Source organism: Dufourea novaeangliae, unplaced genomic scaffold, assembly GCF_001272555.1.
Source record: "Dufourea novaeangliae isolate 0120121106 unplaced genomic scaffold, ASM127255v1 scaffold89, whole genome shotgun sequence".
Taxonomy (NCBI): Eukaryota; Metazoa; Arthropoda; class Insecta; order Hymenoptera; family Halictidae; genus Dufourea; species Dufourea novaeangliae.
Window position 1 is genome coordinate 564,766 of NW_015373988.1, and position 58,299 is coordinate 623,064.

At 44.0% G+C, this 58,299-nt stretch overlaps 2 protein-coding genes across 2 annotated transcripts in view; both read left to right on the top strand.

Annotated features, from left to right (window-relative positions):
* The window catches only part of LOC107187413, an 8,536-nt gene extending 488 nt beyond the window's left edge, over positions 1 to 8,048 (top strand). Inside the window, exons 2-5 of the mRNA XM_015575517.1 lie at positions 744 to 1,135; positions 4,790 to 4,879; positions 7,302 to 7,412; positions 7,776 to 8,048. Coding sequence (XP_015431003.1) covers positions 744 to 1,135; positions 4,790 to 4,879; positions 7,302 to 7,412; positions 7,776 to 8,048 — 866 coding nt within the window. The remainder of the gene's footprint in view (positions 1 to 743; positions 1,136 to 4,789; positions 4,880 to 7,301; positions 7,413 to 7,775) is intronic.
* A 2,869-nt stretch (positions 8,049 to 10,917) lies between these two features.
* Positions 10,918 to 35,968, top strand: LOC107187414 (beta-1,4-glucuronyltransferase 1). The gene is made up of 4 exons (XM_015575518.1): positions 10,918 to 11,078; positions 22,481 to 23,460; positions 23,564 to 23,744; positions 35,762 to 35,968. Exons 1-4 carry the CDS (start codon positions 10,968 to 10,970, stop codon positions 35,966 to 35,968), a joined length of 1,479 nt encoding a protein of 492 aa, XP_015431004.1. The 5' UTR covers positions 10,918 to 10,967.
* The last annotated feature ends 22,331 nt before the right edge of the window (positions 35,969 to 58,299 follow it).

Sequence of the window (58,299 nt, forward strand, 5' to 3'; positions counted from 1 at the left end):
GATTTGAGGGGTTGGACACTAGCCTCGGGGCGACTGGTCGAGCCTATCAGCTTCTTCGTTACTGCGACACGAACAATCTTCAAAATAGACCGCTTGAGACTCTGATTAATGTACAAATTTAGGTTATAAATATGGTCTTCTCCGTTTGCATTTTCGGGGAGGGGGATTGATGTAGTTTAGTGACTTTCATGACGAATCTGTGCGTACCTCCTACATGGGTGAGTCACTTAAGATTTTCACCTGAAATATCTCCGTTGTTTTGAACGATACGAAACAATGTGGGTAGGAAAAAATGTTTGCTTTTGTGGGACAATTATTTTGATAGAGAAGATATTTTTCCTCAAGGATATAGTTTGCAATATTTCATGGCCATCGTCGTTGTTTTTAAATTGGACAACGTATTTTAGTTAGTGTAATGTTATAACTAATGAAAAGAAAAATTCAGAGGAGTTCTTCAAAAAGCATATCTCCGAAGGTCATTTGAAGATTAACCCTCATCAGTAATCGACTAGAATAACCCCCAGTAGTTTTACCAAAATCCACGTTCCCAGAAACATTAACTCTATACATCATCTACGTACATGCCAGCTTTCGGTCCGACCAATCATATACGATTCCGAAGTAACACGGTTTCGTCGCGCGTGATCGAGGAAACCAATTCCGAAGCGAGTCACGCCCTTTCCCTCGTCGAAAGAGGGCCGCGGGAACAGGATGCATCGCTACTGTTTTCTCGTTGCTCGCAGGTGGACCAAGGCGTAACATTCGATCCCCGGAGGGTTCCACCTTGTCGGTTTTCGGAGACAGCCAACAAGAACAGCTCACCGACGAGGATACGTGTTTACCGGGTACCCCAAGGGACGATCGTAGCGAGCTGAGTTTTTACCGGCGTGTAATCGAGGGATCCGCCGATCCCACGGCCACGATCACCGCACGATCTCCCGTTCCCTTGCATCAACACGTGTCAGAAGACACGAACGTCGCCCGTACCCTGGGCAGGGTTAAGCAGGACCCGACCGCCGACGATAAATCGAGGATCCTCGGATACCGGCCGTACACCATCGAGGAGTACAAGACCTTGCCGATACCGAAGCTCGATCGATCTCTCGGGCCCGATAAAGTCGAGATGCAAGCGAAGGTGGGTTCGTGTACCATTCTCCTCTTTGGTATTTCTTTCTTTCTTTCTAGTCTCGGTTGAACGTGGCACTGGCCGGCTGCATACTTAAGGGGTTAGATACCTTTGAGCTGTTAAATAAGAGGGAACGTTGAAAAATTTTTTTGTATATGCAGAATTATTGTTTAGTATGTATCTGTATGTAAAATGTACGGTAACAACGTTCTGAAAAATTTTTTCCTGCTCCGTTGTATCATTAGTCCTATTGCATTCTGCTACAGAGTCCGGGCTCTGCTGACACGTCTGCTCATCGATGACCGTTTCTACTTAACCTCTGTTTTCCCTGCAATCAAGAACGCAGGCATACGAGCTAAATTTTTGCAGGTGATTTTCTCGAAAACGGAGCTTTCGACTTTGTACAACGACGATAAAGTCGCGAGATTCGAATTATAAACCCTTGTCACACCGGTTGATTTCGCGATTTCGGTACTCGTGAATTGAATATAGAAGCCCCGACGCATGCATTCGTATGCATAAAACATGCATTGCACTTTTGATGATTCGGGGACGAGCGGCGTGGGTTTATAGTCGAGTTACCAAAAGTTCGAACAGAGATGTCTCGGCAATTCTGTTTCCTTGTCCCGCCGGAAGTTACCCCGCCGGTGCTGAGAAAGCGAAGTAGAAGAAACTTCGCTGCCGTCGGACCCGTCGCAGTTTACAATTTCACGGAAGACCTAAACCGAGTTAGCTTGTCGCACGTCTTCCTAACTTCAATCTAATAAACATGAGGCCGTTTCGTAGGAGCCACCTTATCATTTTCCACTTACTGTGACCGTTACGGGAGGACATGTGGATAAAATTTTTCCAATTCATCGATCGCCAAGAATTTGCTTCTTCTTCGTCCTCTCGTATTCCGCAAAAGTACACAACTTTCGAACATTACTCAACGGGTCTTCGATCGTATTACTGTAACCTTCTATCCTTTATTCACATTTCTCGGGTTTCTAAGTGGTAGAACTACTATGTCACAGATATTTTTAGGAAACGAAGTTTTAGATATATTATTATTTTCCCACTGTATGCATATATCCGACATTTCTGCACGAAAGTTCAATTGCACTTTTCAGTCAATTTGAATCGATTGAACGTCTTCGGAAAAACCGAATACTGTATCTGAGAATTCATCGTCGAGCTTGACGTGGTTGTGAGATCGCCAAATTGTCCTTGGAAGGTCGTTCGAAATGCCGTTCTTCCCAGACAAAGCATTCTGGGCTGCGCGCCCATCATGGTTCGCGACGCAGAAAATAGTTGTCGCTGTCATACTCTAGAAACACGGTGAATTCCAGGAACGTTTGAGCTAAATACTCCAGGGTCGAATCTGGGCGGTCTGTGAATTTTTCAAAATCGGTGCCTGGAAACGGTCCCGTTTCTCCTCGTTTGGCTAACGCGCGCGATCCCATAGACACGTATCCGGCGTTCCCGAGGAAACGGAGACGATTCCGTTCGCTCGATTCGTTATCACGGAAACGATTTTACCGGATTGGAGATTAAAATTTCACGGGGGACATCTCAGCGCGACGCCGTTGGTTCATCGAGCTCCGCCCATCTGGACACCCTTTCTCTTTAATCGAAAACCGGAAGCTGCGACGGTTCCTCGTTTCCTCGCGTGTTTCTCGGGGTGTCACGTAGTCGAGGGGGTTCCTACCACGGAAATTTAGAAAAGTCGTTTGGAGAATCGCCCGGACTTGTAAGCTTACAGTTACGATGTTGTTCACTTAAACGTTTTATCGAGTAAACTAATCGGGGGGTGGCGCACTTAAGCGGCGCTGTTTCGAGGAATTCTTTGCACCCTGCTGTTGAGTTAAATGCACAGAAATATGCTCTGAATCCGGTAGTTTAACTCTTCGTGACATTCTGCGACATCGTACAACACATATATTACTAGCCAAAAGCAGTGACGTTCCTAACATTGGTGTCGCCCGGTGCCGTAATTAATAGTGTCACCTTCTCCCTCAATATTACATTTAAGTCATAAAATTGGCAAAAATGTAATTTTTTAATATAGGTTTGAAAATATTGCGGGTCCTTAAGCCGTCTTTAAGGCGTCCTTAAGCCGTCTTCAAGGCGTCATTGGGCGTTATGTGCTATCTGGATTTAACTTGCTTGGTGCAATCAATAAGGAGTGAGAAACTCACAGCGGGGAGCAACTTGGAATTCCAAGTCGGCCATGTTATTCGGAAAAGTAAACGATGGGCAAGGCGCACGTACCCTCGCGACTCAGACGATGGAAGAAGCTTCGTAACTCGCTACACAGAGAAAAATACGGACTTTATCCCAAATACGTTTCTTACAGCCGCGGCGTATTTGTCGTAGATTCTCTCGCTATTATGCGGGATTACCGAGTAACTCGGTTGCGAGCGCGGATAAGCGTGCACCGATATACGGGAATAAATTTTGCTACCCTCTCCCAGTGGACGCGCCGTCGCAGACAGTTTAAATGAAACACGGGGGCCGTGCGTGGAGGGTAGGGGACGCGACAGAGGTGCACCATAATGCCCATAATTATACTGACTCTTGAGAGGTTGTATTAATATTGCCCGCGGTTTAACTCGCCATGATGTTAACTATACGAACGTGCATTAACGGTGCGGTTTCGTGGTGGAGTGACAGGACGCGTGGCAGAGGCGGGAGAAACGAAGAAAAACGGGCACAGAGGATGGAGGGAAACAAAGGTAGAGAAGAGGGTGTGGTGAAGAAGTGAAGAAAATGGTAACGGAGAAAATAGATGGGTTAGGTCATTCGTTGGTTCATTGTAAAGGTGTACGAGTACTCGAATTATTCATCTTTTAAATTATTTCAAGTAAAACGAAGTCTACGAGGCCTCGAACGTTCGACCCTTTGCGGATGTTTATGCATTTATAGCATCTCTTAACCTTTTCGTTCCCAAATTATTTGACACTTTCGAGAAAAAATGTTTTGAAAGAGTTTAGTAACCATTTTTCATTCGGTGCCATTAGGATCGTTTTTTAACTTCTATTACAGTTACGTATAATAATTGCCATTAGAAAGTTATTATACGTAATAGAATCCATTTTTCTTGCCCTCTTGAAACATTTGAAAAAAATTAGAGTTTTCTAAGTCCTTATTGTACCTCCGTGTCCTTTTGTTCTTCCTTTCCACTTCTTCCACCCTCTGTATCCTCCACTCTTCCTCCCTGGCTCATTCTTTTCTCTGGCGCCCTCTACTTCGCGTCGTCCTCTTCCGAGAAGCATTTGCATAATCTACTTTGCGCCGGATTCGGCCGGGGGTAGAGAGAGTCAGTCGTCGGTACTCGACGATTTTCGATGTAGCTCGATCGATCGATCTTACTGTACTTTTAACGGGGACGGACAGCCCCACGACTCCTGAAACGAGGGTTATCGAGTATCTGGAGTCCAGTTATAAAATCAGTTAAGGTTCGTATTCATTAAAGCTCTTCCACTAAGTATACGTATTTGTGATACTGGAAACTCGAGGCGGGAGGAAGTGACACGGGTAAAGGGCGTCGCTGGGCTTTCGTGAAAAGCGAATAAAGCCCGCGGCGGTCCACGCGTGAAACCATCCCTCTCCCCCGTTTGTTTAGTCTGCGGAAGTTGCATCGGAGCGATGCCAGGCTTCAGGGATTGTTTGTTGTTACAGAGAGAGTGGCTAATGCGACGAAGGTCATACGGGAACTCTGTTAGCGCGCATAATCGCCAGCGGATAGTGCTGCAGGCGCAGAAGCTCAAGGTACGTGTCACGCCACACCCCCTGGTTTTTGATGCACCACCCCACAGCCTCACCCCTCGGGCGAGCTATACGCTGCGCGCTGGAGTTTTTAGCGAAACAGTTCGGTGATACTTTGGCGGAGACAGGTAACCGACAGAAAAAAACAAACATAGAGGGAGGGATGTAAGGGGCGGGGCTCCTCGTTGAATGCTCCACTTGTGCTTACCAGCTAATTATTTTGTCGAGGGTTTTTAATGTGGATCTCGAGGTCGTTGGGGAATTTTGTTTCCTTTTTTTATACGGCTGGGTAGCGCAACTGTTTGATATGTGCTGGAACAAGGCTAATTGCATGCAGCTTTTTAGGCGGATCCGTGTCAGAAATTATTTCTGCTTCAGCACTACACTGGTTTAGCTGGATTTCGAGCGAAGGTGTAATTAAATGGTACAGGTAAAGGTGTTTAAGTGTTCCGGTAGTCTCGAGTAGTCGATCACTTTTTTAGAGTCAGGTATTAAGGATTTTCGGTATTTCCGTTTATGAAATACATAATAAGGATTGGTAATAATACCGGTAATCATTTTTCGAGAAACAATACCAATTGCATAAAATATATGCACAATTGGAGGTTCGTGGATTTGGAGCTACTACTTAGCTCCACTTGGTCTATCCCGAGATTCCAAGAAAATCTTCGAATGGGAAAGCGTTACCCGAACGAGAAACCACCAAAAATTTTGATACAGATAGTGCCGGAAAGCAATTTCAATTTGTAACAACTTTGTAAAATCCGTCGGGAATCCCCCGGGATCGCAACGGTAAAAGTTCCCTCTGATCCCGGGATGCAGCGTGAATTCGTTAAAACGCCGGCTCGGATAATCGTTAGTGTTCGCCGTTCGCGTGAATCGGAATCAAGTGCCGGGTCTCTGGGAACTATATAATATAATACCACGGCGAATAGAAAAGAAAAGAAATAAAGAAAAATGAACGAAAAGCCGCGAGCGCGGTAGGTATGACGAATTACCGTCGTCCGGCATTCGGTCGCGTTACGGTCGATACTTAATTGCCAATTAGGGGATGCAAAGAAGCATTCGCGACGCAGAACTGGTTCGTTTTACTCGTTCCCAGCGAGCGCGCGAAAAGTCAAGCTTCTGTAATGGTCTGTCGGAAGATTTATAAATGAAATTAATTACGTACGTACCACTTACTCGTTAACAATGCCCAGCGAATCATCGTTTTTTTTCTTCACCTATTTGCCATCGGGTTTCATCTTCGCTTCACGATGTTTTTATATACCTTCCTTCGTTATGGCCTCATCAGCTTGGTAGCATCTCGTCGTTGAGCCCTTAAAATTATTTTTTACGTGAAAGCATTAAGCAGCACAGTATTCTGTACGTTTGAGGAGAGTAAAAATGTGTTGAATACGTATCTATACAGATCAGTAGGTTCAGTCCATCCAAATGATCCCTCATCGTAAACGTGGCTCCGATAATTCCGTGACATCTCGCGAAGAAACACAGTACAGGTAGACACGCACTTCACAGTTTAGTAATTACTCTCCCCTGATCACGCGTCGGTCCGTGGTGTGGCGCGATATGGAAAGTTGGTCCCTTAACCGTCAAGGGTCGGGATCAGATCTAATCATAAGACGCGAGAGAGGGAACGCAGGAAAAGGACCTAGGGTCGGGACACGGTTCGGGGGCGAAGTAGAGAGACCGGTATCCGAACCTAAATCCAATTATATGCACAAAGCGTGGACTGCAGGCCGCAACCACCGCAAGGACAGGCAGGAATTGAGGATACGAAGGGCGGGAGAGAGAAGGAAACAGAAATTCTCTACACGTGGATAAACCTGGGTTACAACGTACCCAAGAAGAGCGAGGGGGAGGGATCCTGGTCCCGTGACTCGCCTACCGTCTACGGAATTAGATTTTCCTTACTTTCGTCCTCGCGAGAGAGTGGCTCTCTATCCTCCCTAGCCTCTCCTCCTCTTCCGTTTGTATCCTCATCAGTTCTCCTCCCTTGGTATCGATAATCGCAGCCTGAATTTCAACGAGTTACGCCCTTTATGCATATTTGCCACTCCCTTCATCCCCGTCGTCCCCTCTTCGTACGGAAGTTTCTTTGTTCGGCCGCTTGCGTCGATGCACCAGGTCGCCGCAAAACAATTTACAAAGGAATTCGGGAATGGCTTTCACGGGATTCCTGTCACGGGAAATTTTTGGGGGAAACTATTTCGAAATAATCTCCGGTGCTTCAGAGATGCGTCGCGTGCGACTTTTCGAGGTAGGGGGATGGAAACAAACGGGATTGAGAGTTCTCGGTTGAAGGGATGTTTATTAAAGCCTTTTATCTTTTCGGTCAAGGTGTCTCTAGAGTTTCGGTTGTTTCGTTGATTAACGATTTTTGTTTTTAAATAGTGTATGTGTATTTTTGCGAATTGTTTCGTAGAAGGAGGACTCTTCTTCAGCCATCGAAGTCCTTTTGTGTTCACAGTCGAAGCACAGCGTCTCTCGAAAATGCTTTCTGCCTCCTTTGAAGGATAAGGAAGTCGACGCAAAGGTAAATCAAGAGTTCTTTACCCGTCTCTCACAAACGCTCGACGATCATCCGTTCCTTGGCGTGTCCTACTGCACGGTTGTCCGAAAAGTGGATTTTCCCAGTATTTTCTGATACACTTTTCAACTACCTTCACCGTTCCTGTTGCCTTCGAGCCCGTCTCGAATGTTGCTGGGCCGTCAATGATAGCTTCATCGTAGAGATTCGTATGAATTGTCAAAGAGAACAAACGTTTCCTACCGTGCAAAAAGACTTTCTCTATATTCTTCTGGTATTTTTTTCCTCTTTTTCCATCTACCTTTGTAGGGTCTTTTTTTTGTAGATTTTTAAGGATTAATTTTACGGATACGGTGTATATCGTTTCAGCCGGAAGGTGAGTCGACATCTTCGACGATATTCGAGGAGCACGATGCCGTTCGGAAAAACGCAGGCGGAAATTGTGGCAAGTATTCCAGGCGAGAAACCGACGTCGGCAAAATGTCCTCGCAGTCGAAAAAATTCGGAGGAACGTCGAGCTTCGGCTCGTCGTTGAACTCGCGCGATAACATCGAAGATTCATATTTGGAGTCCCTGAGGCAACGTCACCTTCATGAAAAGGAGATGGTGGACCGTATTATGAGCCAAGTACGATGCCCTTGACTGTATTGCGAATGATTCCGTGCATAATTTAGTCCTCATGCGAAGAAGCTGTTTACGCGACGTGTATTTGTAACTGTTTCGGCATGTAAAACAGTAGAATATTAGAAACAAACAAGGTACATACCGACCGTGTTCCATAGTGAATAAATATAAAAATTATCGAGGAAAGTTGGACAGACCAAAATATTATAAATTCTACATGGGGATCTTAGCGATCTACCAGGATTCTGGCTTATTTTGACGGTCATATTTCTTGTACACAATTTTTAAAGATTGTTTAAATATATATATTCTAGTATTTTTAACAGCTTGGATTTCGTGCCATTAATGACAATACAACACTGATCTTACGTAATCGATTCAGAAAGTATTGTTCACACGTAAAACAGAAACAAGCAAATGTGCATCGATTTACAATGGCGCCAATATTCTTTGCTAACGCGAGTGTCGCACAAATCATCAATTACTTCAATCAGCCGTTAATTTACATGCCCGTGGAAAACGGAGGGAATACTGAATATTTAAAACGGTTGTCGAATCGTTTGCATAAATCGACCTCCGTTCACATTTACGTTTCTCCAGTCACCGTCTTTTTCCAGCAGCCGGTCCAAGTTTCTTGCCCTTCTCCCGCCCTGCGCTTGGAGTCGAGGATCCAATCGTTTTTCTCGGTCCCTGGCTATCGTATCTGCGAGGGCTTCTGGACAAGGCTGTTCGTCTTGCACCCTCGAGATTAGTCGAACGATGAAATATTTAAACTTATTTCCATCGGGGTTACTTATTCAGAGAATGTTATCTTGGGATCCTCTTGGAGATGTCCCAGGTCTGCTCGTCAACCGGTTGCTTGAGACGGTGAACGGTTGGCCAGCGACGCAATGACAACGCACAATTTTCCATTCATACGGACACACTGCACGACACGCCAGGGAATGCACAGTGGCGGGGTCCAGGCAACCTCACGAAATTATTCAACGGTTTTTAACATCTTGAGAGCGCGGAGCAAGTCCCTAGCGTTCTGCCAAGAGCTTTAAGTCGCGTCGAGGGGGCTCACGAGACGGACATAACCGGCGGAGACCATTTTTATCCGCGATCATCCGTCGGATTATCCACGGGGAAAGAATTTAAAAGTCTCAGGGATCAAGAACTGCCTGACTATCTCGCCTCCCCACTACTTCTTGTTCTCGTTTAGCGTTAGGGTATCCGTAGGCGCCCTCATGAATAAGTAACCAGTCTAGTTATTATAAATACAAATTTTGGACTGGGTACTCATTGAATTTCCGATGTTCCGTGATGATCTGCCGTGGAATTTTTGGTGGATGCAAGGGACAAGCAGCAACAGTCAGAAGTTGGACTCTGGACGCGGCTATTTAATTTCCACGGGCGCGGCCAGTTGTTATCGAGTTTTAGCGTGTTATCTTAGGACGTTCAACGAATACGATAACACCTGTCCGCCAGTTTCCATGCGGTTTAAATGTTACGGTGCGCCGGTTGGATGGAAGTTCAAACGGGATTCGACGGAAAATTTCACTGAAAGTAGTTAGTGACGATTATTAATTATTTCGAAGCTTTGTGATTGTTATTTTTTTGTGATATGTATTATTTGTGACGATTAGTAAGTATTTTGTGTTACGAATACGAGAAAATGTTTTATATAAAAGTTGTTTTATTTAATGGAGCAAACTTAATAGAATGTTTGAATTTTTTTGATTGTTATTTACAGAGATTTTAATTTATAGAAAATTACGTTGCATGTTAGGTCTATTCTTATATATCGTCTGTGATGGAAGCTCGTTTATGGTAGCGTTCGTGATTATAGACGGCTAAATTTCCCGGTATACATTAAGCGAGCTCTAATTACGTAGATTACGTGTTCGACGTAGCTATATGCAGGGTGGGCTGGATATACACACTGTTCAATTGTTCGTTATTAATTATTTAAACAGATAAACTTATAACAATGTCTACGTTAGTCATAACCTCTCTGAGCATAAGAATGATAAATATCTTTAAGGTGGTTAATCATAGAATTGAAAAGCTGCAAAAAGCTAAAAATTGATATGTAGTTTATAAATGAGATGAGTCCCTATTTAAAAAAATGTGTCTAGGGTGTGATAATACATAACTTATTAAAATAGTACAAAGTATTCCTATAAATATTACATACCTATATGAAACAATTAAAAAACTCAATCTGTATACAATTGTACAACTTTATATAGGAATCCTAATACGCACAATCAATTACCTTTTGGCAATTGGTGAATCTTTATATATACCTTTATATAAGTTACATATTATAAAGGATAACCTCAACAAACCGCGAAAAATTTGAAAACTTACGAGTGGCTCTAATTTTCCGGCCAGAGAGTAGAATATACTTCAGGCTCGATCAACCACCCCCTTTAGGGTGCCAATTTTAACCAAATGTCCGTGATCCCTAAAACTCGCAGAAGTTCTTACCCCCGGTAGAGCAAAGTATCTCGTTCGCCACTGTGTGCAGAAATTAGCGGCGTATCTCTCGTTGGATTTATAATGGCTGGATTAAGATTGACCGTGGACGAGCGGTCGGCAATAATCGATTCTCGTGCGGTCGACGGCGGCTGCGCGTCCGTGGTCGAACACAGCAGCGCCTCTGGCGGCGAGGATAACGTAGTTCCCCGTGGACTGCCACCGATTCGGCATAGGTGTAAACAAAACGCGCGCATTTTTTGTACCGAGAATCCAGAATTCCCCAGACGCGTTGCGTGTGGAGAAGTCCCCCAAGGGTGCTAGTGGGCGTGGTCGTGGTCGTGGACGTGGTCGTGGTCGCGGTCGCGCTCGTAAACAGTACGACAGGGGCTTTAGGTGGTTGCGTTGTGTGACGTTCGTCGGGTTTCGTGCGTGCATCAGTGTTGTGTGTACGTGGAACAGCCCTGATGTTGAATGCACGAGCCGCGGGGCCAACGACAGGCGTTGGCACGGACTGATTTCGCCATCAGACTGCCGCCAAGCGGGGAGGTCTGTCTCGCGTGTCAACACACATCAATGGTTCAGGTAAGTTCACAGTTTTACTTCTGCTGTCGCGTGTCGCGTTCCGTTGTTGGTTATGCGTCGTCGAACGCGGTCGTCGAGGTATCCGCGGATAATTTCAAGGGCTGGAGCGACGCGAAGGTACGTTGACGTGTGTGCGACGATCGTCGAACGCGAACGTTCAGGGACGTCAGAGATGTCGCCACTCGAGCCAGACGACTGGACGGAGCTCACGTGGTCTTGATGTCTCTGTCTTTTTATCCCCCATTGTGCGACCTTGTCGGCTGGTGCTTGCGCTTTTAGGGGTTGTTTTTTATGAGGATCTTTTTGTAGACTTTGAAGGATGTTTGTATTAATGGTTTTGGATGAGAGGGATTTTGTAGGGAGATATTTGTGGTTAGTGCTGTGGGTGGATTTGATATTTTAATAGGGAGGAAAGTTGGTTTTGAATGGTTTTGTATGAGAGAAATTGCCTGGGAAGATATTTGTGGTTAACGGTAAAGGTAGAAATTGAAATTTCTGTTGATCTATTGCGATACTGTATTGTAAATCAGTATGATAGAGCAGTGTTGACGCTGAAATGATAAGTAGACTGATAAATGGATTGAATTATCGGGAACTGATTCATTGGAGAGATATCTGGATGACTGATCTCGAATTCAGTATCAGTATTCGATTTATTGGACGTTTGAATGTGCTTCGGGGTGTTTTGAACATAGTTTGTGGAAGATACTACTGTATTCAATATACTAGTTCTTTAACTCGCTAACTGCGTTTGTCCACTACAGTAAACGCCTTACTTTATCACTTTAGTGACAATATCTGGAACACTTCTTGATAAAAATTTATTTTAATACTCTCCATAGTCTTAAAATGATTATTGGTTCTTAATTTTATGAAAAAAAAGTTTTGGTACAGAATACTAAATAAATTAGTGAGCGGGTCAATAAGAAGTTATGAAATGTTCCACAGCTAATAGATCCCAAAAAATGATATTTCGCGTTTTAATCATTTTTTTCATTTCGGTTTTCATTAGAGTCCACTTTTATGCGACTTCCGAGAAAGAAAAAACATCCGTGTATCGAACACTATCACTTCAAGCATAATCCTCAAACACCGTTATAATCGAAAAGATTCGTAAAAACAAGTCCACGAACATTTTACCGATACTCAATTTCTCTACACAATTCATACGCGACAAGACGAATCGATCGCTCGACGAGCTACAGAGGCCGACTTCTATTCGTATTTCCGTCACTATGAATTATTCCGACAACTAACATATTCACCACCCAATTCCGCCTCCCTGATCTTAACGCTCGAAACGCTGCCCATCGACTACTCCCGGTATCCGCGAACGCGCCTTTCTCCAATTCCCGTGAAAAAAAAAAAGAAAAAAACAAAACCACTTCCGAAACAATAGCCACGAATCCAGGTCACCGTTACACGCCCGACAATTTATATCCCTCGTCGTTCGGCGAGAACTTCGAATAAAAAAAAATGCAACAGAACACGCGCCGCCGCGGCCCCAACCAGCCGACCGATGATCGTGATTCAGAGCGAAAAACCAGAAACTGTAATCAACGAGCACCCCCCACCCCCCTGAGAAAATGGCGTTGAACCTCAGTCAAAAGTGCTCTGTTGTCCAGCAATCCGACGGCAGGCGACGGAAATTCTCCCCGAACGGCTGGTGAGGGGTTAAGCGAGCAATGTAAACCCTTAGCGGGGTAGTTGTGGTCCTTTATGTAAATGGATAATGGGTCTCGCCCAGCACTTGGCCGGGTTCCTAGACGGTCGGTTCGGCTACCAGGCCCCAGTACATTGCAACGCCGAAGGGCAGTTCATTAACTGCCGGACTCTGTTTCGATGAGAGCTCCCGACAGAAGCCGAACCGGCTTTGAAGTGCCGGTGACGCCTCGAGGGACGTTCCTCGAACAATGAGAATTATCTTGTCTTTCTCTTTCCTCGATCCATCTCGACTGCTTCAACTGAGTTTTCTGTTGCACACGTATGTCTACATGCTGATCTCTTTTCTCTCTCTTTCTCTCTCTTTGTACGTGTCTGGCTGCGTCTGGCCGCGTCGTTAATTGAGTCGCTTCGGGCACGGAAACAATCATCGCGGGATTGCCACATATGAAAGCGATCTTAATGAATGGACGGATGAGAAGTATCGAAGTGTGTCGCCACCGGCCGCTACTCTGCAGCCGTCGACCGATGCCAATTATTGTGGCCACCGAGCCGAACGGAATGGTCCGTCTGTCGTCGACGCAGCTGCATAATTACGGTCAGAAACGAAGCGCAAATGTCATCCCGCGTTGGGACAATAAGGGTAGATGGAAGAGCGACACACGGTTTGATGGGAAATTCCACACGATATAGGGAAGCCTCGTTGATATTGTTTTCTTGCTGGTGGACTTCTCCTGCCCGTTTATCAGTTGTCCCCTTACACGATACCATTGCTCTGAAGGTTATTTTTTGTACAGTAAAGATTTCATGAGAGTTGGAAACTCTGGTCTGTTTGAAAACTTTTACAATCGTTTCAACACCTCACAAATCTGTTGTTTGCCCGAACCTTGACTCTCAGCAACAATAGTTTCACAGCCTCCCCCTACCCAGTGGTGGGGATGAAGTAGAAACTCTCACAAGGAACTTTTTTATAACTCTACAAATTTTCTTTGTTAACTAAAATGTTTAAGTCGATTTATTTTCGTTTCTACTAAAATTACTGTCAACGTTAACGCGTGAAAGTAGTTTATTCTCATGGGGAAGAGGTTTCCTAAAGAAATATGATGATAAAAATCCTGTTAATAAACTAGGATCAGTAAGTCACACCGTTTAGAGACGCAGCCCCTTTCTGAACAGAATAGAAGCTTAGCATTGGTTCGCGTAAAATATGTTGTTTAAGGGACCGGGGCTCTAGCGTTAAGCCTTTGGAAATTAGTTCGAACAATATTTTACGCCTCATAATTAAAGAAGTTCCGAGCTAATCCAAAATTATTGTACGAGTCCTTTTTAATAAGTTCGAGCTGTCCAATAGATACTACCTGCACGCGATATCTTCGAAAGTTGTTATTAACTCGACAATTTAATTATGTTTTTTTTATCGTCTCCTTTTTCTTAGGTACGATAAAAATTTTAGTTCTTTCTGTGTTATTAACGTTTCAATATATGTAATTGTAATATACACCGAGGCGCTGTTTCGCGAAGTAAGGGTGGCAGGTTATAGCTCCATATGCGTGACTGCACCAACTGTTCCATGGTAGTTACGTATCAGATTACGGTTATGGCAGCTTATCTAATGAGTCGCTATCAAAATAATTGTCGGCAGCGTAATAACCGTTCGCAGCACATAAATTGGGATCCTTAAACGTTGAATCGTACACATTGAGATCTCTTCATTCGAGTCGATTGCAGGTGTAAACCTATTTTTTTCTACTGTTTATGCTACCAAAATCAGCGACAGAATTATATTAATCGTAGATTTTTATTTATTAATTCGTTGCTTTAATTGTAAAACATTTAAATATTGATTACGAACATTTTTGAGGTATGTGCATCTGTAGATATTACGTAATGAGGTTGTTATTCATGTTGTAAATAAGTAGAATTTCCGAAAAACTAGGAGTATACACTGGTGTCCGACCTTATCAATGGGTTACATAACTTTCCGTCTGGGTGCTATGCATAAAGTTTGATACGCCTCACCTATAAATCATGGGTATCCAATATATTGGACGTGTCACACGTGATCATGGAAAAGAGAATATCGTATCGCGATATGTATTGTACATACAGCGGGACGTGACCATATTTTCTGCTACATACAGACAACGTCTATGCATATACCCATCCATGAATTCTTAAAACTTTAAAGTGAACTCGTTAAATATTCAATGTTTAATAACCATCTATTCAAAATTACCATATTAAGTATTCCACGAGCTAATGTATTGAGACTGGTATTTAAATTAAATAACGATTCTCGACTATATTTGATCCGTGTCACCGCATCTCAAGACTTCCATTATCTCGCGACGAAAGCAGACAAACGTCATAGAACCGAATGTTCGTGTTCGATAAGCGATCGACTATCGGTTACCGTCCGGCTGTCGTTGCAGTTTACGCCGAGAATACGGGACCGATCTTTCTCGATACGTGCAATTTAACAGTTCTGGTTGGCCCAGGTATCACAGGGCGAACGCGTGTCCTGTCCGAAATCATTCGTTCAAACTGACACACACGGGGACGTGTTCGATCGATCGGCGATCGGGGGAGGACGGATAGATAGGTTTCTCTTGTTCGCCCGGTAACTTGTTTGATTTCAATCATTTTCGAGTGTTTTCAATACATTTTCGAAGTGTTTAATTACAATCCTCCCCTCCCCTCCTGTCGTCTGACGTATCAACGAGGTTCATCGAAATTATTTTCTCGACGTTCACCGGCGCTTCCGCTCGTTTATTTTTGCCGCGAGATTTTCGTCACCTGTTCAGTTCCGACAGTGTTTTTTAATCGGAGCGAGATCGTCGATGGATTTCGCGTGGGCCACGAGATCGTTTCAATGGTTTTCTCCTCCTCTTTCTCGCGTCATTAATGAAACGTGTTATGTCGCGAACTGCTTGAAATCCGAATTTTCCGGAGGGATATCCAATACATTTCAATGAATTATATAGCATTCCAAGAAACGCATTGTATGGATTTAATTTGATTTCATTGAATCTTTACTTGGTTCCTGTGCTGTGTGACAAAGCCCGCTAATTACCGGCCAAGGAAGCACGCGAGGTGGTGTCTCTTGACATGATTTACACTTTTAGAAGACATAGAGGGGCTGAGGGTAGCCACGACACGCGGATTTCTTGCGGGCCGCGTGGTCTTACGCGTCCACTTCTTCTTTTTCTTCTTTTCCTCGGGTTCTTCTTGTCCCGGGCGACTGCTCGTGGCAGATCTGGGCATAACCGCGGAGCTTGTCTAATTATCTCGGTAGTTATGCAAAGCAAATACGTGCCCACTGGGGGAGGAAATTGAAGACCTGCTAATTATCGTGTAAAGACGTAAGAAGAAGAAGAACAGGAAACCGGAAGAGGAGGAAGGCGGTGAAGAAGAACTCGGGTGGTGAAAAGAAGGCCGGAAAGAGGGGGTTGGGGGTGGTGGGTAGGGTGCACGGTCGTTTAATTGCAGGCGGTTCGCCACTCGACAAAAGTGGCTTTCGTGCTTTCCGGACTACGACATTATGCTTGACCCTCCCCCGGTGTTTCTGAAAAGAAATTCCCTTTTTCAGATTCCATCGAGTCTGGCTAATTATTTTTTTCTTTCTTCTCTGTACATCCGGAACGGAGCGTTTGCAATTAGCCGCGTGCCGAAGATATCATTTAATCGTGGGATATAAGCTTTCAAGCGCAGTTTATACCGGACCCGGCTTGAACGTCGGTTATATCGTTGGTAGTGAGGATCAGTTTAAGTGTTTTCGGTTTCGCTTAGAGGGAAATGCTCTAACAAGCTGGGAACGGGATCCGGACATCTTCGATGGTTTCTGGGTAAAAAAACTAAACGACTCATAAGTATACTGAGTCGAGGTCATTCGACAGCCATTTATATAAAAAGTGGTTTTGTAAACGTCAATATTTCAACCTGGTTTAATCAATCCCGTTCGTTTAATAAAAATTAATGTTTACGGAATCTGTAGAATGTTGTAATTCCATTTGGGATCCAAATCGTTTCATTAACCAATCGAATATTATATTTCAATGAATGTCCACGAGTACAGTGGATTAATTATAATTAAAATCGTTTCCCGAACGATTCCTCCGAAACCCGAATTCACATTCTTCAAACGATGCTCTCACCGTCGCGTCTCGCGAAATCAGGGCCGCCATTCGTCGCAGCCCGAGGTGTTTCACGCGAAGTTCGATGATACGTACGTTCGCTTATCTCCCCGTAGAATAGATAGGCGGAGGGGGAGAGGGGGATAGCGCAATTCGTTTATTATCACAAACCGCATCTCTTTCCAATACCCCTTTCAACGGGTGTATTCGGTTAGAGAGAGGGATGGCCATAGAAGGCGGTTACGTCGTTTTAGCCGCGGTGAGGAAGGAAAAAGAGCGAGCAAAAGGGTGGAAGAGAAAGGGAGGAGGCGAGGGAGTTTCAAAGAATTTCCAATTCTCAGCTTTTCAACGCCACCGCCGCCGCCTTCGACGCTTCGTTTGTGAGAGGGAGCCCGGAGGATGAAGATAGGAGGGTGGCGAAACAGGAAAGCTTGGGCCACGCAGGGGTGAGTAGGGGATACGACGGTGGTGGTGGCGGTGGTCCAAGGGAGAGTTCCCGTAATGAATGGTATTCAGTTTATTCTGGGCTAAGTTACGTTGCCGCCGACGCTGCACCGGCATCCAGCCACTGAACTAGAAGTAAAATGGGACTGTAGCGAAATTGAAAGGCGGAATTTACCCTTTATCCCAGCTCCCGATCTTTCGAGCCGTCTGCCACCTCTCTTTCCAGCCTAGGACCGTTCCTTTAACCCCCGTCCTTCTGTTTCCTTCGTCTCTCCCTTTTCGCTCGATCCACACGGTGTACACACCCTCTGCCACCCCTAACCTCCGTGTCTTAACGAGCGAATCGAGAGAACCCCGTTGGGTGAAAAAAAACTCGATGTGTACATCAACTATTCAGCACCTTTGAGAACCCCTTTTTCAAGGGGTAACCTTACGAACTGCGTCTCGTGGATAGTCTGCTGATGACATAGCTATGGTCAAATCGAAAGGTGTACAGTCAAGGTGTGGATGTAGAAGGGTGTCCTTTCTCATAAGAGTATTAATGTTATTACCCTCGAGTATACTTTTATAATTATTTTAAGTCAGACTAGCACCCATTCTCGATGTCTTTAATTTCGTTCTCCCATAAAAACAGAGGACAGGGGAAACCGTTTCCATTTTCACTTGACACTTTCGATATTCCACGGTACAGATGTTCTTGTCACTCATTCGAGAACACGAGATCGAATTCTGACGCGTGATCACGGTGTTCCCTGGAAACTCATTCGACACGATGACGCGTGACAACAGGACCGGTTTAGTTGAACGTGATTCCCCGCGTATCGTTTCGTCGCACAGTGAAATCGCGATTACAGGAAGGATAGGGGGAAGGGCGACACACAGGTATATACCCTATGGGGCGAGCGAGTCCCGCTTTCAAGCTTTCGTCCGACATCGTACATTCAACGTCGGCAAAGCCCCGCCGTTGCGGTTCGTGCGCGACCCAACGAAAGCCCAAGTACACAATTTGATAATGGGTTAGCTGTGTAGCGTGCACACAGTCGCCCAACGGTGGTACACGAGCTAGGGCCACGGGGACACGCTGAATCAGTAATAACAACGTGTTTGCATAATCAATCATGCTCTTTCTCCTGCTTCTTTCTGTCCCCCACCTCCTCTGTCTCGTTACGACGTCGTGTTTACCGCACGGAGAAGATCGAGGGCGGATGTGGCATTATCCCTTCGACCTATGGCGCACAGCCGCCTTCGTTCAGGATGTTTGCCTTTGTTAAAGCACGGTCGACATTCGACGTTTGGAGATCTGTTTGAGCCTGAAACATTCCACGGGTCTTTGTGACTTTGCAACATTGTTGTAGAACAGCGCCGTGCCGCTAATGCGTTTGAACGACCCAGTTTGCTTTATCAATTGCTAATGATGTTTTAGGAGCTTAGGAGGAAATAGGCTGTGGTTTAGATGGACTCAGTGTGGTCTAATATTTTGAACCTTTAATTATTGGTTTTTTGAACAGATGAATGCGTATTAAATTTGAGGGATAAAATTCCGAAAAGCACCCACACCCGATGACCCTGATCTTCACATAGGTTATCAAGATCATCCTCCTCAATTTGTATAATAAAATAATACTTCTTTATGAATGAATCGACATTTCTCGAACAATTATTTAATCTCATTAACTGTTTAAAGCTCAGGACGACGCCCTTACATACTGCTGCTTTTCACTGTGTATTATTCGAATAAAATTCTGCCCAACTCTGCGCAGTCTCCGCGTCCCCCGTGGATATTAATTAATTTGACGTCGTATTCTTTTCAAAACTACGATGCTCCCCACGAAGTTGCGTACACGTGGGTCCTTATGCATGCACCCAGCCTCGCCGGGGGTTCGTCACGGTTAATAGTATGCAAATGAACATCCTGCAAACAGTATATGCAAATAAATACCCTAAGCTAAATATGGAGACGTCTGCCACCCACCCCCCACCATCCTTTCTTCGTCCTGTCTTGCGCCCTCTTTTTTCCGCGTCGCGTCAGAATAAGTTAATACGTCTGCGTAAACGCGACGGAAACGGCCCTCGAGGGCTCCAGCCGCGGCACGAGGGTCGACAGGAATTTTTCTCGCGTTTCACAGCACAGCGCACCACCGTTCCACGGGAGGTTAGTTTCGGGCTTGTAAAAATCCCGGCTGCAACGGACGCGCACCGCGAACCACTCCATATTCCTTTTTTTTTTTCTTCACCGTGGGACCGTGCACCGAGGCCGCCGCGAGACTTCAGCTATGCTGAAGTAATGCACCCCCGGCCACACTCGAGCCTCCCCGCTCACCATCCTCCGGTGAAACGTGTGTATATGTATACTCGACGTTGTTGTTTAGCTACTCCTAAGAATTCAACTCGGCCACTTCTGATCGTTAACCCTTTCGTTATAAATACTTATGGACAAGAAAGAGCCGAAGATGTTTTGTTGTAGTTTTTTCTTATTCCTAACATACAATTCGAATAGGGACAATAGGATTTTACAGATTATCTACCGGTTGCTATTTAATAGGTTCAATAGAACAAACTATCAACAGCCAAGGAACTGTTATTAATTATTATTAAAATGTTATAACAATCCATTTTCTCAGACCTTTGTAACTTTTATTACGACGTTTATAACTTTTATGCGTAATCATACTAGGAGATAAAATTCACATACAATAAAAAAGAAAGATCAAATCCTGTAATATCATGAAAGATATTTATCTGACTTATTGTTTGGTTCCGATAGAGGAACATTGTTGTCGTACATGGCGATTATCTTCCCGATGGTGGGAACTATTTTGTTCATTAAACACTCGGCCCGTGCCGGGCATTGTGGCTTCTGCATAAGCTCGATTTTAACGGTGGTTCTGGGAAAGTCGTACGATCCATTATCGTTCTAGACGCCGCTGTTTCCACGCGAAATTTCACCGGGATTCCGCCCAGGGAGTTCTCCCGTGCACTTTGGTGGCTGCTCTACAATACCTACAATCTGTTTCTTCCGTTTAGCACCGTAATTGCGCTATTATTGCGAGTGTCGTGGTCCGTCGTTGCGCCCCTCCCCTCTTCCCCTCTTATCTCTTGAGCCACTTACACGGTTGCGAACCCTTTTTTCAATGGATCGTCGAAGCTATTACATCCATACCCGTCCGCATCAGGGAATAAAAAATGGCTTCCAGAATCGAGGCGATACGAAGTACGCGTTTAAATAAACCATCCGTGCGGAGTCCACTTCGCGGTTAGGTGTTGCGACTATAATTAAGATAAGCATGAATTTAAACGGGGGGAATGTCGTGTTCTGGGGCCGCTGGTGGTAACTGGACGTCTTCGGTTACTTGAACGAAGAAAACGAAGGCGAAGACGGTGAAATGAAACGAAAATACGAGATCGGTAGATAGGATAATATTTGTCGAAGTAGTTATTTTTTACACAGGTACAAGAAAGTATTCCAGTTGGAAATAGTACAAATTGCGGGATATTGTAAACGCTTCAGGAATGTAATTTTTTTTTATTTCACATTGATCGAGTATTTATGTAAGCTTAATGAAAATAGACTTGGTTCTGTAATTGGAGTTAAAGGGTCGTGTACTTTGTAATATGATTTTCAATCGAGTACATATTTTGTAACAAGGACATGTGTTACTTGACTTGGACAATTTTTACCAATTTTGTCGTCCCATATGTTGCCTATATAATGGGTGAAATACTTTATGATTCATTAATACATGTCATGTAATTCCTTTTTACGTGAATTTGTTATTTACATAAATACAATATATATATAGTACATATAAAGTGCAGTTCGCCGGTATTAAACGTTTATATTGCGCCTTTTCGCTGATAGTGGTAAAGGTAGAATCCACCGGGACAGAAAGTCTAATGAAGTTTTACCGTGCAGGGGAAGAAGCACTATTTACATAGTAGAACTTCATTAAACCCGTCGACCCCTGTGGGCTTATACGTGTGCTGTTTTACTGTTTCCGTTCCCTGAAATACAATTTTATAGAAGTCTTGCCCCGTATTATATCATCCACTGAGATGTAATATTTTTATTACCGGCACTTAAACGGAATACGGCCAGCAACTTTTTCAGTTAAGTCCTTGGAGTATTCGTAATATTTATTTCGTTGTACTTTTCATTTTAATTAATTTCGTTATTCCATAATTAATAGAATATATACAGAAGCAATAAGAATTTCAATAATTGATCTTTGTTTTGTTTTCTTCCACTATTTTGTTTCTCGAGAAAATTAAAGCCGGACATACTATTAATTAACTCCAGGAGGCAGGGAATGGGGATGAACTTATAAGGAGATAATATAAAATACTCGGTGTACAGAACTTTTAAAATTCTTCTCGTATTTCCAATTTGTTCCTTTCGAGTATTCACCGACCGCAGCCCTGGGAAAAATAAAGTTTGATAATTTGCAAAGAAGAAAGGAACATCTAGGCTCTGACTGTAGCATACCCTCGTAGCTCAACGAAGTTCGGTCGCTCATTTTTGCATTGCTGGTGATGGCAAGAAACTGACGACGGGGTAATTAGCTCGATAAAACAAGCAGCCTCGCTCTGTTTTAGACAGATCTAATACGCCGTTACCGGGGACTCGGTTTCTTATCGTGAAACTTGTTTACACCGTGTTTTACAGCGAACTTGCTCTGCGGCGTGATTTTTGCCCGGGGAACTCTGATACAAAGTTTCAAAGTTCCAGTCGTGTTTTACAGGACGTTTAATTTCATTCTATTTAAATGATACGTGAACTGAGAATCATTAGCAAGTCCTTAGTATGACCACCTTAAATCACCAGATCCCTATTTCCCACGAATAATTGTGGATAAGAGGAATTCCAGCGTACTCATAATTATCCACATCAAAAGAACGGAATTTTGTACTTAACAGTTACTATACAGTAAATCATCACATCTAAGATTAACAGTTACTATACAGTAAATCATCACATCTAAGATTAACAGTTACTATACAGTAAATCATCACATCTAAGATTAACAGTTACTATACAGTAAATCATCACATCTAAGATTAACAGTTACTATACAGTAAATCATCACATCTATGTATGTAGGAGTCGTTATACATAGTGTCAATACCCCACACATTTTGATCTGTCGCGCCCCTTTTTGTCCTCAGTTGGGATGCCGACCATGGAACCTCAGTCTGACCAGCGTGGTTGTTCTGGCGTTGTCGAACATGCTGTTGACATTCCTGTTGCTGCAGTCGGAGACCTGTATCCCAGAGGATGTGCCCAGGGACCTGGAGGTGAACCCGATCACCGAGTGGAACCTGGGCACCTTTATCAAAGAGCAGCAGCTGCAGCTGCAGTCGGATTGCGCGACGCGGGATTACCATACGTTGCCAGTTGACGGGCATAGATTGAAGTTGAACATAAAGCTGGGCAGGTGGGACGCCCGTAAATTGTTCCGTACCTTCGACCACGTTTTGGTCGGGTCGAGCTTCGTCGAGCTGTCGCAGGCGTATCGGGTCTGTCTGGCCATGCAGAGCTCAGTGGAGAAGCTGCACTCGGTCGTGCAGGCTGCCCACCATTGGACCGGATCAATCTCAGTGGCTCTGTACGCAGCTGGCGACGAAGAGTTCGAAGTTCTTCAAAAGTACCTGGTCTACCTTCGGAACTGTTACGAACCGATTCGGGAGAGAGTTGCGTTCTCGCTGGCGGTGCCGAGGGTTAGGCCACCCAAGAAGCAACCGCGCGATTACGGGCTACCTGACGCGGTGGATTGTGCCAAACCGGAGGCGACGTTGAACGACCTAATGAATGGGATCTCGAGCGAGCAGACGAACTGGCGGATCAGGAATGTTTATCCCCAGAACCACATGAGGAATCTCGCAAGAAAGAATTGTCAGTCGGACTATGTGTTCCTGACGGACGTCGACATCGTGCCGAGCTTCAATCTGACCGGTGCTCTGGACGATTTCCTCAAGACCGATAGCTGTGATAAGTGCGCCTACGTGATACCGACGTACGAGCTGGATTCGCGCGTCCGATTCCCCCAGAACAAGACGGAATTGATCAGGCTGGCGAGGAAGGGCCTCGCCAGGCCGTTTCACCAGAAGGTCTTTATACACAATCAGTTCGCCACCAATTTTACTAGGTGAGGATAACTTTTTCTTGGGTCTGATTCGGATGGAATGGGTGGTAAAGCTGTTTGCTTTGGACATGGTTCATAGTTTCGTCTTTTTATTGTTTAATTCTAGGTGGATTCTTGATACTTCTCCGAATCACAAGAATTATGGGAATGTGAAGACTGGTAAGGTCTACATTAGTCACGACGTGACGAACTTTGAGTTTCTATATGAGCCCTTTTACGTCGCGAAGGATATCGTGCCTCCTCACGATGAGAGATTCATGGGCTACGGTTACACCAGAAATACACAAGTATGTCTTTGTATATGTTGTCCTGTCAGGGAGTATAGAAGGGCTGGTCTTTGGAACTTGTCGGAGACAATTTTACTCAAAGCCAATATTTGATTCTTAATTATATTTTTAATTACTGAAATTTTTGGGCGAATTTGACAGCTTACGGACATTACAATCTAACGACAAGTAAATATACTTCTTTAATTCAATTTTAACTCAGGCCCAATTTAATTCCAGGAACAGTAGCGTAATAGGTTATTGAACAGTGTACGAGGGTTAAGGAAAAATTTTGAGCAACTTTCGTGTACACGTACATTCATATTTTCCTTCGTTTTGGATGTCAATGAGAACCCCGACGAATACTTGATCTAGAATTTAGTTACTCTCGCGAGCAGGAATCCTATGCGATCCTATCTCTATTCCCAGATGTCACGAATACTTCGATGAAATGCAAAGCGTGTAATCGATATACGTTGAATCATCGTGTGTAAAAAATCGTCGATTCCGTGCAACCAATTATCCTCTGATTCCTTAATTTCCACACCTGTGGCAGCTATCCCCGTGTCCGTTGTTATCGGCGCTCTGCTCGAAACCGAGCGGAAGGGAATCGAATTAGAGCCGGTCGAAACGGGTTATATCTCGCGAACAGCTTATTTTAATTACTCGCCCCTCGGTTTTTTACGCGCCGGTGGCCATAATGTTCGAATAAATGAGAACCTGGCCGGGCGATATTAGAGCGCAGCGAAATGAAAAAAATGTATATTTGCACGGTACATAGAGGGCGATGTCGCGGGAGTCCTTGTCCGTGAGAATCATAGGTGTGTATGTCGGAGGGACACTACAGCGCAGCGAAATGAAAAAAATGTATATTTGCACGGTACACAGAGGGCGATGTCGCGGGAGTCCTTGTCCGTGAGAATCGTAGGTGTGTATGTCGGAGGGACACTGAATAGGGGCAGGTACCACGGGGAGTGGTGGTAGTTTGGGAGTACGAAAACTCCGACGCGAGCAAATCCCGCGGCAACGGGGAACATTAATTGAATTACATATTATCATTGCCCCCGTTATCGTACGGCGGAGGCTCATTTTCCCGGGAACAAGCATTATTCAATTTAAACTTGATACATCTCGTGCCGTCTAATCGAACGTTTGCATATCGAGGACGCGCCGTCGTGTCGTTCTCCGGGTTGGTGCCCCGTGGTGTAAAGGGTAATTCGTGTTTCAAACTGTACTTTCCGGGGACCCGTTAACGATTTACGGTGAACACCGCGGTGAACGGTTGCGCCCTGGCTGGAAGCGCCAAACTAAACCTGGTGCTTTTCTCTTCATGGCCGGTCGAGTGGTAATTTGAGAGAATCGGAAATTGACTTTAATCTTGTCCACTGCTGACGAAGTTTGCGGCGGAGATTAGCCGTTTTGTTGTGTCTCCGTGACGTTTATGTTGAAAATGTTTGATATGGTTTTTGAAATGAACTAGCAAGTAGTTTGAACTTGCATAGGTTGGATAGCATGTGTCGTTATTTCGTGTACAGGGGGTATATGAAGGGATTTATGTTGGTAATTACGACTGTGGTATGGAAAATATGGTTTTATTTCAGTAAACGAGTTTACGTGTGTGTTGGGATGATTTTGTCAGTAGAATGATACTGAAGAAAGCAGCCAGTAGAATAATACTGAATATATCAGCCAGTGGAATAATCCTGAATATATCAGCCAGTAGAATGGCACTGAATATTACAGCCAGTAGAATGAGACTGAATATTACAGCCAGTAGAATAATACTCAATATATCAGCGAGTAGAATAACACTGCATATATCAGCCAGTAGAACGACACTGAATATTCAATTGAGTAGCTTCAATTTGTCACCGCAGTAGTAAAACACATATTGGTCAGACGTTTAATTAAAAATAGGACCAGTTATTTACAAGTAGAATCAATATGTTCTTAGGGTTAATTGGTTACTAATGTAAGAAGCAGTAACCTACCTAAAAAAATCTACCTAATGCAAGAATGATCAGTAGAACGTATCCTTCATACATCAGACATTCCCGCTAAACGTGGGATTTTCCAATATTTGATTCCTCTTTCACCCCATTATCTGCGACGTGCGTAGCATCTTACGCGTATAAAAAATTCCACCTTAAGATATCGTACACTTAATAACAATTCCGCCTCCCTCTCCCGCGTATTACCACCCAAGCTCATTGCGGCTCTTCATCGCGGTGATTTTTACGACCGTATAAAGTTTTCCCCGCGAAGCAAAAACGACCCACGGCCGGTTTATCACCCCCGATCTGGCTTACTTCTTGGTATATCCTCCATCCCGCGGTTCAGTCACGGAGTCGCGTTATACCGTGGTTTTCATTCGCCAATCAACGACCTCGCATTATCTTGTGGCGATACGCAATGCTTAACCACGAAGTACGGATAAAACGAAATGACGAACTATACAGCACCAGGGTCCCGATGTTATATATGGATAATGCATTCTCGGTTTTCCAATGACGGTGACGTTCCCGGAACAACCCCGCCCGGGGGGGATGAAGCGAGCGGCTTCTTCGTGGAAATAACGAAAATTCCATCGCGCGGCGAAAATCCGTGCGCGACGCCTCGCGTATTCGTAAAACGAAGTATGCCGCTGTGACGGCAATAAAACCGGTGTAAATCTACGTGGGCCACGTAGAGAACGTGGGTAACATCGGGGCGAAACACCTCGCCCCTCTCCCTTGTACACAGCCGCGAATGTAAGCTGGTGTACGCGCGCGTAACACGCTCGCAGACTCCTTTTTATCCAGAAGCTACAGTGAGAATCAAAAGTGAGTATACACTTTGGATGTACAGGATTTATTCATTTATTCTGGATTATTTCTGTAAATTTCGAATCTAATATTTCACATAGATGCTCTATTATACGGGATAAGTTAATAAGAAATACTACCTAAAATGAATCATTACCTATTAGTTGTATCAAAAAACGTTTTAATGTAGAATTTTAAGATATCTCAAAAAAGAAGATTTCCAAAATTTTCTGGTTACAGCTTCGAATTTCTTTTTCTCGAAATGGCTGCCTATTAATTCCGACAATGTTAAAAAAACCATATTCACCTGTATTACTGCCATGATCTTACAATAATGCTACAGAAGTATTATTCGAACCTTCACCTTTGTAAGGTGTGTACTTAATTTTGACTCTCACTGTACGTACCCCACCCCAGTGTGCATTGGTATTCGCGTCTTCTCTGCGGTTCGTTCGCACAACATCCACTCCCCACGGAGGCATGAGAATGGATATCGTTCGCTTTCCCTACACCCCTTGTATATCTCGTCGTGCTTCGAGCTCCACCCCCTTCTTCCTCCTTCTCTGTGTACCCTCGCCCACTCGATCCAATACAATCCTGTCGCGCCATTCTTTCGTCGAGCAACCGGTTTCCCTCGACCTTCGTGCACCTACGTTTGTCCCGTTATGTACACCTCCACTCGCGATCTCCTATCGTACTAGGCCCTTCCCTACCCGTTTTACGCGTTCTTTCGCAGCTTTCTGTAAAAGAAGGTCGGATGCCGGCGGAGACGAATTCGAAACGCGACTGGGGATCACTCGGGCGGATTTTCTGTTCGGTTGCGTTTGCGATTGGAATCGATGGATGAGGTCTTTGTTGACTAATGGAGCGAATACTCTGAAAAGTCATTGTGGTATTGAAGCGTGGATAGTCTGTATGTAGATGTTGGGAGACTTTGTTGCCTTGGGACGAGGATCAATGGAGAGTAATTATCGGAGATAGCTGTTCTGACAGTGCTTCTGATAATCTAGTGTTTATTATTCAATTGAACCATTTAGAGTGGCAGCTATTCCGTGCCAGTGGCCGAAGTTTGTATAATAAGGGGTATACAGTATATTAGTAGGGATTAATTTTAGTAAAATTTGTTTAAATTTAAATTTGTTTAAAATTAAGTTTAAGTTTAAATTTGTTTCTATGTATTTTTTCGGATAAACACACAGTTTCTATATTCTACAACTCAATTAACGCGTAAACTCAAATATTTTGGAATTGTGACCTGCTCTGTTTTTCCTTACACTCACAGAATATACCATAACAAATAGAGCTGGTATATATGCATTAAGAAATTAAAGACTGATGGTCGAGAATCAGTTTCATCCAGCTAAATTTTTCGCAATTATTTAATTTATCGAATATCCCGAATGGAGCCATTGCTCGCTAATTTCTACCACGATTCCATCGATGACTTTTTAACGAACGTCGTTCGCAGTATTTTTTAATTGGCCGTCGATTCACAGAGACAATCGTTTCCGGTATCCAGTAACCGTCCGTAATCCGGACGCGTGATCCCCGCGCATCACGTTCGAGACGATTGATTCGCGCCCTATCGTGATTCGTATCCGCAGATAAACGCGCCCTCGAAAGATTCATTATTGTCGTATTTATCGAGCCTCGGCAATCAACGTCACGAACGAATCGGGATTGATATCTAATCGAGCAGCCGCATCGGATTGATTGTGGCTCCTCGCCTGGAAATGTACTTTCCCCTCCGCCGACAGCGATCCTCTAAACCGGCCTATCATTTTCATTTACCCGTTTCCTCGATATCGTAACACGCTTGAGATCCTTGTGAATCAGTTTCGTTTGATTTAAGACCATCGAAAGCACTTGGCCGTCAAATTGAATCACACCGATCGATCTTGAGTTCTTAAAGGTCGTGAAATTGACAGCTTTGTCTATCATTCGGCAATCCTGGAATCCTTAATGCTGATGGACTAGATTACTTGTTACAGAAGACATTCCAAACATTTTTATAAATAATATAGGATACTTCACTATTTAGTAATTGACATGGAATTTTTTATTGATCCGGTATCTTCAAGAATGACTCGAGAAATTCATCTTCTTTCCAGTCGTCATTGCCGTATTCCACGATCGTTACGTAATCGTCCACCATCTTGATTCTCGAACATTAACAGATAAACCGGTCTGGACAGAGCAATAGCAATCAGGAAGAGAGACACGAGGGGCGCAGACCCTCGAAAATATTACGACCGAGGCAACAAGCAAACCGATTTCTCAATGAATCTCCAAACGACTCGTTTCAATATTGACCTTTCCGACGTTCATTTCGAAGATTGGCTTTCGATCGGCTACAGGGGAATCGGTTCGACGGCAGCTCGCGATCGGTCCCGAGACATGCGAGGCTACGCCCAGGCGGAATATCGCATCAAAGGGAAAGAAGATAGCCCCTTCCCCCTCCCTGCGTCGTTTCGTTTCGTGCGGCCTCGTCTTCGGCGATTGAGCGATTACCTCGGGGCGCGAGGGAGGTCGTCAATCAGTAATGAGGGCCGGCCTGAACGGGCGCGATTCAACTAGTTTTCATTGAAAGCGAACGAAGCACGAAGACTATTTCCAACAGGACAACGATGGGCGGTGGGGGGTGGGAGGGCGTCGAATGCGATTTAGATTCCGTTGAAAAAAATTAACGGGGCTCTATTAAAAGTTTACGGGGCCGTCGTTGATTTGCAGGTAGGTCTCGGACGATGGAGTCACCGTTTCTTCTTGATATTTCTTTCTTTCGCTACGTTACCGCCGTTTATTGGCCGGATAAAACCGTTCATTAAGGGAGGCTGGTATCGATATGTTGTAATTAACTGGATTCCGATAGCGAGCTTGTCGTTTGTGTTGGAACTAGTTGAATGAAGTGAAAGTTTGCAACTTTTTTTATTAATTTTTATCCCCTCCCCCCCGGTTAGAAAAGGAAAGCCTTGATTCTTTTTTCATATGACATTGCATAGTGAGTCTTAAATTTCAACCATGGAGAACTAGACCGACGATTGTTTCATTTCCTTTAATTAAATAAACTTAAGTAAGAGTGGTAATAATAACGTATTATACGCTTTCGATTAACTCCGCCGTGTCTGGTCGCACAGCGTCATCGTTCAACGAATAATAATTCAAGTGTCTGCACGCCGCCAGGGGCTTTACACGCCACCGTAAAAGAGTTTACCCGCATAAATCCCTGCGGTAAAATCTCGTGGTGATTCTCCATCCAACGGTGTCGAGCCGTCTGCGATGGTTTCGCAGTGCCAGCTCTTTCGTTACCGCCGTTTTAACCATCGACACACCTTTACCCCCCGACGAACCACCCCCGTCGGCTATTGTAAGATAAGTGGAGACGCGTTACGCCCTGGGACGCCTTATACTGGAGGATTTATACCGACGTGCGATCGCATAAAGCTCAATTATCAGATTTACTCTTGCGGTTATTCGTTCGTCAGGCTCGTTTCAACCGGAGACCCTGGTATCTAGAAAAATTATGCGACGCTGTTTACCGAAGTTCACCGACCGGGTGTGGATGCATCGTCACGTATGGGTCCTAATGCGCGGATTTTCCCCCTATATTCATCAGTGGCATTTTGAACGCGTGGCTAGGACCGTGTGAATTTTTCAAAACGGTACGATGGTTACGTGATTTACAGTTGACCGGAAGATTAGTAACGGGATATTACGTGGAAGATTGGTGAAGTGTTTTCGATCTTTTAATTAGTACTGTGACTCATTGCCCAGTGTTGTAGGTTGCGTATTAACAGTTTCATATTCGAGTTTGCTCTTATATGGTAATTGTTGGTTTCGTACAATCTGCTTATAATTATTATTAAAATGTTCCCTCACCAATGGCGAGGCCGCTTATTTTCATTCATGCGTTGCACCGCGAGCCCGTTTAAACAGTGAACACATAATAGTCTAGGCGAGGATAATGTTTTCATCCCCTCGTTAAATTTAATCACCCGAATTCTCCAGGAACACCGGGGATCGAATAAAACGTACTAGGTGGTAGCGTGGCGTGTCACGATCGTAATGGTCCGCGATACCGATGCCCGGGCCTCTCGTCGATGCTGAAGCGTGAAATTAACCCGAACACATTTCCCTAAGGCATACGGGACGTAAAACAAGGATCCCCTTCTACGGTGTCCAATCCCATTATCCCTATGCTTTGCCTACCACCGCCTGGACTACAGTAAAAATCGTGGCTTGGCATTAAAGACTTCTTAAAGATTCGCCACAAATTTGAATCTACTTCTCCGATATATCGATTTTATGTTTGAAAATTTTACTTGAAATCATTTATTTAAACGCTTCTTTCTTCATCCTCGAATGTTTCCATTTCGCGGGAAGCAAGCTCGAAAGAGCCTCTCATTTCCCGGGGAACGGAAGATTCTTGGAAAATTCGAGGGAAAGAAAACCGGGGGAATTTCTAATTTTTGAGGGCGGTGCTTAGCAACGGGGGAAATTCCTACCTTCTGTTATCCTTTCCCTTTAGACCAGAAATAATTTCACAGCGTTCCGCTTGATAACGCTGCACACACACAACCCTATCTATAACTAAACAGGATATTCGGTAGCTTCGTGTGAAGGTGTGTACGAGAGTTAATGATTAGTGCGAACGCATACCACCAGCTGGGAGACGCTTTGAATTCCGTGTTCTCCCAGCGCAGAAATAGTCGACTAGAGCTGGGGGGAAGGAAACAAGCAAAACCGAATGGAGTATGCTCCGTAACGACCGCACGAAAGAACGATCGTTGGGGCCCGCGTCTAGAGGAATTGCGTAAATTTACATTAATACAACGCGTCCGGATATCGTTTGAGGTGGAACCGCTCATTGTGAATCGGGCTTTTCTCCAGGTCCCCGTTTACATCACCGCGGAATTATGAATTACTTGTTTGCCATTGAATTTTCGGGAATTCGAAGAAGTTCACCGAAACACGAGTAAAAGATTGAAGGTACGCATTGTTTTATTGTAATTTTCTTCCAGTGTCGATATGATAGATCCAAGCTTGAACTTACAAGGGAAGGACCTCAACTGTCTGATTTCGATTTTAACGGGGTTTTGTAAGAAAACGGTATACAGGTTGCTAATGATAGAGTGTATTGAATGTTTCGAAGCAGATCCGAGTTCGTTGCTCTCATGGAGAAATTACTGTACTGTCATTTTACAAAATTCTGTTAAAGTCAAAATCAGACACTTAGAGTTTTCGCCTAGATAGTAAACAAGAAATGTTGTAATAATCCTGGTTATTTTTTGGGGGCAACGTAATTTAGTGCTCGATGACGATTCGCGCGAGAGTGGCGGCCATTTTGTCGCGGAATCATTTATTCGAGATGTAATTTTCCCGGACGAGCCCCGTTAGGAGGGGGGAACGAGGGTCCTTCGACAAAAGCAAAGTGTCCGCGGCCGCTAATTAGGAGGATACGTCAACTCGTTATGTTGTTTAATGTAATCTGTGTTCCCTCGAAACTCCGGGACAAACTGGTGTTCCACGAACGGCCTCGTCGTTGCAGGTGCCCCAGGAATGTTTTACACCCTGTTGCAAGAATGCGACTCGCGGGGATGTACGCTGTAAAGGGAATTAATTCTCGTCCACTGGCTAATTAAGACGAATAATCCGTGTGTAATGTGCATTACGCGTAACAATTCTGTGTTACTAATCAACGGGGCAAGTGCCCACACGTCCGGGAGGATAGTCAAGGGTAATTTAACCTGGTCATCGTTTGCGTTTGGCGTCTCTCAGGACAACAGGCTGGACAGAAACAGTTACTATTCGCTGGAATTTTTTTTAATAGAGGAGGTGGTCTAAATATGGGCTTTTAGTTCAAGATTTTATCTTGTTTAAGATGTAACATTCCAATGTATCTAAAACATGTTTGATTTATGATACGGAGTTAAAATAAGCTTCTTTTAAATATTCATATTCTCTTCGTTAGCTATAATTTTAGATACCTAGAATATTTGAAGGTTCGTTTCTTCAGATTAAAAATCGATTGTACCCCTATGAAGAAGAATCGTTGGAGAAGGAACTTGATCGTTCAAGGAACTGTTGTCAGTCAACGAGGCGATCATTATGACGTTAGAACTTAGACATAATTAACGCAACACTCTTCACAGAGATAGTCTGAACGCAACAGACGTTGTCACGGCTTGTCATCCTACCTGTTACGTTTGTATAATTATTCACTGGTACGTCACCGGAAACAGAGAACTGAAGATTACATGCCGTCTATCAGTTCCTTTTGATGTTGTCATATGCATCACGGCGGTGTTTCCGTTCAAGCACGACGCGGTGTTCCTCCGTATTAATTATTACGAGCATCCTCGCGTCTCAACTGCGGCTTAATGAATCTCATTCACCTACTCTTTTCTAAACCTTCTTTCGAGCGCAACCCCTCTCTCTCTCTCTCTGACGGGTTGTCTTTAAAATCTCGTTAACAAAGCCTCGGATAATATTTTTACTAAGAAAAAACTTGTTTCAAATCACCTCAGAAGTCTCCCGTTTCCGAGTTCTCCAACATTTTTGTTACACCCTGTATAAATATTCTTTTACGCTACCTCTGTACAAAGGTCTCTATTACGGCTTTGCCCCACCTTTAACAAACACATGCATGTAGCACAACTGGAGAAGTTTACGAGGCTTCGGTGCTTATTAATACAAAACATTGCTTTAAACAATCCTTGCTTCCTATCACAAATGAAAAAATACGTGTCTTGCAAGTCAGCCCTTAATCACTGATTGTCTAACCTGAAAACCTCCAGTGTTAAATCTCCAGACTAATCCTCTATAATATTAGCTTTGGAGCTTAGGAACCTTTAGCCGGTCTGCTTTCATTAGCATCCCAGATCCCAGCTAGCTGCTACAGGAGTTTGCGGTGGTGGAAACACACACGGTATCTATCCAATCAAACCCGAGCTTCAGTTGCCACGGAATTTACGTTTTTGTTGCGAGCCTCGGAAAACAATGGCTTTAGTCGCGGAAAACTCTTTCAAGCGCTTCGCTAGGTCAATCGAACCTTCCGTTACTTTGTACGTTGACAGATTCTCCGCTACTATAAACCGTTGAATCCTCCATTTTCTCTTGTCCTGGTTTAAATAATACAGACAACTCCCCGTAGAAGATCGGGTAACCCCCGAATAACACGGTTTCGCTCTAACATGGTTAAGGAACTGTATAGAACACTGTACTTTTGTGGGGATAACGCATGGACAATAATCGTGTAGAACAAGCCAGGCAATAATCGAGAGGAAACTGTACCTGGAGATTTCTCCTTGTCACTGCCGAGGAGCCTTTGAACACTCGTCGAGGATTTCTTCTGATGGTCCTAGCGGTTAGTGTATAAAATTTAACACGTTTTAAACACCGTTGATTCAATCGTTTTCCCGTCTCCGCCTGGCAATCACAACGGTGTCTGCTCCGGAGAAACGACTGTCATGTACGACTTGCCATTGTTACGTACGATTATTCCGCGAAGACGTATCCAGGCTGTGGAACAGCAAGGCCGGATCTCGTCTGTTAGGACTGTCTGACCTGTCTCAGCCGGCGGACCGAGCGGCGAGATTGCCAAGCCGTGCTCTGCTCTGTCCATCTCACTCTCTCTCTTCCCTTTTCTCTCTCTTCCTCCCCTAAAACCGCTGTAACGTCGGAAACACGGTGTTTCTCGTGGAAATGTCACTATCCGCGGGATATCTACACGAATATAATTTCGCCAAGTTTCACGAGGTTGCTGCGTTTTTTCGCTTCTGGACCCCGCCCACCGCCTGGACGGGCGAAGCACTTTTTCAATTTCACGAAGGAAGCTACGCTGTCCGCGTCTGGGCGAAATAAATATTATCCTACGAATTTTGTTTTGTTTTCTTGGTTCTTTTTTTGAAGGACATTATCTTGCGGTCTGTTTGCCGGAGCAGAAAGAGTCATTTTTACTGCTCGTGACCTACTATGGGGAATATCAGTCGGATTCCGTAGGTGATATTGAATCGTTACGATTTTTATGTTATCGTTGGGTGAAACGATTTATAACTCGAGGCTGTGGAACTATTGTATTTTTGGTACGGTATATTCTTACCATGATATCGTGCTGTTTGGACGCTGGGATCTTGGAGAGCGGTATGTTATCTGAAATATGGAATGGCTGTAGACTTACTGGATACAATAATCGCTACTAGAGCTTTCGCAAGTTCAGCAAAGTATGTACTATTCAATTTCACTGAACTTTTCATACAGTTATGTTTCGATTAAAAAAATGAAATTCACATTTTGATTAACAGTGGATGATTGATCAAACAGTCCAAGAAGCTGAATTTAGAAGCATCTTCCTCGCGCGACGTCTCTGTCATAATTTCAGTCGGCTTCATCATTTTTCCGTCTCTTTCACCGCCCACACCAGAACGAGTAGTTCTTTTATTTTACGTCCTATTCCTCTGAAACGTTCGATACGGTCGTTCTACCGGTACCCATATAACCGCCTCCGTGTTTGTGGGCAAATAGTGGCGTGTGCGTTCACGGCGTTGCGTTCGCTGCGAGACGAACCGATTGAATCTCCGCCCCGTGGATCTCGAGTTCGAAGTTCGAAGCATCGAGTCTCTCGAGGTGAAGTCGTAAAGAATCCATGGCGGTCGTTCACCGTCACTGGAACCTCGTCTCGCCTCGGGATTGAAATCGTGCCGCGCTGGAGTCTTTCGTGTTATCGGACCGTTCCACTCGCGAATCCATTTATTATTTGCATGCAGATACATTCGTACTTCGGACAGCGAGGAGTACGAGTCACTTCACCGGAGATCTATTTTCGGTTAATGAAAATTTCAGTAGCTGCTGGGAATAACGTTAAGAAACTCCGTGACACCTGGATTATTCGGTCGTATTTCAATATTTCATTATTATACGAAGAATTGGTAATTATTGTTACGTTCTTCATAATGTCATTTTCCGTTTGCTATGTTTTATTTATAGACTTGTGGGTATTTTATGAGATGAACTCCAGCCGAAGGTGTGTATGTTTGTATAGATCCAAGTCACCAAATAAATGATCCCCTCAAGAAGTTTCCCGTTTTGTTACTTGAACTGTTTAGATGTCTTTCAAGCTCATAATTTCAACGACTCGACAGTATCAGTATCGATGTCGATGTAGTATCATGTCGATAGTAAATATTCACTCTCATAAGATCCAAACTAATTCTGTTAAACAATAATTCTTCTATGCAGGTGTACGAGATGTTCGTAGCCGGTTACCAATTCAAGGTGCTCTCGCCAGTGTTCACCGGACATTGGGGCCTACAGACGAGGAAGACCAGGCCAGCATGGCGCGAACGCCAGAACAGTGCCAACAGGAAGCATTTCGAGACATTCAAGAAGGAAGTGTTCGCCCGTTACATGCGGGATCCTCTAAAAATGATGAAGAACGTCAAGTGACGAAGAGCTCATCGGAGGTTTCGTTGATCGAATACGAGATAATCCGGTTCGCCGTCCTTTTTATCAGTTGCGAGACCAACCGATCGACATCGACATTGCCTCTAGGTGTCACTGTGTTACCTGTCGTCATACTTAAGATCCACACAGACTGAGAGTCAAATGAGATAAACTTTTGTCAAGGGAATCTGTGACGTGTAGCTAGTTAAGTGAATTATTGGACATGAATTATTTTGTGCGAAACCAACAAGAGGAACCAACAGTTAACGTTAAATATAGACTTTGGTTGTTACAGTAATAGATTGATTGAGATCGACAAAGAGTTTCCTTTGATTGATACATGACTGTGATGATTGTTGCTGTCTTGACGATTGTCTGTGTTCGCTGACTTCCTCCACGAGTTGATCGTAGTTTGACACTCCTGGAGTTGAAGTTCGAGTGGAGTATTCTAATAACGATCAGTGACTGAAACGTGAAATTTGAAGAGTTTTGAGGCACTATATAATATATAACGTGTATCATTATTTAGTCTTGATGGTTGCAATGAACGGTTTCAGACGTATCCATCTCGAGATCTAACGCAAAACACGATTGGTCCAGCAAATTATGTTGATCTCGAACTAGTTCATTTGACGATTAACAATTTGTCACCTACGAGTAACGCGGAAGAGGAATTTTTCTTGAAGGTCGATCGTCCCAAAACTGATAGTTCTGTTTAATTGGATTGTACAACAGTTACAATAACCTAAGATGGTTGATATATCGAGATAAATACCGATCCAGGTATCATCCAAAGAAAATACATTATCATAAGTCGTAGGATTTTCTCAATTCCCGGTCGGTAATTTTCTCCGATCACTCACGCCATATCCGTCCCCGGTCAATCGGCGACATATCATGCGCAAAGGGTAACAGTGTTAAGAAGAAACCAACATTTGTGCTGTTTTTTTTATCAGTTCTGGGAAGAAACGGTAATGCAACGTGACGTAGAACTGAGACATCGAAGAAAGTGACAGTCAATACGTCCTATAGACTTGAAAGTTCGCATGTATGCTGTCAAACAGGTGGATAACATTGACTTGGGCCGAATTGAGATCATCAATGATGGAGTGTGATAGTCCAGGGCCTAAATCTTTCAGACCCCTGTTTCAAATCGACTACGAGGAATTTTCACTCACTCGCTACTAATTTTATTAATTACATATATTTTTATTATTTGCAGTTTTCTACACATTCACCGAAACCTTTCAACTATTAATAGTAAACCCGCTAGAGAAATAACATCGCCTTACAGTTTCAGTTAACAAATCACCACTTCTATTAGTTTTTCGATTATAGTACCTGAATTATTACCTACAAACAAAACCGACAGAGAAACTTTTTCTTTCTAAGTACTAGGACTCCCTTCTCACAAGTTCCGATTGAACCAAATACAGTGACTTTCCCAACACGCACAACGGCTTAAATAATTATCTAAGTATTCACCAACTTCCATTAGGCTTCAACCGTATCTTCGTCAATACCGCCTAATTCCAAATTCTAGGTTCAAAAGCCTCACCGTTCAGGGAACCTAGGTTACTAGTTTCATCAAGGTTCACTGTAAAACCATTCCCATTGGACACATTCGAAATAGCTACATTTGTTCCACACAGAAGAGTCGTGTTAGTAAAAAATTACGGTAATCGTTGCGAAGGGTGCAAGGAGAGGAAGCAGCAAGGGATCGCGAAAGGTGGAAAGGTTTTGCGTGCAGGGATGCAGGGGTCGTGGGTTGGGTCAATCAAGTGGCCGCGATCAGTGTCGACGGGGTGATGGGTTTTCCGTTGGCTACCGGTTTATCGATTTCGCCAGGAGACGAGATCCCTAAACCCCACCCGTTTGCTGCTTCCACTCACGAATCCCCCAAAGTCATCAGAGTACTGGCATGCGGGATCGCGGAATAAATATCTGCACGGTGTGTTTCGCGGCACGTAGTATCTACCTCCGGCGCATAGAGCAGGAAAACGAGGCCGGGGGAAACTTAAGTGAACGTACCTCGTTAGCTGTCTGTGATTTAAGAGGGGCTGCGGCGTATAAGTTCAAGATCGATCCCCAGCCGGTCGGTTCGGAGAAACTAGCGGTCTTTTTCTGGGCGTTGAAAGACCGCGAAAGATCGGGCTGTACCGTCTGGGGGAAAGAAACGGGGAGTGCGTTGCGTAATTGATCGCTATATGTACGTTGTGTTTTGATTCTGATGTACGCAACAATAAAAGGGAAGTGAACATACAGGGTGAGTTAATAAATGAATAAAATGTTTTCGTGTGATGCTTTGTTGTCGACGTATGTAGTCGAACTTGAAAATTTGTTGAATACACGGACAATAGAACTCGGCTAACGCGTCTGTTCATTGCAGGCTGTTTCTACTTATTGTCAGCACGAGTACACGCGTTTCAGATGAATGTTCAAACCCAATTTTCTCGAGAACGAAAACCTCAAACGAAAAAAATGTCTTTTTTTTTTTAAAGACCGCGAACTACTATCGGGCTGTTGTATCGTCTCAGGGAAAGAAATAGCAGGTGTGTTGTATAATTGATCTAAAATCGATAGTATGGGAGGCGTGGAGCGGTGGCGTGCACGGTTTTGGATTCCTAGGTTGTTTTAACGTAGTCGATGTTGTGTGGCCACGTGGAGAATCCACGTTGTGAAATTAGATTGTAATAACTTGTGATAGATTGTGCGTGATTTTGTTTGTATTATTTGTTTCTGCTGCTTTCACACGATCCGTTTAGTTCGATCGAGACGATTCGATGGAAGAATTTTGCTTCGGTACGTCTCGAATATCCCTTTCGCTGTCTCGTCCTAACAGCAATAACAATTGCTCAAAGATTCGTCACTGGTAACTGTTGTAACGTGTAACCGGAACATTTTATGGCATAGAGTTATAATATACATATTGTATATATATATATGTACATATTTATATATACACATATATATATGTATGTTTATATATATATGTATTATAATGTTTTTACGGGTGTATGTAAACGGCCAAAAATAACTCTGTAAAACGAGAAGATTACTGTTAAGGTGCAATAAATGGATACAAAGTATGCGCGACATGGTTCTGTTTCGATGAACCGATCCTCTTTGAAATTTGACAAGTTCATCCCTGTTTATGTATACAGGGTGAACCACGAATCGTGATCAGTAGAGATTACACTGTTATTAGCAGTCTGATCGAAAATTTTTTTATGGTTTCAAGAGAGCTTTAGCGTGATTATAGCAAATTTTTTGTCAACTCTTTTTTTTCATGATTCTTCAAGGTCACCTTCAGTTTTTTGCAAATACGCCTATAATTTTTTTACGCCTAACACATGTTATGTTATGATACTTACCAGTATTTGCAAAAAATTGAAGGTGACCTTGAAAAATCATGAAAAAAAAAGAGTTGACAAAAAATTTGCTATAATCACGTTAAAGCTCTCTTGAAACCATGCTATACTTGATGGAAACATTTTCGATCGGACTGCTAATACCAGAGTAATATCTACTGATCACGATTCGTGGTTTACCCTGTATATCTTCTATTCTTTTTATGTGCTTTCTTTCTGAATAACATGGTGCTTCCATATTATTGAATAGTTAAATCCATAATATTTTGTATTTTCTATATCTTCTCTTTCCTGACACCATCTAGCGATGTTTGCTAGTCCCCATAAAACAGGCAGTGGACACTTTCGGACATCGAGTATTCCTCGCGATTAAATCAGCAATAACCCGAGCAATCTTTTATCGGCTAGCAATAGATTTTGGATTTGAGGTAAGTGAATCGTTGTGCATCTGTACCGATGCGTTTTGCTACGAGACAGAACACTTAAGCCGCTAGGTAAGCCGTTCCCATGGCTTCGCCCGTTCGTTCCGGTTTAGTAAAGTGTGTTTACGAGCGGTGTATCTCGTTATAGAAAGCCGGGAACGAGCTGGTGGAGTGAATCCCGTAGTCATCGTGCCCGTTTCCTTGGATCGTTATTGCAGCTGTCGTTTCCTGTTCCCATTTTACAGAATTGCAATACGTTTATTTGGATCGCCCGGGAAAAATCGGGTTGCCCCTTTATTTGATGTACTCGGTTTATTTGTTGCTCCGAGTCGATGGTAACGTCACGTTTGCTTGGATATTGCCGTGGGATGTTGTAGCGAATCGTTTGCGAGATTCAAAATGGCGGGATTCTACACTCGAACGACAACTAACTCGAAGAACGCGTACACTCAATAGTTTCACATCAATTGTAACTATGATCTTTATTATTTAACATACTGTATCCAATAATTATGTTTGTTTTTGAAATGAAATTTATGTATCCGTATCAGCTTGAAGAGTGACAAAATTTCACTTGTACAGTTTAAAGACTAAAAGTGGTGGAACTTCGTGACCGTTTAGCTGCAATCGATGTATGTAGTTGGCAACCTCCTAATAATTTAACGTTAACTTAATGGAACGCGTAGACGAAGTTTGCGTGTCAAGATTACGATCATCGGCAGGTTTATGACTTTCAAGTTTGACGAAGGTTATATTTTCATAAATATTGATCGACAAGGTGAACCAGGAGTAGTAACTTCGTTTACACTTTCCGAACTGGAAAACACTCGTTTCAACACAATTGACGATCATCCTTGTGTAATGAAGATCAATTACAATTGTTGCGTAATGCGAGTCGAAACTTCTCTATTAAACTCTCGAACTGAAACATTACCTGGGAATGATCGTCATAGAGGGATGGTGAGAAGCGTAACAAGGGACGCAAACACTTCAGACGGTTTCGATTCTTGTTATGAAGCGAAGAGGAACGTGCAACGGAATTAGCGCATCCCGAGGAAATTGTCATAATACCGGGGTAATCCGATTTCGTTCCGTACCAATATTGAACAACGCGGACTCGGAATGACGGCGGTTCACTGTTAACCAGACTCTGTATTAAACGTGTCTCGTAGTATATCGAGACAATTACGTATAGATTAGCGGCGAACGCATCGAATCTATTGCCACTACTAATCCATATCACGTATAATTCCATTCTCTATACAGGATGTTCATAAAAATGTGGGACACTTTCACGGGGTGGTTTCTACACATTTACCCTACATATTACTTTGAACATAACAAGACGTCTAGTAGGGGAAATAACGTTCTATCTCATTATTATATTTGTAAATTGATGTCTAAAATTGTGAATGTGCATAAACATCCGCAGTCTACTTATAACAGTCAATTCCCAGCTGAATGCAATATCGATTATGGCCTAGCTAAATTTAGAATGAATTACACAAACACACACCACAGACCACAGATATCGCGTCGAACAATTAAACACTAAAGTGGTGAACACGTTCCGATCGAATTCAACGATTACTTTCTTGCGACTGATAGAACCGTAGAACATTTTACAAAGGGGATTGATTCGATAACGCAAAATCGACACAGGACATGTAACAGACAACATCCATAGAATTTCGCGCCGGCTACATGCTCAGACCACGCTCCCGTAGTTCCGTTGTCACGAGGATTTTCGATGCTTTGTACAATTTCGGTGCGCTTTGCTACTCTCAACGGGGCCCGGGCCGGGTGGGGAGTTCGTCAGCTGAAAACGAGTGCATCCGCGTGTTTCCGTTTCGTTGCGCGTCGTTTCGCGATTCCGCGTTCCCGTCGGGCGTCGCGTCGCACGTATACCAGCCTGGTAGCGAAACGGGCCGGAAGTGGCTGCTGGTGCCCCGCTCGGCGACGCCCGACACGGAGACTAGGACCAGGACTAATTCTGTCTAATCTTGAATAATCTGGATTAATCTCGTGCAATCCAACGACAGCTTCCGCGACGCCGCCGCCCCGGGGATAGGTTCGTTTTCAATTAGAGGGTACATCCCCCCTGATAGCGTCTGCTTTCGTTCGGTGCCCTCCTCAACCCCCTAACCGAACAACGGAGACTCGACCAGAGACAGAAAACTTGCCGAATTCGGGGCGAATCTGCCGTCGGAACAAATTGCACGGATAATCCGTGGGGCCCCGTTTAACCGCGATAAATCGCACCGCCATTATAATTTCGATTATAGATTCGATGCTGTTGACAAACTTTATTGATATTTCTTTGGAATTTTCAGGTGCTGAAGGCGATGGTTAAATGCTCCACCTAGCATGATGAATTTTTGGATGTCCCAGACAAGAATATTATACATACGCTGAACTAGATACTTTCTGAGGTACCCTAATAGTAATATAGTAATCGTCATGACATGAACCTCGGTCAAAACTATCAGTGAATAATACCATTAAATATAATAAACAATGAATGTATCACAGCGAATGGCTAAAGACATGTTGTACTACACATCTACGGTTCTACAATTTTACATATCCAGGGCACGAACCCCGAAGAAGTCTACATTGCAGTGAAACGATCGATGGAATTCTGCAGGCTTCAGCATCACAATGGCAAGTCTATCCAGCTCGCCTAAAGACAGCATTTCAAGGCAGCGCAGGGGCTGCCAAGTGTACAGCAATTGACCGTGTAATCGTGGCGTTCAATGTTATCGCAGTACACCTTTAATATCAATCTGGAAAGTGCTCTTTTGTACCGTACAATAATAGGCTTTGTTCCTGACAGCGAGATCAACGGTGGACTGGAGAGACGGTATTCAGCCGGGTCTGACTCTTAAGAATATTCCCGGAAACTTCTCCCGGTGTTTAAGCACCGAGGACACGGGGTCGGACGTCGGAATCGTTGCTGGTCGATTCGACGAACGGGAAACGAATCGTTTTGAAACGGAACATCGATCCGCCGTTTCGACGTGGAATTGCACGCGGGACAGACAGAATTGTTCGTTTGAAACGCCAGGAACGTAACTGACTGATTTAATCACGGGAAATAGTGTCTTTGAGCGACAACTTGACGACCTGTAATGGCGAACGGAAGCGGAAGAATATTAAGATAGGATCGTGGTGAGTTTTATAGGTTGTGTTTGGTCATGAGATCCATTGCAATATAAGTATGAGAAAGTTTCGTCATTGTAAGTTGAATGGTGCTGTTTAGAATTTGCTAAATATGGTAGATGTTCCAATTACTGCCACTTTAAGATTTGTAACATTATTTTAAGATCAGCACTGAAGTCTTTATTTCTGTTTTCAAAGTACGCTACCAATGTTAGAGTCTCTTAATACCACCACGGTTATAGAATCTTGACTCCACTTTTACTAGATACTGATGAAATGTTGGTATTGTGCTATAAATAAAGGTGCTGAACAATCCGATACCGATAGAAAAAGAAACAGTAGACGTAACGGAAGCATAAAATGACGAGGTGCAGCGAAGTGGTAAGCGCTTTAACCGTACCATAATAGACGATCCCACCTCCTCAGTGGAATTGAAATACAGTATCGTTTCCATTCATCGTGGCGACACCTTTATATAGGTACGCAAATGCCGCTAGACATTCTTACGTTCGAAATGCCTCATAATGTTTAACCGGTTCTTTTACGAGGTTCGAAAACGCGGCGGCGTTATCTCCCCGTCGAAAGTTTTTAAATGTTCTTCCGTGGAATTAAACGCACGAGCGGATATAACTTCGAAACGCACACGGGTCGCGGAACAAAAGCGATCGATTCTTCGCCCCTGGGTCTCGTGCGTCGTTTCAATCCAACCCCCGGCCAGAATTTCCGTCAGAGTTACCGGAATTCGCGCGTTTGATCGCAGTGTCGGCATGAAATTCCTCTCGCCGTCCCCCACCCAACCGAAAAGTTTTCGTCGATGGAAGAAAAACATGATCCGCCGCATAAGCCCATCTAGCGCAAACAACACATTGTCAACGATTTTAATTTCACCACGATGTAAATTTGTATACGTTCGGACGAGCGGAGAAAAAGAGGATCCAATTAAAATAGAATACCGTTGCCGGAGGGGCGCGCGAGCGCAGAACGTTTATCGAAAAGCCTGGAAAATACAAACGCGATGACTGCCCGATTCCAGTCTATTTTTTGGTCAACATACCATTTTTTTCATTGCCATGGAAAGGGAGGATTTGTTTACCGTCATTTTTGAGAGCGGTAGAGGATTGAAGTGTTGCCCTTTTTTACTTCGTTTTCGACCGTTAAGAATTTTTACAGTCTCCATGGTAATAGTCGCGTTGGATTACTTATGTTTCGATTTTGGAATGAACGCCTAAGTGCAAGAATATTTTAATATATGTACAATACAGCGATCAGTCTGTATAGCCATTCCTGGATAAAAATTTCACCGTTTTCGTGATTTGAGATGATTAAGAAGTAAGGAAGAACACAATCAAAACCATCCGAAGAGGTTTCAGCAGATCCAGAATTTTTGGGTTCCATCGCGAGACAATGTCACCGGCTGAATAGGATCTTACGTCACCTCGAGGTTGGGCATCGTTAATGGGGGGCTTCGGAGGCTTCCAGGAGAAGTGTATGAAGATCCAGGAATGGTCGTTACGAATAATGTCACCATAACGTCGTCCGTCGTTCCGGGATCCTAGTTGTTAAGCTCCCTGACACCCTCCACCCTCGAGAACTCGTTCAGAATGAAGAATAGTAAAGACGAAGTCTCCCTGCACAATACTTCGACTTTCGTCGTTCGGAACCCCGGACTGAGGGGGTGGTTCATTTTCGGATCTTCGTCCGTGACGCGTCGAACGATCCACACGGCGTTTTCTGTCGACGACGGATCGCGGCGGGATAATCTTAAGAAGGACACGACTGTCACCGCGATAACGACGTCTAACCAATCCGCGAGGACTTCCCCGCCCGGAATCTGTCTTGCGTCGCATCCAACTTCCTACTCCGCTTCGGCCGCGAACTTTGTATTAAGGTTCTAATCCGAGTTTCACGAACCGTCGCGGAACTAACGCCGCGGCGTGTGATCGGGATTCTGTCTCGCGGAGGGAGGCAAACGGGAGTCCATTAGGGACGAACTTTCTCCGGCGAGCTCCTGTGAACAGCGACGTTTAATGACTTACGAGGGAACGGTTTTTTTAATTTTGCAAAATCTCTGAACCCTCTACTTTTGATTATTATTAGTCTGCCCTTATCCTTTACCTTTGATGTAATTGTACACTGCAAATAATGGACACCCCCCACCACTTGCATCACTTTCCTCTCGGCTGTTAGCGGTCTAGTGTAGTATATAGAAGTCTGTGCGCATAGCACACCAACTGAGGGGGTCACACCTGAAGTTATTAGAGCTCAGGGAGGCACTATACCCGACCTCCACGTAACAGAGCCAGATTGAATCATTCTTGATGGCGCTTTCTGTTGAAACTTGGGTTTATTTACAGACACGGTCTAATGGCTTCGCAAGATGCCACGAACTGAAGCTTCAGGCTACGCCCGCGACAATCAATCGTAAAACTTCCAAATTATATTCGCGCCACGGCGATATTACGATATCAACCATGATTCATCGACCCCGAATGTAATTAGGATGATTGCGGGTCGCGCGGTCGCTTCGCCCTACAATTTCAAAGATCAGCTCCTTCAGACGTTCCCGCTCGAGTCAGTATTTGTCTCCGGATAGTTCTCAATGAAAGTAGAGCCGTACCGGTATCGCAAGCGCTGCTGATCTCTTCCTCCGCGTTTCCATTTCTCTGTCCCCGCCCCCAAATTCCGGCCAGTTCGTCCGCCACCTTTTCCCCCTCGATTCACGGACGCGTCATCTTTTTGTCCCTCTGATTTCCGTTTCCATCCAACAAGACTGTGTTCGTCATCCGCTCGGGTCTGCTACGGACGCAGAAAGACCGACCCGTCCTTTTCTTCCCCCTTGGCGCTCGAGTGTCAAATATTTGCGAAGCCCGGGGCTCGGGCTGGATCGTTCTCGAGATTACACGGGAATGCGGGTGATCAAAAGTTCGTCGTCGAAGTGGAGAAAGGAAAGACGTCGACGGAGAGGAGAGGTTAAGGAGACGCCGGGGCAAGAGGGGACGCGCTTGGATCGGCCTCCAGGCTGGAAGACGCCTGCAGCTGGAGAATCGTTTTGTAATTGGTAGGAGTGTTTGTTCGCGTTTGTAAATACCATTCCATTAGTGCTGCCGCGAGCATGAACTACATGAACTTCACTGCGCCACCCCTGTCAAAGTTTCGAGCTCCTTCAATTGCCGACGCGGCTACCGCTACCATACGCTGGGAGGCCGGAAGTGCTTATCCATCAGCCTCCTCCTTCGAACATTTTTATCAATTGTTCCCGTACTTGCTACTGTTCTATACCTTCTTTTGCTGTCCTAGTGCAAAATCGGGTGAGACTTAATTTTCTATCGTTCTTACAATCGTCCAGTCCCTCTAACCAGTCTATCCCTTTGCTCCTACTCTTTCCTTCCAATCGTTAATTTCTCTTCTCGACCCGTTTCTTGCCAATTCCGTGCGAGCCCCAATCTTCATTTTCGTCCTCGCGTTTACGGTCTATCTCACGGTTTCAGAAACACGATAACCCGTAGCTGCAAGTGCACCACGTGGAATTACACGTGCCATGATTCTCGCGTTGGGACGGGCACGTACGTACCGGGTAGAATGAACACAGGCGACCCCCTTCCCTGTGCACCGACCCGCACACAATCCCTGGTATCGCAGCCGATGCTAGGGGTAACTCGATGGATTATGCGGCTAATTTCTAAAGTGCTCCGCAGCCTCCCTGAATTATGCGCCGCTAGCCTTAGCGCCCGGATGCTCGACCGATCGATTAATATCGGTCGTAAGGTTACCTCTGTCTGTGCCACCCGCCCATCCCCACCTCGACCTTATCGGCTGTGTCCCACGATTTGTCAGAATGACGCATACGCCTCGTGTATTATGCCGGAAATTCTCGAGGAACCGGCGCCTCTCCTCGGACCTGGATTCTGGATGAAGGTGGCGGACTCTTGGCTTAACGCTGATTTCCCTAAGTGGGAATGATTTGACAAGGATTTGTAACGGTTCGAGGTTCATCTAAGGGTTTGAAAGCTGTATTTAACTCGACGATTCGTAAATATAATTTATGCTAGAAGTTGTTCATATTTAGACACGTAAAAAAGCAGGTGTTTGTTTAATGGTTGCGTTCGAATGTATGTTTGAAAAGAAGGAAGCATATATCTCGATTGTTATCACCCTGGGTTCGATGGAACGTAGCGGTAGGGGAGTAATAATCGATGAATAGGAAGGCGAAATAGCCAGTAAACAAAGGCGGGATAGTTTTATTCCGACAACGTTCCCGAATCGTCGCATCCCCCGAAAACGAACGCGCGATTTTATTCGCGCAATTTCGAGCCAGCTCGAGGAAAGTAGCGTTGCACAACCCCCACCCCCTCCTCCCCCACCCCCGCTCGAATTTTACGACTGATCACTCAGCGGGACGCCGCCGTCTCGGTCGCCTTCTATCGCGGCCTCCCGGGAAAAACGAAATTCCAGCTGCGTACTCTTCTAGCAGCCCCCTTGTCGACGAACATTGAGGCGAGATTTTACAGCGAGGGCACCCACGCTCGCTGTAAAACCTTTGTATCGGGCGGCGTTCCGTGCACGCGGAACGCTGTCTGACAGATAATCGAGTCAACGAAATCGTGGGCGGAAGCGACAACTACGACCTGGTTGATAAAACGCGAATCCTCTCAGACGAAACGATGTTTGTTCCGATAGAGTATTTTTCTTGTAAAAAAAAATGTCTGTTTCTTGATTCGAGCTACTGAACACCTGAATACCTTTGTTAGGATTGTGTATAGGATTGTGTTAGGAGTGTGGTGATATAAAAAATGTTCTGATTGCTGGTGCCTTCAAGGTTTTTTGAGTTATATATTTTTAACTTCATAGTTTAGTAGTTGATGTCAAGACGAGTTCAACGATGTTATACTATGACCTTCAAATGACTTTAAATTTAATATCTTACACCCAAATAATGTATGCATGTCTTGTGCATTTTGACTTCGTGTCTTCAAATAGTTCAATTTCTGGTACCCAAATAATGTATGTGTAAGTATTGATTTCGACTTCGTGTCTTCAAATAGTCATCTCTGAATATTCTTGTCGATATAAAAATTTGATTTGTCACGTTCAGGGCATATAACGTTTGCTATGCAAGGTCGATGTCAATGGCTACCCCTCCACATTCTTCTACTATCCCACTTTCATTAATCATCCCTTCATTCTTCCCATTTCGTTTGCGAACCGGGTAGATCAATCTACCAGCAATGGAAGTTCCAGAGCAATTAATAACGAAAGTAAGGACATCGGTAGGCCAATATCTTCTCGTTAATATCTCCAACCTCCTTGGTGAAAAATTTCTGTAACCCGAAGATAAGAATGGATAGAAAAAAACATTGAATTCTGACGAAGAAGAAGTACTTCCGAAATCTGAAGAAGACAAATGAGGGTCCATTTCAGTCAAATTGAAAATGACAATCATTTTGGTTGTAGTTCAGGGTAGTATTTTTTATTATTTTATATCTTTCTAATCTTTGCCTTTCGACTTCGGATGGATTTCGGCTTGCATCTTATTTACATTTCACAAATCACTTTTCGTCAACTTCTATCACTTTATTGTTTTTTTTTTCTACCGCTATTGCACCACCTCTTTGGCACGAAGTAGTTCAGAGTAGTATTGTATCGCCACGATCGCTCCATCGATGGATCGTCGTCGATTGATCCTGGTTAATTGTTGTTTCCGTGGATTGGTCGCGACCGGTGGCGACGCGGTCCGAAGTGAAACCTACACCCCGGCCACATAACGAGGCCCGCAATATTTGCCCAGGCAATGAGTAATTAAAATGCAAATTACGAGTCGCGAGTAAATATGTTTCCACGAGTCCAGTGCCAAATGCACGTCCACGCGATCGTCAGGATTACCCTTTCACTGTGGGCTCTATGACGCGCCCCGGTGTTTCTGCTGTTTGGTGTTTTCCAGTCGTACCGGTGAAAATGTTTACTCGTTACATTTTTCGTGAAACAGTTCGATAAAAAATTAACACCCGTCGTGTTTCTGTCTGGTAGGTAGAAAACATCATTGTTCGTTCATTTGTAGAGATACGGGCGAGCTTTCCGAGCAGCGTTTCCACGTTTTAAGAAGCCATAACCGCATTGCAAATTGTACATTTGTTGATATTCCCTGTAACGGTTGATAATATTGTAGATTGAGGTTTAATATACTTGAACGAACGTTTATAACGTTATCTGTCTGTGCACCTTGTGTATATTTACTACATGTATTTACATTATTCGCTCTATGACTTTGTTTGCCCTACAAATATTCTACTCGGTATAACGAAAACTGATAATTATCATAGCGATCAGTAGCTTGCGGATCTTTATGCACATTCAGACTTTTATAGGGTAATTTACTGAATTAAAATTATTTCAAAGATTTAGTTCTATTATTAAAGGTTTTGTTAGGTCGAAAGTACACACCTTCATGTTTGCGATAAAAGCAGAAAATCCATAGGATTTTGAATCAGTAGCGGACAACACGATGAAAACCAAAGTGTCAGAGTCTCGAAGCGTAGTGTCGTTCGCGGAGGTGCGTAAACCTCGTAACGATCCGCGAATTCTCATTCCGCAGCTTACATTCAATCCGCTCTTTCTCTTTCCGTTCACCCAGGAGCCTGCTTTTCCTTCTGTTTCGCCTCTTCCCCTCGTATCTTCGCCGTTTCGCTGCCGCCTTGTCTGTCTTCGCGCGAGCGCAACCCATTTTACGGTTCTCGAACCCCCCTGGCACTCACAACTCGCGGCATTACAGAGCGTGGTAATTACTGTGGTTCTGATTACCCCCATCCCCATCCCCTTCCTCGAGTACCGAAGGTAGATAATTGCGTGCGACGAATCCGCCAACGCCACACAGTGGTCGGAATTGAGAAATTCAGTGACATTTTGCCAAAAAATCAATTTTCCCATATTATTGGTTCGTAAATTATTGGTAGATGAACCACCACTATAAGGAACGAAAACTGCGTTTATGATCCAATTAACCAACAGTTTAAAATACGCGTTAGAATTGATTTCTATTAAATTTCTATAATTACTCATCAAGGTTACTAAAGTGTATCGAAGTTCATCGAAGTTACGTGGCAGCAGTCGGCCACGTTCATCATTGGCCAGCGAGTTTCCTAGTAGACGGTGTAATTACAAGTGTACGGTACTGGTCACGCTCGGCTGAAATTCATTTGGCACCTGGTAATAGAAAAGCAGTGGGGGTGGGGCGCGCAAGTTCAGGACCCGAACCTTATCGAGGGAAGACCGGTTGACCGGATGCGAGAGAACGGGGGTTCGTGGCTAACCATCCGGTTCTGTGAGGTTGGGGTCGAACCGCTGGTCGCCTCCCAGAGGCCTTGTACTCGGAAATAGGTTATGGTATATACAGTGTATAGTGTAACTGCAGCTGGGATTGTCGGGCTCGTATTGATAACGCCTTGGTCACCATTTACGTTTTAACAATGCACCGCCGGTGTTGCTAATTCTGACTGACTTAATTCAATCTTGTACCGACTTGAAGGCACCTAATGTAATTAATTAAATGAAGACGTTGTACCAGACAGAACGGAATTATTAGCAGTTCATTTTGAGTTTCTTACGTCCTTCGAGCTCAGAGTTTATTTTTTTAATACGTCCGGAGATTGAATCGATAGTAACATTACTATTATTAGTACTGCTCAAAATATATATTTTAGGAAGTATTGCTACGTACATTGTGTTAATATACTTTTTCCAGACTTGTGTGTGTAATGAAAACAAATGTTGGTGAGATACTTCCAAAACCAGGTACCTGGGTGAAATCGGGACCTATTATCATGTTCGTAACGGTTTTAAATTTACCTGCGTCATTGCAGCCATGTATCCGCAGTCCTTTGTATCAGTTCAGAAAGAAACGCCGGTTGCGACGGACGTGTGCCTACCAGGGTTGTGGTGTTTTCTGTATTCTCGATTTTAAAACTTCGCAACTACGGACAGTGTTCGGTATGTACTCTTTGGTTTTAATTATGCTATTTGTCGTGCATTAAAGTGTAATACATATAAAGTGGTGGAGAATCTGAAGCATTGAATGAATTTTCTTAAAGGGATATTAAGGGTGCATATCGGTGTAAATATTGTATACTTGAATTTGCTACTATTCTGCACTACTTTCTTGTAATGCACCACAATTTCTATTTCCTTCTGATTTTAGTGATGTCAGTGTCTTGAAATTTTATTCTTCGGGCTTTACCACAATTTCCCTTACTCTTGTTCAGTTAGTAAATTTTCGGGGAATATGTAATAAATCTTAGCATAATTAGAACTTATCCCCTTGAAGCAACACGTTCCATGAATGTGGTACTAATAAAGCACAAGAATGTAGAGTGAAATATTCAGTGAGATAACAAATATCATATTTGTTTTCATACGAATCAGTTCTTGAATAGGGTTTCGAGTGGTACGCCAAGAAATTCCTGTTAGCTTATATACCAAACTGCCCATAAAAGTATAAATTCTGTAGCACCTAAAGTTTAAACGCGGAAATTATTCAAGTCCCCGCGAATATATTTACTTAACGACCGTTCTGTTGAATACCCCGCGGCACTAACTACTTAACTTAGGACATTAACTCTTTATATACCAAAAGAGAATTACTCGATACCGTCTAGAACGTTAGCTTTCCGATCTTCGATATTCAAACTTTGGTTCAAACGAACGATCACCATCGATGTCGAAAGTTTATGAGTTGAATCGTAACTCCGGACATCGTCTGCATACACATTCATATTGATAGCGACTGCCCCGTTCCTCTTTAAATCGGTTTCCTTCGATTCTGATGGCTTTTTCGTTAATAAATACAGTAATATCCAAGTTATATAAATATCTTGTTAACTATTAGGGTTAGGACGTATGAAGGTTAACGCATTTTTATTTAGAATCATAATCTATCGATGTACGGTGGCAAAAGTAGGTGATTCCGTTACAAAAAGTCAAGGTCAGCTATAAGAATATATATGAAAGAATATAAAAACATGATATATACTATTTTGTCCACTGCATTCAATAAAATTCGCAACCGAGGAATGGTCTTTAAAAGCAAATTGAGCTCACCTCGATCACAACACATCCTCTCAGGTACCATACGTAATTCTTTTCCTGATTTAACGCCATCCGTCGAACCGAATATTCCCTGGAGCATTTCCACCCCCGTCGACTAAAACCCGCATTCTCCCTTAATTATCGACGGCTGGTTCCCCATAATCCCTCTCCATTCGGATTCCTCTATTTGCAGTTAAGCGGCCGGAGGAAGAGGCGGACGGGGTTTTAAGTCCGGTGTTTACCGTACGCAAGTCGTTTTAATTTTGGCAGGCTGGCCTCTCCTGGTCCGGAGCTAAGTTAATTCGGTGTCCATTTTGCGTCCGGCAAGAATTCTCCACCCGCCTATCAGGCCTTCGTCGCGTGAGGAATTCCGTATTAAAAGTTTATCTGGTCGTTACGACGGACTCGGTCTTGGGGAAAAGAGCCGCCGGAATTCGACCGAGCTGCCAGGAATTTCGCAGTTACGTGCGTTATCGAACAGGCCTGGGGATGTCTCCTCGTTGTCGACCTAATATACATTGGAAGAAAGCCCCTTTGTCGTGGTCCTTGAATGTAGAGACGACTCTTGTTCGGCCAGGTATATGCTCGATTTTTAAGTTAACGACACCTACTTCGCCCCGCAACGACTCCGTTTCGTGCCTCGCTGTTTGCGGTTTTTCCCCATTGGACCCAGACGGTCTGCGACGTTTAATTGGGGTGGATTCTTCTTCTCTTTTTGTTCCTCGCAGCTTCGAACAACCGACCACCGCTAAACGGCGTTTCTTCGGTTTTTATTTGTTTTTTTTTTTTGTTGAATCGTATTTACACTGTTAATCCCGGAACGCTAAGCCGCCGTTAAAGGCGCAGGGGATTTGCGGCCGTGTTCCGCCGCGATGAGGAGAACCGTTGTGGCTGTGCACGGACTGACGTGGAATTTTAATTGCATGGTTGTTGGCGAACGCTGCAGTTTTCGTCGAAACGTTGATTCCTTAAGAACGAATGTGGTCATTTTTTGTTATAGAAAGGTTGCCTGTTAATGGAATTTTGTTCGGATTATGAGGTATTCGAGGATTTCTTTTAAGGTACTGTCAGTTTCTGTACACTGTGTTACCGTTAGGAGAATCAATGATTAAAGATTTACTGTAATACGAATAGAAGTTAAACTTATCGAAGTATAAGGTTGTTTGGATAGTAAATCGAAGGTGTTGGGATCGATTCCCGTACACCAAAATATTCTTATTTTACTGTGTCAACGCAACTTCGATAATTTCTACCTACATTCATAGAATATCTCGAAGGTTCGTAATATTAATTCTTTATATCTTTGAAATTATCGAGTGTCTACACCTAATGTTTCATATATATCATTATTAACCCTATACTACCATCAAACAAAACCCCGTTAAAATCGAAATCGGATAGTTCGGTTCATTCCCTTGTTAGTAACAGTGTAACAATTCTAATAGACCCACGGTTATTAATAGGATAAACTGAAACGGGTTACCGCCAGGCTACACGTGTACCATGCCCATCTATCAAATTAGAGGATGCGTGTAGCGGCTTAATAGGCATAAAGTAGCGACCGTGTACGTTGTCAGGGTGAATTTTCGAAAAATTCTGTTGTCCCGGAGAGATGAGATGCCGCCGCAGCGCGAGCGCGTCGAAGAACGCGGGAGACAGAGGCAACAAAAGGAGGATTGCCCGAGGGTCCGATGTAACGAAGCCCGTTGTACTTACAATAACGTATTGTTTTAGAGCACCATGCCAGAGCAGGTGTATTGTGTACTAGTCGCTTTAATCATGTATGGGGTAAACGAGCTAACAGTCGCATTGAGCTGTCGTGGGGATTGAAACGGCGCGAGGCTACTCTCATCTGGTGTGTCACGCGTTGACGCAGCGTGCACCAAAAGGGAACGTGATCTTTGTAGAAAAGAAAAAAAATAGAATCAAATGAGTCGACGGATCCATTGATTAAGGAATGAAAAATAAAATGAAATCGTACGGGGAAGAATTTTAACGGAGCGCAGAATTATATGGCTGTTAATTCCCTTATTCTACAGGAAAGGAGTATTCAAAAAACCTCTACGTATTAGGCAACAGTGAAATGCTTTAAGCAGATATTTATCGATGGTAAGAGTACCATACCTGGTAGAGATCAGGTGAACGTTACAGGCAATACAAATTCGTATGGATTCTCTCGAGAATAGGGCGGTGGCGGGGCGTGGGAGGAAAATATTCATCCCCTGACAATTTGGCGGAGAGAACCGGTAGCACCGTAGGTACCCACGTTTTCTTGTCACGAAAACTGAATTTAAGGGAGTATTTTCAGTTACGAATTACCTCGAAAGTTGACTTCGGGATCTCTTCAGCGATTCTACTCTCGCGCCACGGTCTCGGAATTTTACCTACAATTTCTATACACCGTCCGCCGCTACTAACATTCCGGGGGTCGCGTAGTGCATAAAAGCTAGTCGTTGGAAAACGTTCACGTAGAGGGGTTAGGATGGAAAAGACGACTGCCTAAGGCAGCCGTGCAACGTCGGTACATACGTTACGCCGTTTTATTTCGTCATTGTTTTCCCGGAACTTTTCGTCCGTTTCTCCGCAGCGCCGACGACTTACCATTTTCTTGCCGACGCGATTCTCCTTTCACCCCACGGTCGACACGTTTCCTACTTTTTCCTCGTTCACGTGCCAGCTTTACCTATATATCCATCTTTCATGCTTTGTTTGATTTATCGCGCCGTAATTTTTACGTAAGTTATCAAGTGCATAGAGAAACTTTGTGAAGGTATTTGTACCATTGTAGAGGAAAAGCGATTTATCCACGAATGCTTGTAGTACTTGTTAGTTTTTCAATAGTGGAAGGAGTATGTGGGTTAAGGAATGGTTCTAGGTTAGTGAGGATCAACGTAGATGATGCTGAATTTTTATTCAGTGGTACAGACATCATTTGATTTTTGAGAAATAGGGACTATCGAAAGTGCTAAAGATAATACTGAGACTATGGAAGATGTTAGAAATATCATCAGAAGCTAAGATCATGATATAGACGACTTCCTACAATTCTGACGTACATATCATCTATCCTCTCCTGCCATCATCCCTACCACTCTCCAATATAGCCATGTATCATCTATTCTGAATGAAACGTCTCTACCACTTTCAAACATCCAATTTTTTCTTCCTCTAATATTATTCCCGAATCTGATAAATCAGATAAAGCTGAAAGGTGCGGCTTCTAATCTAAGGTACCAGATTAATAATAAAAAAAAACCACGCGTCACATTTCCAGCAGCTAAGGGGGTGGGGGGGGGGGATAGTGCGCGACGGGGTACGAAATAGAATCCCGTCTGTGGGCTCGTCACGCGCGACAGGAACCACCAAACGGCTCGGTTTTGCCGAGGATCGTCGATGTGGACTAGGAGGCAGGCAGCAGACAGCGGAAGACGGAACGCCAAGGACTGCCGGGATTATTTGCACATCATGCTGCTAGGAAGCTTTGCCAGAAATCCGCCGCGATCGTATACATCAATCGCGGAATCCTAAATTTCGGGGGGTGAGCCGGATTACAGCTTAACAGCGTACCGTCGTTCTATACTGTTTGTACATTTGCAACTGCACGGAAGAGGGGATCGATCGTGATAAGACGATATTGAAACGTCGTCAATCGAATCGTGTACAGTATACTCATTAATTTAATGACAAAGAAACATGGAGATAGTGGAGTTATTTATGTTATTCGAAATTTTAGGACAGTAAATAAAATAACACAGTAATAAATAAAACCTGGAACATCAAAGAAAGAGACAAAAATTTACGAAGTAATTTGTCTGGAACTGTCATATTGGTAGCAAAGGTTGAAAAACATTGTCCACCACTTGAGATTGTAAGCCATCCAAAATCCCCAGGTTGGAAAAACGTGATGCATTACTTCGTCCAACAATTCTTAAAAGAAAAAAAAAGAAGCCGATTTTCCACGTAGATCGTGTTTCCTCCATTGAAAATGGCCGAAATTTCCATCGTCGACTTCCAATATCGTGTTTTGCGCGTACCCTCGATACGGATATTAAGGATCGATAGCTGAAACATTATGCGCAAGGTCATCGGATCGAAAATACAGACTGGCTGGTTGGCCCCCGGCCGCTTTTCATCCGACATTAGGATTCAACCTTTTCCCGATGGATTTGAAACGGGCGGGGGCCCCCGATACGAGAGAAACTAGCTGGGCACGTCGCAGTTTTAATACCGGGTGCTTATGATTTATGTATCGAAATACATATTGCATTGGGTCCCTTCGTCGCATTAATGTTGACATTGATTCCGACGAAACGAGAACCAGGGAGCGTAGAGGCGCGGGAAACTTATACGCGAGGGAATTTGTATGGGCGCGGGGATCTATTGTAAAAACTGAACGTGGGGAAGTAAAAACGACAATGACCTGACGTATCACGAAATCCCCGGATATCCGACTAAAACCCGCGAAAGGATGCAGTGGAAACAGCGTCGCACGTCAGAGGTTTATTTTTGCGAAGTCTGACACGGAATTGAGTATCTTTTAAAGTCGGTCCTTTCGGAACTTTATGGATTCTATGGAACGGATACGGTGGAAGATTCTAAGGGAAATGTGTGTCGTTCGCGAACCGTGCTCGTATTACGGTTTGTTAACGCTTTGACCAATTAAAACGGCTTGGACAGCTTCTGGACGCAAAGAGCTTTCCCAGCTTTACCGTTCGTTGATGTTGACGCAACGTAAGATTTTCAACGTGGACAGAGTTGGGTCTACAGTGATGATGGATGGATGGAGAGGAAAATGCAATTCTGGGGTAATCTAATTGTTGGTTTTTGTTTAATGTCTGTTTTTTTTTACAATATCTTTGACAGTTTTTGTTGGAAACGACCAATTTAAATGTACCGAGTTGCTGAATGGGGTCGGAGGATGTCGACTGTGTTTCTACGGGGGTGTGGACCGTTTTTCTTACTTTACGTCGTTTAAGGGGGCCGGCGGCTAACGAAAATTTAAAAGCGTTATCAGACGGAATGCCCGCGAGTTCTAAAGCTGCGACTGGGGGGTGGGGATACTTGTTTAAAAGAGCGACCCTAGCCGTGACAAATTTCTGATTTGCAACTCCATCCTCGCCGACCGTTTGTCCGCTCCGCCACTGTAAAATTTAACAACTGACGGATGGGACGCATTACTCTGGATTACGACCTGGTTGCTTCTCTGTGTGAACACGCCAAGACAATTCTTGGTGTGACACTTGCTTTTAGAATCGTTCTTCTCTTGGCCGTACTACCTATTTACGATTAATTAACCTTTCGTGCAATTCGTGCAAAGATTGCCTTTATTTATTGGAGGTCATGCCGCGCCCACGCAACAATACGTTTTTTTAAATGGCATCATATAGTTTTAAATACAGTAATCTACCCGCCTCGGTAGGATTCTCTAAAATTTGCGCCACATTAATATTCGATTTAACATTTATACACGCTCCTCATATCAATCGATACTGTTAAATATCGTTCCATTGTCTTTCCCTCTTGTACAGTCCAATTTCACGTGAACAGTACAGAGCACAGCTTTAATAAACTCTACCAAGTATACTTTTCCACATTTTAATCCCCATGTCGCAAGCGAAATATCAAGGGACACACCGCGAATATTCAAATCGGAAACGATAACGCACGACGCGAACCGGTGACTCTATTTCGCCCTTTTCACCCGCGAGCAAACAATAATTACTGGAACTCTCTAGGTTGGTCTTGGGAGTCTCGACCCGAGAAAATACTGATAAAATCTCGACGGTTGCACACACCAGGGTCCTCCTCCGAGTATCTACTTGGGACTCTTTTATTTCTTCGTTTGAAACAACGCCGCTCCTTGTAGCCCACCATTTCTCCCTTCTTCGTTGTGTACGTGTGTTGCGGCATATTATTAAGTTTCTAACGTACTGAAAAGAGGTTGCCCGGGGATGTGCGTTTCAGCTGGGGGGTAAGAATAACCGGTGAACACGGTGGAACGCTAATATCGCCGAGAACCTTGCCAAATTGTCGCAATAAGCATCCCAATGTCGGGGTGGCTTCTTGCGACACCGCATTCTGATATGTTCCATCCGGCTCTGTGGAAAGGGTGGCCGTGCAACCTGCTCCCTACGGGTGATTATCAACCCCTCGCGCCCCCGCCGAGGGGGTTAATCCTAGCCGCCGCGAGAAGAAATTTTGGCTTCATTGCCCGTTGAGAAACTCCTTTTCCTCTGGCGTAGACTCGCGATAAAGCCGGCTTGTTGGCCTGTTTTCTCATTGGTGTACTGTAGGTGGTTCACGG

What these genes read in the sequence shown, in the direction of transcription:
- LOC107187414 (XM_015575518.1), top strand. Translation starts at nt 10,968, where the DNA reads ATGCACGAGCCGCGGGGCCAACGACAGGCGTTGGCACGGACTGATTTC. An exon ending in AACACACATCAATGGTTCAG is followed by an intron (nt 11,079 to 22,480) that starts GTAAGTTCACAG and finishes TTTTGTCCTCAG; the next exon opens with TTGGGATGCCGACCATGGAA. An exon ending in TTCGCCACCAATTTTACTAG is followed by an intron (nt 23,461 to 23,563) that starts GTGAGGATAACT and finishes GTTTAATTCTAG; the next exon opens with GTGGATTCTTGATACTTCTC.